This window comes from Macaca nemestrina, unplaced genomic scaffold, assembly GCF_043159975.1.
Source record: "Macaca nemestrina isolate mMacNem1 unplaced genomic scaffold, mMacNem.hap1 Scaffold_92, whole genome shotgun sequence".
NCBI lineage: Eukaryota > Metazoa > Chordata > Mammalia > Primates > Cercopithecidae > Macaca > Macaca nemestrina.
In genome coordinates, this window is record NW_027257883.1 from 88,327 (window position 1) to 159,593 (window position 71,267).

General features: G+C 48.7%; 1 long non-coding RNA gene across 1 annotated transcript; it reads left to right on the forward strand.

Annotated features, from left to right (window-relative positions):
* Positions 1-6,774: 6,774 nt before the first annotated feature.
* LOC139361666 (uncharacterized) lies at positions 6,775-39,918 on the forward strand. The gene is made up of 4 exons (XR_011619248.1): positions 6,775-9,077; positions 34,884-35,001; positions 38,650-38,921; positions 39,239-39,918. It is a non-coding gene; the product is annotated as an uncharacterized lncRNA (long non-coding RNA).
* The last annotated feature ends 31,349 nt before the right edge of the window (positions 39,919-71,267 follow it).

The following is a 71,267-nucleotide window of genomic DNA, read 5'->3' on the forward strand; positions in this document are numbered from 1 at the left end:
ACAAAATAGAACCCAACTTTCCTATTAAGCTGTACAGAGCTGTCCCAGCCCCACTTTTCACAGGCTGGCCTCATTCGCCATGGGATCCGTGGTTCTCACCTGGGGCTGTGGGTGCCCCTGGCATCTGGTGGGGAGTGTCAGGGATGTCCCTCCAGGCCTAGTACAGTCCCCCAGCCGGTGGCCGGCAGACAGCAGCACCCAACCTGATGTCCCTGTGGCTTCTGGTTCCCCGAGGCTGGCTGTGCTTTGCTGCCTCTACATGCTCTCAGATGGGTGCCCTCTCTCCACCTTCACTGGTTATCAGTGTTCCACCCATTAGAGCTCAAAGCACTGCCTCCCGGCAATGCAGCCCCTTCTCCTGGCCTGCCGTCTGCCTGTGCCACGCGGTCTGTACCGTGTCCTCACGGACTCATCAGAGCGAGGCTCCCAGGGATGGAGAGGTTCCTGCTTGTGTCTCTGTCCCACCTTCTCTGGACCTGGCACCGTGGCCTTTGCCGACAGAGGTCTTGGGTTGATTGTCAGCGAAGCAGAGAATCTTTATGGCTCTAAATGACTGTGAACATGCTTGATTGGGTTATTTTAAAAATAATTGTATATGTAAACATTTGAGTGTGACACAGGTGGATTTTTGGGCTAATGGTCTTGTTCTTCAGGGAGTAACCACAGGCCCATCCACAGGGACCATTTTCAGCTGATTTATGGAACGCTGTTCTACCTGGTTAACTTTCAACCTTATCTCACCCTGAGAGGTAGGTCAGCATGTGACGAAGATCACTGGTTTGAATCCTAATCTGCTCCTTAGGAGCTGCACCTTCCATGCCTTCGTTTCTTCCTTGGTTAGGTAGGGAAGGTATGAGCTACCTCAGAGTTGTGAGTGAGGCCTGCATCGAGTGACCGCATTAAAGTGACAAGGACTGCACCCGGAGTGTTGATATTTAAAGACCTTTAAACATCGCGATGCCGCATTTTGGTACCCAGGTAAAACAGCAAAGTTATTTCAGATGCAGACACAGACCCTCGGTGAGGTGGGGGGCTGATGGCAGGAGATGGACCACCGACCCTGTAACGAGGGCGTGGTCTGTTCGAGGCTGAACGAAGTGCACATCATTGCATGTACCACAGAGGTCCCTCTCGTGAAGTCCTGGAAGGGTCCATGTGGCTAAGCCATGTGGTCTGTCCATGATGTCCGGCAGGAGCAGAGCTTTCGGGTGCAGCCTTGCTCTTGTGCGCACAGCCCTCAACGGTCTCAAAAGTCTGAGGCTTAAAGCAGGCTTGGGGTTTCCTTACACCTCCTGGACATCTAATTTGCCTGGCAAACATGTTTTTCTTGGGTGTAAAGGTGAAGGAGTGGGTGATTCTGGTGAAAGTGTACTAATTACTGTACTTCTGGGTCAGTGGCGCTTGGTTGAAGACACTATCTGCCCTGGATGGACATCTCTGGGGTGGTGAGAACCGGTGGCTGGATGTCGCGGGGTTGCCAAGAAGATGCCAATTTTCTCCTTTTTCCTGAGTAACAACACCCTGCTTTGTTTAGGGAAGCAGCACACCCAGCTGAAAATCCAATTCTCTTGCACGGCGGAGCGGCTGGTGACACAGGTCCAGATGCTGGGATACTGATGGGGGGTCCTGGAGTGGGAGGTTTCAGGAGGCTTTCCCGACCCACAGCAGCCCTGGGCCCTTGTCCGGCCTTCTTGCCCGGGGCAGGACACCTGGAGGGAAAGCAGCTTCGGGGGCCCGAGGGCCAGAAGGCAGAGTCCTGGCATGTGAGGCAGGCCTGGGCCAGGCTCCTCGGAGGATGTCACCGACCTGCTGCCCATGCAGGGACCACCCACCTCTGACCCCCAAGCAGATTTTCCTCCGTAGCTGAGTGAAATCCTGGTACGGCGAGTGAGGCAGTCAGAGGCACCTTTTGTGGAAGGAGGACAAAGCTGGAGAGAAAGAGGTTTTCCTAAAGGCACAAGGCGCTGATTCTGCGTTATGGATAATTCCTAGGAGTGTGGTTGCTGGTGGGTGGAAAACTGTAGCCAGAGAATAAGTGGGAGTGGCACTTGCTGGTATTTAACTGATTCGTTCACGAATGGTCCGAACCGTTCCAGTGAAAAGAACATTTCGGACACAGAAGTTTTCATCCTGCCTGACAATCAGTGTGACCGTGGGCTGTTCCATCCTTCCTGGGCGACAGTGAGAGGGTCTCAGGCCCTTTCGGCCCTGTGCTGGCATTTCCCCAGGGTGTGTGCCCCATCCCGAATAGGCTGGAATGCCTCTGGGTGCAGCTGAGCCTCTTGAAAAGGGAAGAGACATGTGATGTGCTCTGGCTGAACAGGAAAATGAGGGAGGACAGTGAGAGGGGCCTGGAGGTGAGAAGGATGGTGAGCAACACTGGGGACAGAGGACGTAGGGTAACACCAGGGACAGGGGGACAGAGGGTAACGCCGGGGACAGGGGCATGGAGGGTAACGCCGGGGACAGGGGATGGAGGGTAACACCACTTCTCCAGGTGCCTTTAGGGGATGCTGCTGCCTCTCGCACCCCAGAGTGAAGTCAACAGGATTCTGTCCCGAGGAGCCCCAGAGCCTGGCAGCTGGGATTGTCGCAGTATGAACCACTGTTCACTAGCTCTGCACCCTGGGACAGGCTCCCTGGTGTTTCCACCCTGGTTTCCCATCTGGACAGTGGGACCCTGAGTGTCCCCGTCCCAGCTGCACCCAGAGCCCTGGACTCCAGCGTGTCGTCAGCACTCATTAGCGTTTCTTTTGTTGTGGTCCGTGGACGAAGTGGCTCTCTCTTTGTGTGTTCACAGCCCTCCTGCTCACTTTACCTTCTGGGAACACTTTTTACATAGCTTCGTATGTGGGGAGGTCTCGAGTGATTAATCGAATGTTTCATTAGGTGCAGTTCTTCTGTTTCCCAGTTTTGACAGAACATTTGGTGAAATTTCCAGGGACTCCTGTGGTCAGCCTCACGGTTTCACTCTGTCACTTTCTAATGCAGTATTCTTTGGGAGTCTTTTCAATTAAGCGCCATAATTTAAAAATAAGTTTTATAATATGCAGTTTCAGGTTAATTCTTTACCTTTGTGTCTCAGGCAGTAGCTACCTACCTGTGAGTAGTCAGAAAGGTTCACGCAGTTTTCCAGGGCGGCCTTTGCATTTACTGGAACTATTAAGAGCTTGTTCCTGCTTCGGTGGCGATTGACACACAGTACACGTGAGGTCATGCGTGGCTTAGCATCTTCTGCGGGCTTAGAGGTCACTTTCTGTTCTTCCCCAAGCCTGCTGCGCTGTGCCGAGTGTTCACTGAGGGTGACGGTCAAGCTGTCTGGCACAGGCCACCGAGGCCACAGGGCAGGCTCCACGTAGGGGAGCCTGCAGAATGGCACAGCCTGGCTTCCTCGCCGCCCTTTACTGGGAGCAGAAAGCTCAAGCCTGTGATCAGAGCTGTGCTAGCCCAGAAAGCCTCCGAACAGGCTGAATTTAGGAATTGGCTCCTACCAACTGCCCACGTTTAGGATGTGTTTGAGTGTTTGTGATTTTTCCTGCACTGAAACTACTGGGCTGGCTCTGAGTCACTGTCATGGGACTTCATGTTGCCACGACAGGAAACGGCGTGGGTGGAGGGCTGCACAGAGGCTTGCTGCTGTGATAATGAAGGGCTTGTTGCCTCTTGGGACAGCGAGTTCAAGCTCTTTGTGATTGTCAGCATAAAGAGTGACCCGCTGAGGACATGGCTGTAATTCAGGTTGGCATGGTTGATTGTCATCGTTGATATCAGGTACCTGCCTCTAAAATGACGGTACCCGTAGTGCGGCTCCAGGAGGGCAGCTCCTGCCAAACACACGTGCTCCTGGGCCCCTGCAGACAAGGTCGTGTTGCCAGCCAGGCCTGCAGCTGTGGGTGCAGAGGGGTCTACAGGGCACCGAGCGCCTCCCTCGATTGTTTGTGGGGCCCAGCCCTCCATCCCTCCTGGTCCCCAGTGCGGCTCCTCCCAGGATTCTCCCAGCCCCGTGCACACCTCCATCTTCACAGCTTCCGTAGTTTTCTCGTGGGTGCCCCAGGTGGGCGCCTGGGCAGGGTTTGTGTGTTAGTCGAGTTCTTTCTAGCTGTCCCTGGCTCGTAGCTCAGCAGGTCCCTTCAGATGAGTCAGCCAGCTGTGTACCTGCATGTTCAGGATACTTGTCAGGGGCCTTCCTCAGAGCAAGACCGACCCTCACCTCATCCTTGGGACTTTGGAGCCCGCCCTGGAGAGACTACAGTCACGTCCAAAGGGGCCGTCCGGGTCCCGCAGGCTGGTGGGAGTAACTTCTGAGCCACTCCAGACCACACTTTGTGTTCCTACACCCCACAAAGCCACTTAAAGTGCCATGTTCTGGTGCTGTGTGCCTCACCAGTGTGCCACACAAGGCTGCACGGGGATCTGAGCGGGCGCTGCCTTCCTCAGGCTATGCTTGAGTTTTGGGGCAACTGGAGCACTCGTGGCTGTGATTCTCGCCACTGTCTGGGCTTCCCTAGAGGGTCTCACCCGCAGCCTGAGGACCACATCGGCAGCCACCGAGGAGCCGTCAGGTGCAGCGTTAGTAGTCCCACTCAGTCCTTCTCGACTTTGGTGAGAAAGGAGACAGTAAAACGTCAGCTGGGAGCCCCAGGCCTTCTCTGCTTGGGGCCCTGGGACTGACATAGCACAGATCCTGCCCTCCGCGTGCTGGAGGCACTGCCGTGCGGCTCCCTCCTCTGGTCAGGGGCTGCGCCCTTGGGCTGTGCAGCTCTGGGTTCTCGCACTCAGGGCCCCAGGGAGGGTCGTGGATGAAGAGAGAAGGAGAAGGGCGGCGGTTTGAGCCCATCCTCTGCCTCTTGTCCCTAAGTACATTGGCAAAGTTTTCCAGATGAAAACTCAGAAGGGATTTTTAATGACTGGAATCTGTGAATTCCATGGAAGCCAAGTCTGTCCACCTCTTTCACCCACCTCATTTCTCCCCGTTGGGGCTGATTTTGGCAGCGTTCATAGGGGCAGGGACGGAAGGGGTGGGGGCCAGCCGTCGGCCCTGTGTCCCTCCCCTCCTCCCCTCAGCGCCACAGCATTTCGGTGTCATCCCCTTCCGTGCACGCGTCCTCATGAAAACCAAGTGCGGCTGGAGGGAGATGCCTGCGCCCACTCCCGTGACCTTCCCGGCCAGCCTGGCTGCAGCGGCCTCTCGGCAGGCATCTTTCTGGTGCTGCCTCCGTGCCCCTCCCATCACCTGATGCTCGTGTTCCTGAATCTTCACGCGTGTGCTCTGTGCAGCCACCTCACGGGCTCCCTGGGAACGGAGACAGTGTCTCACACTGGTCAGAATGCTCTTCTCTGTCCACTGAATAGTCCAACACAGAATCATTCCTCTGTGATTATTTATGCTTTGTTATGTAGAACTGGAATAAAGAAAAAGTGAATTTAGACATTACAGCCATCAGGTTGAAGCTTAGTACTTGCATTAGGGAATTCAATGGAAGCATTTGAGCTTCTCGAGTTCTAATTCCATATCTTCGTATCCCCATCACCCCATACCCAGTGTCTAACAGAGCTCTTGGTCTAGGAGTTTCTTGATAAATGCTTACTGAATTGAACTGGACTGAGCTTAACATTCCCACCCAGAGTTAGAAGCCAGTCCCTGAATAAATTGCATTTAGAATATGAGTTTGACGTTACTGTGGTAAGGGGTATCCTACACGTCATAATTCCTAGTCAATATCGGGTATTTAGTCAAATAGACTCAAGTATAGAGAAGCATAGGCCCATCTGGCAAAAGGGCAAGGCACGCTGCTTTAGGTCCAGGTCCCCAATATCAACTATGAAAATAAAACGTCAACTCCAATGACAGCCCTGTCCTCAGCTGGTCACTGTTTACGCTAACAATTATAAAGAGCTTGAACTTGCTGTCCTGAGAGGCAACACACCCTCCATTCTCTCTGCAGTGTAGCTGCCTTGGTGGATGGAACATACCCCTCCTCCTTCCCTCTCGCTATCCCTCCCTCCCCCCTCCTCTCTCCCTCCCTCTCCCCTCCTCTCTCCCTCCTTCCCCCCTCCTTCTTCCTATCTTCTCTCACCTTTCTCCCCCCACCTTCTCTCCTGGGCGAGGGGCAGAAGAGAGGAGACCTCCGGAATCTTCTGCTTCATCCAAGCAGCTTGGGGGCAGCATCAACAGCTGCAATTTGGCTGCCCCAGCAGGTGCCTCAGGGCAGCCTTTCTAATGGGAATCCTGGAATCATGTCTTTCCTTAGTGTGTCCTAAAGGCTGGAGGACATGAAGTGAAACAATGCTCCATGCTCAGTCCTGTGATTTTGTGTATTTATTGGACTTACTTTGAGATTTAACTAAATGATACCCAAGGTAGAGCATGAAAAAAAAGAAAAAACAGGCTATGGTGTTTGAAAAACAAACAAAACCGTTTGGTTTGTTGGTTTGTTCTTAGACCTTCACAGGCTCCTAGGTCACACGTTTCAGTTTCTCAGCAAGTGACATTCTCTGCAGAAGCTGTGTCAGTCTCTTCTTTGATGATGTCAGCCACAGCAGAAAGAAGCACTCCGTAGACCCCGTGCTCAGCACCTTGGCGTGAGCTCCTGCCATCTTCTGTTCATGCTCATCACAGCTCTGTGCAGTGGGCATCCTCCTGATCCCTGTGGGAGGATGGAGGATGGAGGCGGAAGGGTGAGTGATGGCAGGATCACATGAGGGGTCTCTCCCGAGGTAGGGAGGGGAACTGGCCCAGGACCTTAGTGCCCATCGCATCCTTCTTCCTCCTCCTCTGCCTCTCTGTGACTGTTTGACTCAGGCTGCAGGGACAGACATGAGTATGTGCAGAGCCTGTGTGCACCCCTGGGAATGTGTGCTCATATTGGCAGGGAGGGATGTGAGTGTGTACAGAGCGTGTGTGCACACCTTGGCGGTGTATGCCGGCGTTGGCAGGGACAGATGTGAGCGCGTATGGAATGTGTGTGCACACCTTGGGGATGTGTGCTGGCATTGGCAGGGACAGATGTGTACAGAGCGTGTGTGCACACCTCGGGGTGTGTGCTGTTGTTGGCATGGACAGACGTGAGCGTGTACAGAGCGTGTGTGCACACCTGGGGGTGTGTGCTGGTGTTGACAGGGACAGATGTGTACAGAGCGTGTGTGCACACCTGGGGGTGTGTGCTTATGTTGTTTTGTAACCGGCAAATACGTGGCCCATTGCGTCGGGTGGCCCTGAGCCCATGCTGAGTCCGTCAGTGTCCCTCGGGTTGGGGTCTCCATCTGCCCAGACAGCACTCGAGTGGCTTGAGGTTTCAGATTCTTCCTCTACGGATACTTGGGCCTCCTCAGGACCAAACATCAGAACCAGCCAACTGCAAACTACAAGAACGTTCAAATGCATCTTCAGTAGGAAAAACAAAAGCAATTGGAAAAATTTTCCAACGTGACCCCGTGGTTAAGCCGTTAGATACTCCAGCCACCAGATTGAGTCACTTTAAAATTCACACCAATTAAAATGGTTGTGAGAGTTGCAGAGCTTTACCGCTAAACCTTGAAATAATTGAAGCATTCTGCTCCACTTGCTTACAAACTGGGGTTGGGGATACCTTTCAGTCCAAAGTAGCAACCTTCTAAATCCAGCTTAGATGCGAGGCTCCCACTGACACAGGAAGAGACAGTGGCCCTTGAGTATTCTCCTGTGTTCAGATACTGTGTCATTTTTTTTTTTTTTTTTGTATCCTGATCATCACTTCTGCTTTTCCAATTCAAACTAAAGGGAGTTTAGTTCTGTTTTGGAGAAGCTGTGGTTAGTGGTTTCTTTTCATGGTTTGCTTAATCTCTTAAGTCTGGTGCTTACATTACCCAAATAGACTTTTCTTTAGTACGACAGTGCCATAACCCAGGGCTTCTCCCTCCATATCTGCTCCCCAGGAGGCTCCCTAGGAATGGGTGCTGGAGATCCAGCCCTCTCCATGTGCCGTTTTCTTTGAGTCCAAGGTAGCTTTGGCTCAGAGAAGAAAAGAGGCCTCCGGGTTAGGTGCCTCTGACTGCTTGCTTGTGAAATGTTTAATGATAAGGCGACTTCCAAACTAATTTACACATTGATAGTTGTAGCTTGAAGTATCACCGCAGTCATAAGAACAAGAAACACTCCCATAAAGTAGATAAGCAGAAAAAAGCCATAGAAGTTTAATAAAGCGCAAATAAAATGGTGTTGTAAGAATGTCCAGTGGGAAATGCTCTCAGTCCAGCCAGATCCAGCTGTGGCGTCAGTCCAGCTGTGGCGTCCTCCTGTAAAAACATTCAGCCACGTGTGGCCCTGATCGCAATCACTACTCTGAATTGTGATCCAGAATGTTGTTGGGGGCCGATGCCGGGACTGTTCCAGCAGTTGAGTCTGATTGGGCGTCACGGTGGTGATGTGCTTAGCGCGGCCAGCTGGGCTGAGTGGTGGCCACCCGTGCACTCGCCACGTGCAGCCGTTATTCTGGTGATGGGGTTGCATGCGGCGCGGCTTGTCCACCTGGGCAATTAAAGTACTGGGAACCCAACCACGGGCGGGTGCCTCCCGACATGGGAGCTGTCTTTTTTATCCAGGGCCCTGTGGCGCTGCAGACCCCTGCCGCCAGTCTGAGCTCACAAGGAGGTACCGGAGGGCTCTGCTGGGGCATGGAGGTCCCTGAGCAGGTGGTCACTTATTGCTTGTGGAGTGGTCCATGGCCTGTGAGTTTATTCTCGGGGTTTGTGTGGGCGAGGTTAACCAGTTCACAGCTGGGCACTTACCCCTTACACAGGTGACACTAGTTAAAGTGGAATCTATATTAGCTCACACGGGAGTGTGTGAGGAGCTGGGAGGGTGGGGAGGCTTGGCCCTAGCACTAGATCCCGGTCTCCTGACGTTTCTGCGTCTTCCAGTTGAGGGGCCGTCAGGGCCGCTGTGGGTCCTGAAAACAGTGGATGCCATATGGACCAGGGGATGCGGAAGCCTCTAGAGGCTGCGGGAGGCAAGGAGACGGTCGCTTCCCCAGAGCCAGCCCTGCCGCCACTTCGACGTTAGATGGTGGGACCTGTTTTGGACTCCAGCTTCCAGAAATGTGAGAAAATAAGTCAGTGTTTAGGGCGCTAAATTTGGGGTGATTTAGTGGAGAAATAGAAAACTAGCCCACAAAGGTGCACGCATTGAAATGTGCTCTGTCCAGGTGTTCACAGTGGTGTGAGGGGGATGGCATCGGGGTTCTGGGAACTCTGCAGTTTTACTGAAGGAAGGGGGCTCGCCACGCCTTTCCTCATATAACTGAAGGTATGTATGCCTGCCACACTGCCCAGGAGACAGGGACTAGAATTCTGACTTTATTTCTTATGGGAACCAAGCCACAGTCAGAACATGGTGAGGGCCGAGACGAGCTTCCTACAGCCTGAACTGGGAAGAGGAATCGCAAGTAGTTTGTGTTTTTCTACACAGACCTGTCCTTTTCAGGTTTTGTTAAGTTTTGGAAAAAGGGAGAAGCCAGGCACACCTCGGCGAGGGACAGTGTTTCTGGAGGTGGTGCGGCTTCAGCCTGAACGTGGCCGTGTGGTTGGGAGGCTCAGAAACTGCCCTCCAAGGGCACTCATCTATTCCTTATTGCAGTAATACCTCGTTTACAGAACTCCACAGAAATTACAGTGTGGGAGGCTTCTGGTCTGGATGGGTTTGGACCGAGGTCACGGGGTGTTGTCCCAAGTGCTAATCCTGATCTGGCAGAGGCTCTGTTCCCAAACAATTATTCCACAGTTTCAGAGCCTATATCTGAGTGATAGTCTTTTAACTTTGTTGCATAAAAGGAAACAAAGTATGTCTTGAGGGTCCAAAAATCCATGTGGTAATCATGGCTGTAAACTCATACCTGGGGCTTTGGGATGGAGTGAAAACCACCGTCACCTGGCGTGGACGCTGCGTGGTATTTTTAGCGTGGCGGCCTGCTCGTGCCTTGAACTCTATCTGCAGTGTGAGCAACAGCTGTGCATTTGAGAAATGTGGACAGGTCAGCTTGCTCCTCCAGGGGCCTGCAGGCATCCGGGTGAGGGGCCTGGGATGAGGCCACATCAGTGGGAAGGAGCTTGGTTGTGTCAGCAGATATGTCTGTCTCTACAGGCCCGCAAGCCAGCCAGAACCCAGTTTTCCTTTGGTCATCTAATGCCAGAAAAAACCTGTTTCTTAGAGATTCTCATAATTTATATTAATGAACCATTTCACCGTACATAAAATGTTATAAATGCATGAGGCTTTACAACTTGGCAGATGTGTAACTCACATGTCGTTGTATCAAACTGTTGAAGATATTTGTTTCACTTGAAGGTTGTTAGCATTTTATGTGCAAAGCAAATGCCAGTAGCATTTTGAAGGAGTATTTTGGAATTTTAAACACAGTGGGATAGTGCTGGGTCTCTGGGATACTGGTGAGGTGGACGTGACCTCAAGCTCTTGTAGCTTGCAAGCAGGATTGCTAAATTGTCACAACTGCAGTGCTGGAAAGTCAAAGTGGATTTCTGTAAATGAGGTATTAGTGCAATAAGGAACAGATGAGTGCCCGTGGAGGGCAGTTTCTGAGCCTCCCAGACACCCCAGGAGGAAGCGGGGGACGGGGGCAGTTACCCACCAGAACCTGGACGGTGAAGCTGGGTTTGCTGGTGGCCCTGCTTGGCAGGTCATTACGTGCAATAAGAAACAGGTGAGTGCCCTTGAGAGCGGTTTCTCGGCCCCCTTCAGAACCGCAAGTGGAAGACGCTCCAAGGTGGGGGGTGGGGGTTCGGTTAATCCACAGGAGCCTGGATGGTGGAGCTGGGTTTGCTGGTGGTCCTGCGTGGCAGGTCATTACATGCAATAAGGAACAGGTGACTGCCCTTGAGGGCGGTTTCTCGGCCTGCTTCGGAACTGCAAGTGGAAGACGCCCCAAAGTGAGGGGGGGCTGGTGGTCGGTTATCCAGTGGGGCCGGATTTGCTGGCGGCCGCTGCGTGGCAGGTCACTGCGTGGAGCGATGGGAGGGGAGTGGAGTGGGAATAGAGGATGCACCCTCCACAGCTACTGCTGGGAGTTGGCTCTGGTAGCAGAAGGGGCATAGATAGAGGGATTCCCATCAGGGGCAACACGACTGGGGTCCCACGTGTGGTGGATGCCGAGGTGTGGCTATATGTAATCTCAGTCTGCACAGCCGTCCTGGTGAGTGGGTTCAGTTACCTTCCCATCTCACATTTGAGAAATCTCGGGGGCTCACATCACAGCTAGGTGGGTTGGAAGTAATGTCTCAGGCAGGACGTTGGCCCCAGAGCCCAGATCTTACCCGCCCCCGCTCTTTTCAGTCCACCAAGCTTGTAGAGAGGGTTGTGTGGTGGTGGGTGGCGGCTGAGAAACCAACACAGTAGAAGGCGGGGAGGAACTAAACCAGGCAGGAGACACAGGCAGTGCTTGGGAGGTCTGCACGGGGTGTGGGTGTGGGAGACACCTCTGGGCCAGTGAACCCCGTTCTGTGCTCCTGGCTTGCCCAACCTTGGCCCTCAGCCACATGCTGCGTGCTTTAGGTGAAATCTCAGTCGCTCGTGTGGTGCGGGCATCTTTTCTCCCTGGCTTTGCCTCTCTTTAAATCACGGAGTCTCAGTGGGGATGGCGGGGCGGATGGTGGTCCATGGAATTTGCCCTCCACCTCCCCATCCTTTTCCTGTCCTGTCTGGCCTGTTACCTGAATCTGTGTCTCTTCAGAGCCTGCAAATGAGTGGAGGCCACGACAGCCTCTCGCTGACCGACCTCTCAAACTTTTATTCATCAGAATAGTGTTAAATGCCGATTCCTAGACACCCCCATTGGACTCTACGCCTGCCTAGCATGGGTACTTTGGGGAAGGTAGAGGATTGCTGGGCTGTTCCAGGGGGGAATTTGCATTGTTGAATGTCTATTGTGTTCCTTCCAGCACTCTACTTTCCACGCACACGTGGCATTAAACCTGGAAGACCTCTGGGTGCTGTGCTGGTGAGGAAGCCCCGGCTGGACGAGGGGCTGCTGGGGCTCGGACTTGATTCCTGGGCTGGGGGCTGCGGGCTTATTCTCTTCAGTGGGTCTGCTGATGGGATGCCCTGAGAAGTCCTGCTGTGCACTCAGGGGAAGGTGCAGAGACAGGCTCAGAAAAGACAGACCATGGATTTAAAAATTCCTACTGGAAAATCTTTTATGAGCAAAGTAATTTGCATCTAACTGAAGACAATCATTGCTTGAATAATTGGTTTGTTTACAAAGTTGGTCCTATGAACAGATTAAAGTTTTCATTCATACCTTATCTATAATGTGAATAGGAGCTATTACCGCAACTTAAATTAGCTTTAAATTTCGTATCAGATTGCAGTCCAGATTACAAACGGCTGCTTGATAATCTAATTGATAAAACGGAGGAATTTAGTGCTTGGAACCCAGAGTGAAGGGAACAGAATTGCTTTGGTTTCTCAAAAGGGTGTTGACTGAGTGGTGACCTGGGGTGAAGAGAAGTGGCTAGAGTCATTACACTCGAGGAGATGATCTGCCCCCGCCTTTCTCAGCTGTCTTCTGGACAAAACAAAGGGTGATAAATGGAAAAAATTCAGCACTGAGTTCGTCTATGCCCTGAGCTTCTCATACAGTCATTAATGGGCTGTAGCTGTGAAGCCTCCATACAGGCACAAAGGAATTAGGCTAGAGTAAGGCGGCCGTCGACCTCTGGCGTCTGGACCGCGTGTCACTTCCTAAAGCCCTTTTGGGTGAAATGACAGTGGCAATGTCGTTGTTCGGAGGAGTGTAATCTCACGTATGAAATGCAGATTTTAAATGATGCAGAGTTTAAACACCAAAGTCAGGAAGCTTGGTGGGAGTGGCTGTCTTCCAAGTGGTTTTCTGTGCTGCCATGGATGAGGCGTGGATGTGTCATCTGTTGGTGAGATCCACTGGTGAAGGGGCTAAGCAAACCATGGAGGTCGGGGGTGTGAAGCTGCATCTCTTCTGGCATCCCAAGTAAATACATCTTGTAAAACTTGTAAATTTGACCCTGACCCTAACCCCAACCCTGAGTGTTGAAGTCTGGTGCAGTGTGTTGAGCCCTCTTCTGCATTGAGGGTGAGTGACTGTAAATGACCGATTCCTCAGTGGTGAAAGTTCAAATGTAGCTTCCCTGAGGAAGCCAGACCTCGGTCACCCGTATCTCCATTGTAAACACTGCGGCCCCTACGCGGGTGGCTGCAAGTTTCCAGGCCTTCCTTGGAGAAGCAGCCGTGAGGTGCTTGATGATTTGATAACATCAGCCACCTTCTGTCTTCTGTCTAATCACGGTACAAATGATTCTCCTACAAGGAAATGGATCTGGTTTCTTCCCGATCGTTGGAAGAAGCAGCCTGCCTAGGGACTCCACTGTCCTCTGCACTTTCACAGCGAAGCCTGTGTCTGTCTCCAAGGAGTGTCACGTGTGTCGTGGGAATCGCTTCCTTAATTCTTCCTGCTTTTGATAGCTCGGGTAGCTCTGCCTGTTTCAGCCGGGATGAGCAGCGGGTGGTCTCTGGCTGCTGTGGGACTAGGGTTGGGGGTGCATCATCACATCCGGTGGCCTGTCCAGGTGGGCATCATTGTCTTTTGCCTGTTGCCTGAGGCAGCTGTGATGCCATGGGGGTCATGCTTGTCAGGGCCAACCCAGTTCTTCCCGTGTACACCTCTCCTGCTGGAGTGCCTTTCCTTATGATGACTTGTTGAATTAACGTGGAGAATGCAGAGAGGCTCTGGGCCTCTCTCTCTCTCCCATTCTTACTCCCTGGAGCTGTGAAGCCCGAGAAGGGAGCCCATAGCCAGAGGCTCCTTTAAATTCAATTAGAATAAAGATTTGATTACATAGCTAAACACATTTGAAAAGAACTTCACAGATTAAATTCCAGATTCAACCCTTCAGGCCCAGTGGCCACGTTTCGGGGCTCAGCAGCTGTAGGTGGCTGTTGTCTTTCTGTGTTGGCTGAGCAGATTGGGGCGTTTCCAGTTCAGCAGGCAACTCTCTTGCATGGCTCTGCCTGTGGTGAGGGCACCTAGGCTGGAGAGCCTCGTGGGGATCCCTTAGGCCTCCGGCTGCAGCCAGGCTGCACGGTTCCTGTACCCCGGGTCCTCTGCAGGCCCAGATGGATCCCACCACAGAGCCAGCACTGCTAGACTTGGGTACTGTGTGCAGACAGCAGAGGGTCACGTCCGGGCCTTGCAGGGGATGGGGTGACTGGCCTCCTTGGCCAGGCTTCTGTTTCCGAGTCTTCAGGGGAAATGCATCCACCATCCACCATCCACACCGTGCACCAGAGGAAAACTGCAGGCTTCTCTGTGGATGGTGAATTGAGATCATGCAGAGTGACTAGGTTTGGGCTCCTGACCAGCGTGGAACCTGATACCTTTAGGTGGAACCTGACATGCCTCCATGTGTACATGGCAAAGAGAATGCAGCATTGTCAGCTTGAATCCAGATGTGCTCCCGTTTTGAGGTGGAAGGTTCTGGGAGTATTGGCCATTGGTGATTGTGCTGCCGTGGAGGACTTTGAATGCAGGCACTGGTTTGGGATAACCCTGGTTTCCTGGTCCTGTATGTGGGCATCCCGGAATATCCCGGACTGGAGGAAGGCAGGGCAGATGGGAGGGTGACAAGAGGTGTCAGGTGTTTCCAGCTTTGGGGACTGATGCCATCAGATGGCCGAGATCAGGATGGTGGTGGCCAGGGACCAAAGCAGGGGTGCGTGGAAATGCCATGTTCCTCGGAGCATGGGGAGGACCTCTTGAACTCTATTCCTGGGCAACAATTCTTCCATTCTCAGGAATCTGTGCCATTGTAATTGAGTAGCGAATTCTGTAATTGCTCTAATTACTTACTGTTAAGTCCCCATCCCAATTACCATAAATTAGCAACAGTGATAACAGTTTGTCTGGTTAAACCTTACCAAGAAAAACCAGTGGACCTAGTTTTAGTTGCCTCCAGTTCCCTCCAAATCAGATTCCTTAGCGGCTTGTGTCCCCACACTTGCTGCAGTTCCTCCTGGGCCTGGCAGGCACATTCCAGACATTCACATCTCAGCTCAGATGCAGGCGTGCACATTACTTATAGAAAATCGCACTGCGCTGTGATCGGCTTGAGCTGACGTTCTCTAGGTGGGAGGTGGAGGTTCAAAAGTTCTAATGGGATGAAATTAGAATTATGAATTTTAAAAATTCACGTGTTATGAACTCTGTTCAGTGATTTTCTCTGAAATGAGAGACTATTTGCAGAGGAGGCAGTCAACCTGCAGCTCTCCTTAAATCTGTCCTAGACCTCGATGCCATCCTTCGGCCTCTTCCTGGGTGTGGCGTGCTCTGCTTGAAGCAAAACCAAGGGAAAGAACGTGGTCTGCATCACTACTGCAGCCAGCTCAACGCGCACACCCACTAGGAGGGGCGTTTGATCACTTAACATTTTAAATGCATTTAACATTCAACCAGCAAGTCAGCCAGTGCTTTCTGTAAGCAAGCTGCCTGGCTCATGGGAACCTGACACTTGACTTTTTGGAAGAGAGTACTTTCTTCTGTGGAGTCTCAATATTTGTCTCATTCTTGAGACTCTGCTCAAAGTGATGAACGTGAGTAAATTAGGACTTTTTTTTTTTTTTTTTTTGTAAATTGGGCCACAGAGCTCTCTAGGCACAGTCAGGGGAGTAAACGGCTGTGAAAGATGCCGCCTGATGTGAGCCACGGCCAGGCACTGTGGAACCTGGGATCCCATCTCCAGCCTTTCAAAGGACACAGACGAATATAAATTGCAGATGGGAGAGTTCATAATTTGGGCATCTCTGTTCTTTTGAAATCAAAGTGCAAAGAAAAAGTTTTGCCTTGAGGTCTTAACCCATACTTGTTTTTCTCCTGAGGTTTTAAGATTTTCTCAACTGCTTTTCTCTCCCCCAATCCTTGAGGAAGTTCTATCTTCATATCTTCTTAAAAGATATGGTTAAATTCAACACTGAAATATAAAAACATGCTTTCATATTTTTCTTTAAACTGATGTATCTGACATTGGTGAAGAACTAACTGGGAGTATTGGTTTATTTTTATTTTTTTGAGACAGTCTTGCTGTGTTGCCCAGGCTGGAATGCAGTGGCACGATCTTGGCTCACTGCAGCCTCACCTCTTGGTTCACGCCATTCTCCTGCCTCAGCCTCCTGAGTAGCTGGGATTATAAGTGCCTGCCACCATGGCTGGTTCATTTTTGTATTAGTAGAGACGGGGTTTCAACATGTTGGCCAGGCTGGTCTTGAACTCTTGACCTCAGGTGATTCGCTCACCTTGGCCTCCCAAAGTGCTGGGATTACAGGCACGAGCCACCACACTCGGCCTGGGATATTCTTGATTATAATTGTAACATATCCCTTTAATAAAAACAAAACAGAACGACAACAACAAAACAGCTGTCTGAAAAGTCTCGAAATTAAAGAGCTCACTTGGACAGGGATTTGGACACCAGTTGAATGGCCCAGCACACCATAGTTACATGGGCCACTCGGCCTGTTAGGTCCTTAGGGTATTTGAAGTCATATGGATATTTGCATTTCTGCCTCTGGATATCGTGTTAGTATTCGGCTAGTGTTTGAGGGCCAGGCTCAGATCCGGGAAAACAAGAGCCCCTGCCCTCACGGCACTTCTCTTCCATGTGTGTGTGTTAGGAAAATAGAAAGCATAAGATATTTTTTCAATGAGCTGGGAAGATGGAAAAACAAGCTTAAGATGTTTACTTGTTCAGAAGAAGGGAAGTGCAAGGAACACTCAGCTTTGTTGCTGCTGAAGGAGGCCCCTGGTGGAGGCTGTTTCAGAGGTGGGGTTTCTCTGAGAAAGGTGGTAAGAGGCAAATAGGATGCCCCATCTGGTTTGCCAGAGATGGGGAAAGTTAGTATCCCCAAAACAGCTTCAGCATTCTGGCAAAGCTTTGGAAAACCAGCTACGGTGTAGGACCTTGTTGGCCGCTGGGTAGAAGGAAAACATTGCTGGTCCTGAGGACTGTACTGTTGTTCCACTGCTATAAAGAACTATCTGAGGCTGGGTAATAAGGAAAAAAAATGTTTAATCGGCATACAGTTCTGTGGGTTGTACAGGCTTCTACATCTGGGGAAACTTACAATCAGAGTGGAAAGTGAAGGGGAGGCCGGCATGTCTTCACATGGCTGGAAGGGGAGAGAGAGTGAAGGGGAAGGTGCCATGCACCTCCAAACAACCAGATCTCAGGAGAACGATCATGAGGACAGCACTTGGGGGATTGTGCTAAACCATTAGAAACCACCCCCATGAGTCAATCACCTCCCACCAGGGCTCACCTCCAACATAGGGTTAGAGTTCAGCATGAGATTTGGGTGGGGACACACAGCCACACCATGTCAGGCTTCCCATTCTTCTCCTGCACGTGCTTCGCAAATGGTTCTGTCATTGGTTTTTGTTTCTGTTGATACATAATATATGTACATATTTTCAGAGTGCATGTGATACCTTGATTCACCCCTATATTGATGAAATCTGTGTACTTGGGATGTCTTTCACTTTAAATAGTTTCTTTTCCTTGTGCTGGTTATGTTAAGTTATTCTCTCCTAGCTGTTTTGAAATACACAGTAGATGACCCACTGCCATCCCCCTGCTGATTTATCAATAGTAGGTCTCGTGTTCCCATTAGGCTGTGTGTTTGTGCACATTACCAGCCTCTGCCCGTCCTGCTTATGAGTGGGCTCTGCTGGGCCCTGTCGACCACCTACTTTTGGCCTCCATGAGATCTGCTCTCAGCTCCTGCTTATGAGTGAGAACATGCTCCGTTTCCTTGCTTGACTCGTTTGCTTAACGTAATGTCCTCCAACTCCATCCATGCTGCCGCGGATGACAGGGCTCTCCGCTGTGTGGTGGAGTATTGCTCCTGTGTGTGTTCGGGCCACGTTCCCTTCATCCCCTGTTGACGGGCACTCAGGTGATTCCAGACCTTGGCTACTGTGGATGGAAGCTGAGAGCAGTCACTGGCTTTATACTCGGGGGACGTGAGCCACTTTGATGTTCTCAAGCAGCCTATCCCCAAAGCCCTCCGTAGAATGCAGCATTCGTTTGTACTCATGGCTTCTTCCACTAGGATGAACAGCTGGGAAGGGTCTTTGAGTGAATGCTTGGGTTTCTGTCTTTAATTGGTACCCAGCTACACTGGCCAAGTAGGGGTCCCAGTGACCCTGGACACTACCTCACATAAGGTCCAAAGATGCAGTTAGGTTCTTTTTTTAACTTAAAAAAAAATGCTTTTGACCTGGGTAAGCTATGGCATTATCAGTTAGAGTTTTTCATATTGGAAAGGTGTATATTTTATTTTCTAAGAAGGGAAGAAATCCTGTTAAATACTCTAACCACAGATTAAATCATGTCAAGGAAAGAGGTACTATTTTGGGGGAAAATGACCCCTTCATGTCAAAGATCAAGGAGATGACTTACATTGTTTAATTGAGTTAATTATGAAATCTTAAGTGGTTTTAAGAAGATGAGCTGTGGATCCTACAAGACATGAGACTGATACTGATTTAATGTTAGTCAGCCCTGACAGAATGTGGCTAATATTTAAAGCTTGCTCCAGTATTGCTTGATAGATTGTAAGTTAATGTAAAGATCTGTTTGACGCTTTTATTTTACAAAATATTATTGAGAAAAAGTTTGACAGCCAAGGAACGGCCTTCAACCAATTTCTTCCTAATTTCTATCACCAGAAAATTTTGTCCTGTTAATTCCAGAATTTACTTTTGGAAAGTTCCCGTAAGGAGAGCAGAGGTATTGGTGGTTGAATGGTGACTTGAATTTAGGTGAAGATCGTTAAATATTTCATAGTCATGTTTGTCTTGGTGGTTTTAGCAATTTTATATTAAACTTAGAACTGTCAGTCAAACCAAATCTGTTCTTTTGCTTTTGTGATACTCCTTTGTATGACTATACTGGTAAAGAATGATAAAATGTGTATTGGGTATTTTTTCTGTGTAGATATTAGGATTTTTAGGGGAACAAATTAATCATTCTTCTAATATACACTGTGCTGTGTGTTGGGTCCTTTGTATATTAGTCGAATCACTCTAATGAGGACCACTTGAAAGTCTGTTTCTATAGCAGATGTTTTATATGTTGACTTGTGTTATGCAAAATCCTTCATCCTCTAAGAAGACTAAGCAATGGGTTGGAGGAGAGATTTAATCACCCATTAGGTCTATTCCGAATGCCCAGAATTGAATGCAAGTACTAATTATGTTTTTGAAGTGGTGTGTGTGTGTATGGGTGTGTGTGGTGGACTCCTTTTTAGGTCATGGGAGGGAGGTAAAGCGAAGATGAGATTTGCTGATGAACATTTGTGCATATGCTAGTGGAGAAGTCATATGACTTGACTGCACCTGCGTACTCTGATTTTGGTTTCGTTAGTGTCCGTAGCCACAAGCCTCAACTGCCTCTGGGACCCACCCTGAGGGGCTGTGGTGAGGGTTATTACAGAGTCGTGCGTCTTAGTGAAGGGCACAAACGGCCTTGTGGGCCTACTTTGGCTTTGTTTGAACGTCTAGATTGTTAAACTAAGTTTACCATTTTGAGGATTATAAATTGTGATTCTTGTCTAAGAAGAGGTTTCTGTTGTCTCTGAAGACAGGAGACCCAATACAGATGGTCCCTGGCTCCCAATTGTTACATATCTGATTTTTTTTTTCAACCTTGTGATGGTGTGAACTAGTCACACTCAGTGCATTGTTTGGCCCAAGATGGGCTACCTCTGGATGAACCCGTTGTAAGTTGAAACTATGGTGTCAAATGCACTTTCTATTTAGGATATTTTCAGCTTACGCTGGGTTTATTGGAACAGTTTCATCCCATGGTAAGTCAGGGAGCATATGTGCTCATAAAAGTGGAGACGATCTCATAGATACCGTGAGATATAATGTCTCTGATGTTATAGAGATACGATGAAAACAATCAAGTGGGACTTGGAAGCCTTGGAGGGACTCACATGGGCGGCTCCTGGAATGCAAACTTGAGCGCCACTGGCTTCTGGATGTGACATCTGTACCTTCTGCTTAGCCCAGTGTGTTATCGGCTGCTCTCGAGGGCAGAGAGGTCCAGCGTTCCTGTGTTTAGGTATTTGAGCCGCCTTAAGAGGCTAGGTCAATTCTCACTGGTGTCTTCAGGGCTTTAGGCCTTCTGAACAAGCAGGAGGAAGCACGACTTTGTAGAGCTTTGGAAATCTCAACGGACTTCAGGGCCATCCCCTTTGGCAGGAGAGAGCCCCACTGGAGGCGAGCAGGGTGCCGTGCGGGCCTCTGCTGGGCCCAGGCATGTACGGACGTTGTGAGGGCCACAGGACACAGATCGGTCTTGGTTCACAACTGGTGTCGATGGCCACGGAGCATTTCTGCCAGGTACATGAGTGCGGGGACTTGGGTTTTGGGGTGTGCGTCCTGGTTGCCTAGTTGCTTGGAAGACCCCCATTCAGACCCCAGCCTGAGTCACCGTGACAGGCCTCCTGCTTCACACGCCACACGGAAGCCGTGGCGTCGGTCACTGACGTCCACCGGGTGTCAGATGTGCGTGTGTATCTTCCTTGGTCTCGGGATGTGTCTTGTTTTGAGGTTATAGTAAACGTTCTTTACGAGGGGTTTTGGATTTTTTATGTTGTTTGCAAGGAGGCAGCAGGGAGTGCTTGAGCAATGAGATCCCCTTTCCAACCAATACAATTTCAGATCCCAGCAGGTAATTAAGGCAGCGGAGCTGTGGGATCACCTTTGCAACCAATGAGAATTCAGATCCCAGGAGGTAATGACGGCAGCGGGGCGGGTGGCAGAACCCTGAACTGTGGCTGTTTCTGGTGTCTTGCCCCGCGGACAGAGCGTGCTGGGGCCTCCGTGGTCCTCTGTGGGGTGAGTGGAGCGCATGAGCTGGGTGCTGCTGGGCCCTGGCTGGCTCCCCAGCCCGGGGTTTATGCAGGACTCGTTAGACAACGTGGAACCCAGAAAGCAGCACGAGGAGAACGGGATTGTGCCTTTCTGGATCCTTGGTGCTTCCCAGTCTCAGACACTGAGTAGGCTCTGAGGGGTCTCGCCGGGAAGACTTGCACAGTCGGCCCCCAGGATGGAGTGGGGCTGCAGCGGGTCTTGCAGGAGCTGGAAGTGGGGGTGAGTGTCTCGCAAGCGGGACCTTTCAAGTGGGCCCAGCAGGATGCATCTGTGGAAATGGTGCCACCTAACGCAGAGCTGCGGCCAACAGGACCTGAAAGGCTACAGCGGGCTGTGTTTCTGCTCTCTCTCTCGAGTCTCTGCACGGTTTTCCTTGGTTTTTGTCTGTTTGGAGGATGCTTCCCCCTTTCTTGCGCTTACCTAGCCTTCTGAGCTTCTTTGTTGAGTATGACAAAGCCCTGAGAAGGCATTTTTATCGCATAATTGTGTTATCCTGGTGGCTGGATAAATGACCTGCAAATGTGGGTGACTCAGTAGCTCTGAGGGTGTTCAATATCCAAGACAGAGGTGGGAAGGAAATGTTCAGGCAGGCATCAGAGGATCTGTTCTCTGCTTTACACTGGGGCCCTGGTTTGCTGACAGTCTTCACACTCGATCCAAAATGGGGGATAATGAAGTCTCACGGATTCGGCTTCAGCTGAGAGCTGCCTCCAGCACAGTCTTGTGTGAGTAACAGTTTCTATGTTTGGTGCGAAGGGCGGGCGTCAGTCAGTTGATCTTATTTGTGGTGGTGCTTATGGTGGGTTTTCCGTAAGGAATGTAGACTTTATTAGCTTTGGCAAGGGAATCCTGAGTGATAAATTGGAAGAATGTCTCAGGAAATTCTGGAACCTGCAGTGAATCTGGAATCTGTATGAAATTGAGATTTGGATTCTCACGATTTCCTAATGCTACCCCGAAACCCAGTAGTTGAGACAGTCGTAGAGCTTCAGTCGTGCTGCCCCGGTTCCCCATTTTAAAAGGGACACGTTGCTTTCCTCTAGAATGTTCTGAGCTCTGAGTGCTGCCGGCAGAGTGACCAGCTCTCTGCATCAGAGGGGAAGCCAGGGCTGCGTTCACGGCGTCGCGGCAGCCGGGAGCTGACCCTGGACCTCAGGCACGTGTGATGCTGACCATTTTCTGTAAACTCCAAGGGTGTAGTGGTCTCCTTGGCCCTTTACAGTCTTCTGAAGCTTTTGATGTGTCTGCACTTTGTAGATTTTTCAGAAGTAGACAGCCTTTTCCCACACCCTTGGGCTGAGTTTCCTCAGAGGCTGGTGTGTGGGAAGCACCACACCCACATTCTGACAGGGAAGACTCTGGTGCCCAACTGAGGTCAGAGTGGAAATTTGTTCTTCCTTCCCTCCAGTCTGGTCCAGCTGCTCCCTGCTTGGCCAGAAGAAAATCATGCTTATTCAAGTCGTAGGCAAACCCCCGAAGTCAAACATTTGTCTTTTTTCTTTAATATGCCCATTTAGTTTATATGGAATGATAGCTAGAGAAATGCCTTTTAGGGGAAAATTAATTTCCTTAATTACAGAGAACTTTTTGGATAAAAATCAGGAGGCTATTTTGTCATAAGATCTAGTTAAATACTACAGTGGAAAGCTCCTTATATTTGATCTTACACTTGGGCCCTGTGTGCGTGTCCGCATGCTCGTGCTCATGACGCCAGGCGCAGATGTGAACTACAGGCACAGTACATACTTTCTGGTTGCTTTTTTGAACGTCTTATTGCTTGACCTCTCCGACTCAAATGTTGAGTTATGTTGATTCTGTTCAGAATGTTTATCCCTCCGTCTAGGGTCCAGTCGTCTTTCAGGGAGGAACCGTCTTCCTCATCTCTGTCTCCTACAGTATTGTATATTTAATAGTCAAATATTTATAGGTTACATGGGTGACTGATCTGTTCATTAGGAGGAAAACAATGCCAATTTTCACATCATTATAATGGACTTGTTAAATGATTGTTAGTATAATGAAGTTTCCATGGCAAAAGAGGCTTTGCAGATGTGAGTGTAACGGACAGTGAGATGGCGGAGGACCCTGGGTTGTCCAGGCGGGTCCAGTGTCTTCACATGTGCCTTTTGAGAAGGCAGTACGAGGGTCTGCCTCAGAGGAGGAGACCTGAGGACGAGATAGAGGCCAGAGGGCTGTGGGGGTGAGGGCGAGTGTGGGGCAGGGGCAGGGTCCGGAGGGGTGCAGGGCTGAGGCCGGGGCAGTGGTAGGAGGGGTGTGGGGCTGTGAGCCAAGCTGCATGGTGGCTTCTATGAATTGGGAGACTCCAGGCAGGAATACAAGCTACTGAGCCCTTGACTTCAGCCCTGGGACTCCTGACTCCCAGGGCTGAGAGGAGGTTTGCATTTGTGGTAATTTGTTGCAGCAGCAATAGGAAGCTAATGCATTGTATCTGTTCTTCACCTCCAAACCTTTGAAAAGTAACCCTGTTGTATTGGCCTTTTGTGTGCCCTAAATTCTAATGAGATGGTTTGTAGGAAATAATGGACACAAACGATGGCAGAACAAAAAGTTGGACAGAAGCAGTGTCTTCTGTGGTTCTGTAGTTTGGGTCTGGGAAGTTAGATTTCGGTCAGAGTGTGTGGTCTTGTTCAGCGTATACCTGGAGTACTTGTTCAGAGCTCCTGGGGGAGTGGTCTTTAACACTGCTAGGATTAAAACTCCAAGCACATCAGGGCCAGAGTTCCTGAGTCAGTGTTAGGCGACCTTTGAATAAGAGTTGGCATGTAGAGTCTGCCCACTTTACTAGTATGAAGAAGCAAAATCTTTTTTTTATTTTTATTTTTTGAGATGGAGTCTCGTTCTATCACCCAGACTGGAGTACAGTGGCGAGGCCTCGGCTCACTGCAAACTCCGCCGCCTGTGCTCAAGTGAGTCTCCTGCTTCAGCCTCCAAATTGCATGATTTATTTTCCTGTTTTATATACTTAGTATGTGAAAACTCTGCAAACTGTATTAATACAAATGACATGCCAGAACTTAGGAGAATCTGGTATTTTCCCATGCAAATTAGTAGTGATGTGGAATTCCTGGGCTGATTTGGTTTTATAAGACATGGGGCAGATTCTTTGCCTTATTTCTGTGGAACTAACAATTGTTAATCACCCAGCACTCTTACCTCCCCCAACAGCTCAGGTGAGGGGGGTGTTACCCCCACTGTCGTGATGAGAGGCAGGAGACTGAGGCTTAGATGAGCAGGTGACACATTACTGTCCAGCCCCACCCACCCTGTAGTTTCCTGCCATGGCTCAGCTGTCTTCCTGCAAGAAAGGACAGACACCCTGGTGCTGGGTAGAATTCCTTGTGAACCCCTTTCCATCCTCCAGGGAGTTCTTGCTTTACAGTGGTGGCTCATGGGGAGTCCTCTGGCCCACTGAGAAAGTGACTCATGTTGTGACATTACTGTCTCTGTCCGGCTGCTGTCGATTGGGTGATTTGTAAAGAGACATTTACTGCTCACAGCTCTGGAAGCTGGAAAGTCCAAGGTCAAGGCAGTCCAAGGTCAAGGCACCTGCACATCTGGTGCCCCAGGGCCTGTGGCTCACAGACGGCAGCATCTCGCCGGGTCTTGCGTGGCAGCGGTCATCTCGTCAGAACTCACGTGGTGGAGGAGCAGGAGGGCTCCTCCAGGCCTCCCAAGAAGGACACCAACCCTAGTCCTGAGAGCAGGACCTCCCAAAGGCCACACCTCTTAATGTATCCCTTCGGAGATGGTTTCAGCATGAGGTTTTGGGGACATTCAGGCCAGAGCCATTGCTCTGCTGGGGTGTTAGGGCTGCATGGCATCATTACTGCAGCAGAGCCACAGCTTCTTATCTGCATTTGCTGCAGGAGAAGGACGCAGGTGCCTGTGCAAGTTGGGGTTCGGTGCAAGAAGTGGAGACCCTCTGGGAATCTTAGCAGGAGGAACTTAAGGACTTTGAGAACTGACACCTTAGGACTGTAGTTTTCTTCAGACTGTAAAAACCTTGGTGTGTGATAATACTGAACATTGCCTGAGCCCTGTGATCCTTCAAAACAGTGATGGTTAAGACATTCCCCTTCCCCACAACTGCGCCCCCACTTTTACTTCAAGAAGCCCGTTCCCATGTGGCTTAGGCTGGCTGGTGGGATGACCATTTACCGAGGACAAGACCAGGTACAGGCCTTCAAACCCCCCTTCTCTGCCTTATAAGTGATTAGCTAAACTGCCTGTTCCCACTGATCAATCACTTCCCACCTTGAAATGGTTCTTCGTGGTGCATTTGCGCCTAGGGGGATGGACTTGTCTTTGACTGTCGCCTTCCACAGAGGACAGTTAGGGTGGGCAGGAAAGAATTCTCTGCTACAGGTCTGCATTCCTGGCTGTTTCCAGAAGTGGGAATTCTGGTGCCCTGGAGTGTGGGAATGGATTTCTAGTGTCCCAGCTTCAGGTGGAGTTGAAATTGAGTGAGGCAACCCACCACACCCATCTGGAGCCAGGGACTAGAGCCATTTTTAAAGTGGCAGTTTCTCCATAAGATTACCCAAAAAATGCGCTCAGCACGTTTCTTTCTTTCTCATATGCATTTGGCCATCTAAAATGGGAATGGTGGTTTTTTGAAGCATGGATGTAGTTTTAAATTTTGAGTATTGTAAACCTTAATGTAGCTTCTTAAAATGTTTGCCTGATTATCTGGAGATTTACTAAACCTTTGGAGTGGTAATAATGAATTGATCTATATGACTTTGCTTTCTATGATGCAATGATGGGTCAGCACGCGATTGGCCAAAACAAATTCTGCTTTTTGGGTTTCTTTAATCAAACAAGGGAGTAGAGTGTAGGCTGAAGTGGCAAATTCATTTCAGAGCACGCCAGAGCCCTCGTGACACCACAGAGCCACACCTAGGAAGATGTGGTTTCTGTAACAAGCTTTGGAAAGCCAAAGTTCAACTTAATTATCCAACTTTGTTACAGAAAAAGCTTAGACCAGATGGCCAAAGACCTGATTGTTTCATGGTTGAGACATGGTTATAAAATTGCCCTTACTTGGTGCCAATCAGTGTTGGTCCACAGTGATACTCCTCCAACCTCACTGAATAGTTTGGAGACTGATATGAGACTGTGAAAATCTCCTCAAGGTGAAAAGGTCTCTGGAGCACCTGGGAATATCTGCACACCCGTGGCCATTCCCCTATAAGATGGAAAGGACGGCTGGGTCACGCGGGAGCATCCGCACACCAGTGGCCGTCCTCTTTAAGACGGAAAGGGCTGCTGGGGTGCCCCGCAATGTCTGCACACCCGCGGCCATTGTGGCTGTCCCCCTTTCTGCTCAGTCACCTCTGTGTTCCCGCATTCAGGCTTTGGGACACTCATGAACAGCTCGTACCCTGGGCTGGTGAGGAAAGAGTGGGAGGTTGTTCTGAGGCTCTGTCACTGTCTGCCCTGTCATGAGCTGGGCAAGGCAGTGGCAGTGACCCTGGAGGAGTCTGGTCAGTGAGGGCTCCGGCAGGAAGTGCTGAGGCTTGAGGTGGCTCTGCCAGTCGTCACCAAATGTCTTCCCTCTTATTTCCATGATTCCTTCTAGTTCTGCACCTTGCACTGCAGAGTCTCTGTGTGTCTATAAATACACATGAGTTACGATACAGGTGTCTCTTTCCCCTCTTTCAGGGGCTGGGCCCAGGGAGTGAAGTGCAAGACTCCCTTACTGCTGGATGCCCACCAGCACGAGGCACTGCCTGCCCTGCTGACGAATGCCTACAGCGAGTCCTGGAAGCCTCCTTCTGAGCACCTGGCCTGTTGACGGTGTATACGGGAGACAACGGAGCTCCCCTTGCCCCACCCTGAGCAGAGACTGGGGAGGCGGGGGCAGCACTGCCCCCATGGTGCATCCTTGGTGCATGGAGGAAAGTCTGTTTAGCCGGGCGAGGTGGCGGGCGCCTGTAGTCCCAGCTACTCGGGAGGCTGAGGCAGGAGAATGGCGTAAGCCCGGGAGGCGGAGCTTGCAGTGAGCTGAGATCCGGCCACTGCACTCCAGCCTGGGCGACAGAGTGAGACTCTGTCTCAAAAAAAAAAAAAGAAAAAAAAAACACAGCCCATCCTCTCAAAAGCAGGGTGACAACCACATTTACTTCTGGAATCTTAAGAAAGGGCCTGTCTCTTTGAGAGAAGAATGTGGCATGAATGTGTGTACCTCCTTTGTTTTTTTTGAGACAGTTTCCCTCTGTCACCCAGGCTGGAGTGCGGTGGTGCAATCTCAGCTCACTGCAAGCTCTGCCTCCCGGGTTCATGCAATTCTCCAGCCTCAGCCTCCCAAGTAGCTGGGACTACAGGCACCCGCCACCACGCCTGGCTAATTGTTTGTATTTTTAGTAGAGACGGGGTTTCACCGTGTTAGCCAGGATGGTCTCGGTTTCCTGATCTCTTGATCTGTCCACTTCGGCCTCCCAAAGTGCTGGGATCATAGGTGTGAGCCACCGCGCTGGGCCGTATGTGTGTACCTCTTTACAAGTCTTGCCCGATCTTTGCATTGAAAAATTATTGAAAACCTTAAGGATGTAACTGACAAGAACTTTATAGATTTCTCCAAGTAAAAATTTGGAAAAGTGAAGTGAACCCATAATGTGTTTTATTTCTATGAGTCCCACACTTGGATTTTTAAATGTGGGCAAAACATCTGTATGTTCTTCAGCCTGATTTCCGTGGAATCGTGAATGAAACGTGCTGAAGTTGCCGTGCGGATTTTGTTATGTGGCGGTGACAAGTGGGGCTGGTCATTAAACAACTGGAGGGATCCCTATCCTTTCTGTGCTCTTGTTGGACACTAGGCACGTGCTTGGGTGTTATCTGTGTGTGTGGACAAGATGAGGACAGAATTTCCAGATTCACACGGTGGTATCTTCTCCCTTTTCTGTTAAAACGTGTCTTCTGCTGCTTCTACATAGACCAAGTGTTTCTTTCTCTTGCCTGTCTACAGAAACGCTGTTTAACAAAAACTGCATTGTAAGCATGTGAAGCTGAATTCCACATGATAAAGCAGATAGAGATGACTGAGTATACTGTTTTGTGGAAGGAAGGTTTAAAATGATTTTTAGCTTTTTCCCTGAAATAGGGAATACTTTTAACTTTTTCCCTGAGATAGGGAATAATGAAATGGGAAAATAATTAAATTTTCCCATATAATTGTTAGATTATATTTAATTATTAGATTATTCATGTATTGCAAGGGAAAAAGGAACTAGATCACCCCATGTACCCAAATGAAAATTTAAAGGGTATGGGCGAGTTCATTTGAACTCCTTTAATTTGTTTTTGTTTGTTTGTTTTTGACAGTCTCACTCTGTTTCTCAGGCTGGGTGCAGTAGTACAATGACAGCTCTCTGCAACCCCAACCTTCTAGGCTCAAGTGATTCTCCTGCCTCAGCCTCCCCAACTGCTGGGATTTACAGGCGTTAACCACCACACACAGCTTATCACCTCTTGGAGACTAGCTATGAGTTTGGGCATTCACTGAACTATATTTTGGTTAATTCTCAAAGTTTGTCACTGTTTATCTTTAATTTGCTAAAAATCTACATATATTGTAAAATGAGTTACATTTCCTTAGCATTCACGGATTCCCTGTTAGTGGGGCAGAGACGCAGAAGGGCAGAAGGCATTCGGACATCATCAGGTTTGCAGTTGAGTGCTTTCCCCGAACACACTGGAGCTCTGGGCTCTGTGGCCCCACGGGGGTCCTCTGTCCACTGAGGGGGCCAGGTTACCTGGGAGGTCCCTCCAGCCTCTGCAATTTTGCCCTTTTCAGGTTAACATCTCATCGTTGTCCTGGACAGCACTGCCTTTCGTTCACTGACCCATGAGTGAACAGCTGGTCAGTGGCCAGTGCTGCTTCCTTCAGCTGGGAGGTGGTGATGTGATAACACTTCCGTGGAAATTGGTTCTTGGTGTATTAAGGGTTCAGTTGTATGTTTATTTTTAATCTGCACCTCTGAATTGGTCTTTTGATTGCAAAGAGATTGCTTACTGGATTTGTTTCTGAATATTTGGTGGATAACAGGAGAACCTTGCTTATCTGTGTGTTCATTTAATGTGTTTTTGCCAGGCATTTATATGGGTGTGTTAGCCCCTAGCACACTTTCTGTGTGTGGTGGAGTCATTGAAATCATTTATGTGAAGTCTCTCTTCTATCAAGGCTAGAGGACGTGGGGTGGTGTCTCCCTAAACTAGAGGGAAATGGCATTGTTCTGCACTCCTCCCTGGGAACGCTGGTGTTTCCAGGTCTCTGAACTTGGCTCCCACACTGGGAGAGTGGCTGTGGCTTCTGGAGCCCGTTTTGGGCGGGACTGACTCCTTCATTTGCTTTATTCCCCACCGTCTTTGCTGCTTTGTGACGCAGGGATGAGGGAGTTGGGCCCGGGGGCCTTGCCTGTGCCTGAAGGGCCCGATGCAGAAAACTCCTGGTGGGAAGGATGTTCCTTGAGGGCAGCTTTTGGAGTCTCTTCCTACTTTTAACTAAGAAGCAGCTATTCACATGGTTCTATTCTGCTGGTGTGTTTCAAAATAATTGGTGTAGAGTTGCGAAGATGTCCGAGACACCCATGATCCACTCCGGGCCAGTGCCGGGCATTGTGCTCAGATGCCTTCAGACCACATTCACATGCCAAAGATTCTTGCTTGGTTATTCTCAAACTTAAGAGAATCTAAAACGCGAGCCACGGTATGGATTTTCTCTTGAGCCCCCATGACTTTGCCTTGTATTTTGGGCATGAATGACTTCATCAAGGGGAAAGAATTTGAGGAAGGAGCCTCTGAGGCTAGGAGGGGGTGGGAAGGGGTGGGGGGAAGAGGAGGGAAAAGGAGCTGTAGAGGGAGGAACCAGGCTGGGGCTGGGGCGTCTCCCCATGATGTTCCCCCACCCCTGGCGCGAGGCCCCAGGGACTGACTGATTTTCCCACAAGAAATGTGTATAATTGCGTGTCTGTTTTGTGGGCTGGCCATTTGGATTGAGGGAATGTCTGTGTTGTGATTCCTTATTGATTCGAAGGTTGGAAAGGTTTGTGCTCAATACAGAGGTCTCTTGGTGCTATGGGAAATGTGATCGCAGCTGCCTTCTGGGTGGGGAGAGCCCTCGAGGCCATCAGTGGTGGCCGGTGTCGGCCTTCGCTTCCCTGGGTGAGCTGCCCTCAGGGTGGGAAGGGAGGCCCTCGGTGGTGGCCGCTGTTGGCCTTCGCCTCCCTGGGTGAGGGCTGCTCCATCCCCGGCTCTCCGACTCCTTGCCTGGCACCTTTCTCGTTGGGGGCCGTGATCCATCAACTTTGTCCACGCGTGTCCTGCAGACTAGTGCTGACTGCAGGTTGAGGAGTGGTCAGAGGAGGCCAGAGGAGGCCCTCGTGATGCAAAGCTAAACGTTTAATGATGGCGCTGCTGAGTGCATGAGCCACGTCAGCCCAAGAGTCTGAGTAAGAGGAAACCGCGGGGTGGAGGGAAGACTGGACAGATGGGTGCTTTCCTCGGCCCCTGGGAGCACGGCCATGTCCACGCTCAGACCTCCTGGTTTCTCCCATATTTCCATAAATAGCAAGGGAAGGATATGGGGCACCCAGGGACCTCAGGGGTATAAGCTGTGTCCTCGCGTGGCCCCAGCTGTGGCCAGTGACGTTATTCTCTTTAACCTCAGGCTTATTTTCTATAAAAACACAAAGGGACAGAAGTAGTTCAAGGGCCTGTAAAGACTTACGTAATTGTTAATAGGCCTACTTTTATGCTTTCTTATGTATTAAGAGCAAATCATGAAACAAACTCATTTCTGTTTGAAGAAATCTTTACTGCTCTCATTTTTGTGGCAAGCAGCATTGATTCTTTGCTTAGTGAGCGTTAGTGCCCTCCTGCCCAGTGCTGCTGCCTGGCGTGTCCTCGCACACACCTCTGTCCATTGGTCTCCGTTCACCTTTCCGCCTAGAATTGTAGGAGGGGCGCTGGGATCTTAGGGCTAGAAAGAAACCCTGAAGACCACTTTTAGGGGCGACTTTTAGTCAGGGCTTCCAGAGAGACAGCCAGCCGGGTGTGCGTGTGTCTCCAGGGCGAGGCCTGCTGCAGGGGCTACAGAGTCCAAGAAGCCCCAGGACCCACAGCCTGCAAGCTATAGTCCTGAGAGGGTGTGGCTTGAAGACTTGAGAAGCGGAGGTTGCAGATCCGACCAGGGTCTGAGGAGCTGAGACCCAGGAGCACGGGCTGCAGAAGACAGGTGTCACTGGCCCATCAGCCAGAGAGGTGGAGTGAACCCAGTTTTCCCCGCCTTGCTGTTTTACTCGGGCCCTGGGGGGATAGGGTGGTGCCCCCCACACCGGCGAGGATGGGTCTCCACTCAGTCCAGAGGCAAACATGCATCTCACACAGAAATAATGCAGAACCAGCCATCTGGGCACCCCGGGCATGCTCAGGTTGATGCACAAAACCAATGCCGCGCGTGGCCCTGACATCTGCGTGTTCGCATCACTCCACACACATTGCTCAGTCATCGCCTTGGTGAGTTTGTAAGCTCGTTGTGTGGTTCTGGGGCTCTTTGTCCCTGGTGATGAGAGGCTCCCCACTGTCCCAGCTCAGGTATGGAAGGTGATGGCACCAGCGGCTCCTTGTTTCTCAGACACCTGAGTGGGTGCTCTGTGCAGCCAGTTCAACCTGCAGCAGCATCTGTTTCCTATGCCGATTCCATTCGGAGTATGTGCCTCCCTTCTGTTGAGGGTGCAGCCTTCTTTCAGGGAAGAACTGTGTCCTGTTCGCCTATATCGCCTGTGGTGTATCTCATGGCTGAATAAGTAGCTATAGGATACCTCGGTGGCTGAATGATAGGTTCATTGGAAGGAAAACTTTATATTTTTTTTTCTTTTTGGGATGGAGTTTCACACTCAACGCCCAGGCTGACGTGCAATGGCACGATCTTGGCTCATTGCAAACTCTCCCTCCCGGGTTCAAGTGATTCTCCTCCCTCAGCCTCCCAAGTAACTGGGGCTACAGGCTTCCGCCACCATGCCTGGCTAATTTTCGTATTTTCGTTAGAGAAGGGGTTTCACCATGTTGGCCAGGCTGGTCTTAAACTCTTGACCTCAGGTGATGCGCCCACCTCGGCCACCCAAAGTGCTGGGATTACGGCCATGAGCCCCTGCACCCAGGAACTTAATACCGTTTTTTTTTTTCCTTTAAATCGTAATGGGCTTGTTAAATGCTTACGTTTTTTTTTTGTTTTTTTTTTTTAATTTATTATTATTATACTTTAAGTTCTAGGGTACATGTGCATAACGTGCAGGTTTGTTACATATGTATACTTGTGCCTTGTTGGTGTGCTGCACCCATCAACTCGTCAGCACCCATCAACTCGTCATTTACATCGGGTATAACTCCCAATGCAATCCCTCCTCCCTCCCCCCTCCCCATGATAGGCCCCGGTGTGTGATGTTCCCCTTCCCGAGTCCAAGTGATCTCATTGTTCAGTTCCCACCTATGAGTGAGAACATGCGGTGTTTGGTTTTCTCTTCTTGTGATAGTTTGCTAAGAAGGATGGTTTCCAGCTGCATCCATGTCCCTACAAAGGACACAAACTCATCCTTTTTGATGGCTGCATAGTATTCCATGGTGTATATGTGCCACATTTTCTTAATCCAGTCTGTCACTGATGGACATTTGGGTTGATTCCAAGTCTTTGCTATTGTGAATAGTGCCGCAATAAACATACGTGTGCATGTGTCTTTATAGCAGCATAATTTATAATCCTTTGGGTATATACCCAGTAATGGGATGGCTGGGTCATATGGTACATCTAGTTCTAGATCCTTGAGGAATCGCCATACTGTTTTCCATAATGGTTGAACTGGTTTACAATCCCACCAACAGTATAAAAGTGTTCCTATTTCTCCACATCCTCTCCAGCACCTGTTGTTTCCTGACTTTTTAATGATCGCCATTCTAACTGGTGTGAGATGGTATCTCATTGTGGTTTTGATTTGCATTTCTCTGATGGCCAGTGATGATGAGCATTTTTTCATGTGTCTGTTGGCTGTATGAATGTCTTCTTTTGAGAAATGTCTGTTCATATCCTTTGCCCACTTTTTGATGGGGTTGTTTGTTTTTTTCTTGTAAATTTGAGTTCTTTGTAGGTTCTGGATATTAGCCCTTTGTCAGATGAGTAGATTGCAAAAATTTTCTCCCATTCTGTAGGTTGCCTGTTCACTCTGATGGTAGTTTCTTTTGCTGTGCAGAAGCTCTTTAGTTTAATGAGATCCCATTTGTCAATTTTGGCTTTTGCTGCCGTTGCTTTTGGTGTTTTAGACATGAAATCTTTGCCCATGCCTATGTCCTGAATGGTACTACCTAGGTTTTCCTCTAGGATTTTTATGGTACTAGGTCTAACATTTAAGTCTCTAATCCATCTTGAATTAATTTTCGTATGAAAAAACTGCTTTAAAGTTCATATGGAACCAAAAAAGAGCCTGCATCTCCAAGACAATCCTAAGTCAAAAGAACAAAGCTGGAGGCATCACGCTACCTGACTTCAAACTCTACTACAAGGCTACAGTAACCAAAACAGCATGGTACTGGTACCAAAACAGAGATATAGACCAATGGAACAGAACAGAGTCCTCAGAAATAATACCACACATCTACAGCCATCTGATCTTTGACAAACCTGAGAGAAACAAGAAATGGGAAAAGGATTCCCTATTTAATAAATGGTGCTGGGAAAATTGGCTAGCCATAAGTAGAAAGCTGAAACTGGATCCTTTCCTTACTCCTTATACGAAAATTAAATGCTTACGTTAATGTTTATTTTTAAAAATGTTATCTGTGACCTTTCAGCTTTTCATAGCACTTCTCGTGTGAATATTTTAAAAAGGCCCTTTAGTCGTGGGGGAGAAGGAGGTTATCCCTTTCAGCAGAGGGAGATGGAAGAACAGGCCCTGGTGGGTCTGAGCACAGGCAGTCACCCCAGCCTTGGTGCTTGCTTAGGTCTGTTCTCCGTTCACCGTAGCCGCATCCACTCTCATTGTCAGCTTAAAAATAAGCTTTTTCCTCTTTCTAATCGGAACAGTTAGTTTGTTAACCGTCACATTAAGGTATCGAGAAAGATGGCTTTCAGGCCTCAGATATGACACAAGTAATAAATGCAGCTGACCCTGAACAACATGGGTTTTGAGCTTCGAAGGATCACTTATGTTAATTTTTTTTCCAACCAAACCCTTACTGAAAAAACCTGGCTTTGTGGAGGGCCGACGTTTCCTACATGTGGTTCCATAGGGTGGCCGTGGGTTCCTGTGGATACGTAGATTTGGGTAAACTCGGGGCGTGTTCTGGAATCCATGTCCCTGTGTATACAGAGGGACAATTGCAGCTTTTTAGAAGTTTGTGTCCTGCCTTGTCCTAAAAAGGTTCCAAGGTGGATGCAAAATTATTTCATTCCTTTGGTTTTCTTGGTGGGATATTGATGTTTATTCTTCAGTGTCTAATATCCTGAGTGAACAGAGTTACCGCTTCAGGAACAAAGCCAGTCTGGAAACACAAACACATATTGAGATATCCACCTTTTCTTCATGGTTTCACAAAAGGCCATGATCATATTTTATTCAGTTGAACTGTAGGAAACTGCCAATATTTGCTGTTTTTGGCCTACAAAATGGCAAGTTCGTACGATATTAAAAACAAAGGCTTCCTGGATGGGGAAAATAGGAATCGGTAAGAACCTGAAGTTCTCTGTCATGGCCTCTGAGTCACAGGTAAATAAACCTGCGTGAGGGGGAGTTGACTGTACAGTATTTTCCTTCTGTTTTGATACTGTCAGAAAAAGGTCAGTTCCAATGTGTTGGGTCCCTTTGCCTCAGCTTTGCTGCAGAAGGGACTTGCCATTATACCTCTTGTTCCCAGTGCCCAGGAGGCTGATGCCACATAGAAGACCTGCAGGTCGGTGGATGTGAAACAGGCATCGGACACGCTGTGCACCTTGGGACGCATCTGAGAAGTGTGTGCTTGCAGCAGATCTGAGGTGAGGGCGTGTTCCATCTCCTCTCCCTTCTCTGGCTTTGCAGGCCTTTGAAGTTGGTCCTGGAAGGTGAAATTAGTTAATGCTGATTTAAGCTCCAGGTCAAAGCCTGGGGGCCGAAGAGACCCGCCCTTCACTAGGGGTGTGAAGCATTGGGCCCTCCCATCAGGAGGCAGCAGGGACTCGAGAAAGCCCCACATGCCCTCCAGTTCCCTTATGTTGAAAGTTTTTGTACTCGGCCATGCCGGGTCATTTTGGGAGGTGAGTAGGGGATTCACATGGGGGTGTGCAGTATTCTTAGGTGTCAGGTGCGAGAGTTGAATTTGTAGAAGCTGTGCAGATAGGAAAGGGCCTGGCAGGGAGTGCTGTTTACACGGAGCCGATTTAACGCGAGGTCTGTGCTCTACCTGGGTCCGTGTCTGACTGCTGTCTCCCAGTCTGCAACAGGACGTTGACGTGACTTGGCGCCATCGTCCCACTCTGTGTAGATGTCTGAGGATCTGTGCGCAGCTGCTCTGTGAGAATGCGTTGTGATAATGAACTGAGAAACAGTGAACAAACCCTGAATTGGTTAGCACTGGTTCCACGGCCACTTCTGCTGTGGTTGGAGTCATTCATAATAAAGTGTGCTGGACTGCTATGCAGAGCTCTGAATTTCAGAGGCCCTTTAACTTGGCAGCTAACCAGTCGCTTCCTTCAGAAGACATTTGAGTCCCCTTTACCTACCAGGGTGACCCTGGGAGTTTGAAGATGAGTGAGACAAGCCCTCTGTGTCTTGTGGATTTTACTGTCCAGAGGGGAGACAGATGTGGATGGTGAAGGAGGCCCTATCAGAGGTCAGTGCACGTCAGTTTTGTTTCTTCAGCACTTGTTGTGTTCAGGCGGTGCCCCGGGCCATGTGCAGAGCATCTGGGGACCCTGCCCATGGCATCCCAGGCACAGCTAGCATCTGCGCCATCTTCATACTTGGCCTGAGTTTTGGGGAAGTACCGAGGATGGCTTCTGCCTTTGCTGGAGAGAGTTGAAAGTCAGGGCAGCCCTCCACAAGGAGATGATCGCCAGCTGATTCCTCAAGAAAGAGAGGTGGTCCCCACATGGGTAGAGCAGGGCAGCATGTACAGACCTGGGTGTGGGTCTGGGGCATGTGCATCTGAGTGGGTTCTGCTGGGAGACAGCAGGGGTGAGTTGTGAAGGCAGTGGGAATTTACAGGATAAATTATCACTAAGGCGATGCCTGGAAAACATAAAATTGGGACTCTCTGGGGTAAACTTGGACTTAGGGTGACCCTGGGCGTGGGTGTTTTCAGGCTCTGAAGGCAGAGATTTAGGAAATTGGGGCAGAGCTGAGCCCCAGACGAGGATGAAGACCACCCTTGGGATGTTGAATGAGACAGGGGTGGAAACCCAGTGAATGTCCTGGGGGGTCAGTCCAGCAGGCAGGCAGCAGAGGAGACCGGTGTCCTCAAAGGCCCCTTGGGCCTACCTCTCAAAGTGCTGGGATGACAGGCATGAGCCACTGCTCCCTGCTGATACTTTTAAAATTTCTAAGCTACTCTCTCTCATACCCACTCCCGTATTTTTTTAAAAAAACCAGGTTTATGGCTATATTTTTTCCAAGGGAACCAAACAGTTACCTGTTTGAAGTACAAATAACACCGTGTTTAAAAACCGAAAATGCCACTTTGCATAGAAGTTTCCAAATACCCAGTTGGTTTGAGCCTTGCATTGCAGTGTCACTACCTGCTCTTAAATTTCTACCCGATGTATAGATAGCGAGACAGGGACGGCTCGTACATCTTCAGGTTTCAGTTCTACTACCTTGGGCTATATTTTCATTTATTTTGGCACAACTGTGGGTGTGGCAAGCAATGCCAGGGTATTTATTTTGAAGCGTGTCCAATAACAGTTGGGAAGATTTTCACATTTTTAGAATTTTCATAGTAATAGTTATAATTTACAAAGAATTTAAAATTGTGTAGTCATTATTTTGCTTTTTTCTAGATGTGCCCCGAAACAGGGTTGCTAACTATCATTCTACATCACAGGATTAATAACAGTACCCTTTTGGAGCAGATGCCTGTAATCAAGGAATTCTGCCTAGTCAGTTCACTTTAAGCGTGTTTAAAAGGTTGTCTTTATCCTAGTTGGCACCTGTGGCTATAGTTTGTTTTCACTGCTGAAGAATATTCCACGATGGAAGCCGTAATTCATCTGTTTTTCATATCGGTGGACATTTGGATTATTTTGGGTGGGTGTGTATGTCTATTCAGCCTTCATTTTTTCAGGATTTTTTGTAGAAGATAATGTAACAGTGTAACATCCTCTGCTAGGGAGCCAACACGAACCCTGATTACAGCCACACAGACTCTCACACAGACTCTCAGGCCTTGTTACCAACACACAGAACCATTTTCTTAAGTTGAAACACAGTAGCAGAACCTGAAGCCATGTGAACGGTTCCTCCGATCTTACACTTGGAATTCACTTTTTATTACTATGTCTGCTAATTAGGAAGCATATCAATTATACAGAAATCTGAGAATGTAAAATTATACGTTTATAACAGAAAAAACCTTATTTAATAGCCCAGAACACATGGCTATGTTTTTCCCTCATGCCCCACCACTGTTTTCTTTGCTTGAAATGGGAAATGACACTTGAATGCGGTTTTCTAGTGACTGTTAGCCTGGCATAGTTCTTCAGAGACAGAGGATGTAAAGCACATGGAGAATTTCTGTTTGTGGAATGTGATTTCCCGGTCGCCTCATTCAGGCTGCCGCCGCCTTCCCCTCTGGCCGCCTGCATCGTGGGACGTCTGAGAAGGTCCCTGTTTCATCCTCTGGAAATTCTGAAAAGGAAGGAGAGGAGGGTGTGCAGGGTATGGTGCATTTGTGTTGGTCTTCCAGCTTTTATTTGGAGTCTCCGCTACCTTGGTTCCTGCCTTTATGTCCCTAGCTCGTGGCTTCATCCTTGTGTCTAACTCACAGGCAGACAGATGGAAAGGGAAGTTGTATTCAGCCAACAGCTTGATCTTATTCTCAAGGCTTAAATCGACTGGGTATTTGGAGACTTCTGTGCAAATGGGCATTTTTGGTTTTTAAACACCGTGTCTTATTTGTACTTGAAATGGGGTAACTGGTTCTCTTGGAAAAAATATAGGCATAAAGCTGGTTCTTAAAAAAAAAAAAAAAAAAAAGGGAGTGGGTGTGAGAGAGTGGCTTAGAAATTACACCAGTAATGGTCGGGAGTGGTGGCTTATGCCTGTAATTCCAGCACTTTGAGAGAAGGAGGCAGGTGGATCCCCTGAGGTTAGGAGTTCGAGACCAGACTGGTGAACATGGTGAAACCCCGTCTGTACTGAAAAGATGAAAATTAGCCGGGCATGGTGGCAGGCACCTGTAATCCCAGCTACTTGGGAGGCTGAGGCAGGAGAATCACTTGTACCCGGGAGGCAGAGGTTGCAGGGAGCCAAGATCGCACCACTGCACTCCACCCTGGGCGACAGAGCAGAAACACCATCTCAAAATAGAAAAAAACCAAAAAACTAAACAAAACAAAAACCCAAGTAATGAAAACCTGATTGCATCATCTGTGATGGAGATGGCGGATTATTTCATTTTTAGTGACAGGATGAATTGGATATGTTTGCAGTATTGATTTGACAAGGGAAATGGTGAGAACCAAATGTGCCGCCCAGCTTGGGCCTCGCCGTTGGCAGAAGACCGTGGCGGGCAACAGACTGGAGACTCGGAGACCGAGGGGAGAATTCTCATGCCTTGACGCTGGTGCAGTGTGTGCTTCTGGACTCCTGCTGGAGGGAGCTGCCCCTTTGCCTTGCAGGCTTTGGTGCAGTGGAGACCTTAGGACCTGCCCCTCCTGGCACACCTGTGGGTGTGGCGAGCAGTGCCAGGGCTGAAGCACAGGTGCTGAGCCCGGAACGTGGGACGGGAGAGACTGCACACGCCGGCAGGCGTCTTCTCCAGCAGCCGGGGGTTTCCGCAAGGGGGCGGGGCGTTGGTTTTCCTCCTTGAATTTGGGTGGAGAGGGTGTCCTGGGGTGCTGTCTGCACTTGTGTTGCTCTGAGGTCAAGTTGTGGCCCCGAGTCCCTGTCCCTCTGCAAAGTGAGGGTTTGCCCATTTTCAGGTCAGATTTCCCTTGGGTCCGGGTCTCTAGGAGTGGGGCGCATTCCAAGGGGGCGTGAGCACGGTGGACGCGTGTGGGCCTCTTCCTCTCCCCTCAGCTCCTGGGCTGTGTGTGAAGAGCTGCCCAGCGGAATCACCTGTGTGTGAAGAGCTGCCCAGCGGAATCACCCTCCTGCCTGGTGTTTCATTCACCAGAAATCGTTCTCACTGTGGACTCTTGAGTCAAATGTAATCCAGGAATGGAACGTGCTGTTGCTGGATGCCACACACAGCATCAGGAGCTTAGTTGGGGATTATATGATCTTACCCCACACCTTAAAAGTAAAGACTGTAGTTGTCAGGCGTCTGAGCCCAAGCCAAGCCATCGCGTCCCCTGTGACTTGCACGTATATACGCCCAGATGGCCTGAAGTAACTGAAGAATCACAAAAGTGCAAATGCCCTGCCTGGACTTAACTGATAACATTCTACCAGAAATAAGTGAAAATGGCCAGTCCTTGCCTTAAGCGATGGTTTTTTTTTGTGTGTGTGAAATTCTTTTTCCAGGCTCATCCTGGCTCAAAAAGCTCCCCCACTGAGCACCTTGTGACCCCCACTCCTGCCCGCCAGAGAACAACCCCCATTTGACTGTAATATTCCTTTACCTAACCAAATCCTATAAAACGGCCCCACACTTAGCTCCCTTCGCTGACTCTTTGGACTCAGCCCGCCTGCACCCAGGTTAAATAAACAGCCATGTTGTGCTCACAAAGCCTGTTTGGTGGTCTCTTCACATGGATGTGCATGACAATAGTTAAGGGGATATTGAAGTCTTTGGCAGCTCCAAGAGCTCTTTCAGTTTGTGTCGGGCCATTGTAGGCAGAAGGAAATACTTGCTTAGAGACTCTTACAGAAATGTTCGGTGCAGTGCCATTAACTCGTGGAATAAATGTGTAACTTTCCATGGCAGACCTCTGGAAAGAGATGCTCTTTGAGTGCACCCTGGCCTGCTCGCTACAAGAATCGGCCGTGTCACCCCGCTTTCCGTGGGTCTGCAGGTGTGCGTGGTCCATTGCCCTGCACTGTGGCCATGGAAGGGAAGATGATCTGGAATGCTGGCGACAGTTATCGGTGCGTGTTGATGTGTGCTGCTTTCTACAGGGGAGAACATTTCTGTTTAATAAACATCTCATCTCGATGATGACTGCAAGATATTTGAGTCTCATTCAATAGTGTTTCTGGGTTCCTTCTGTTTTTATCTGCTTTCTAGCACTAGGCAAGTGAAGACATGGAAAGTAAAAACCCATCGAACTTGTAGAGACATGGTGTTGTGTAGGAGCAGACTGTAGCCTCTGGCTCTGTTTAAAGATTGTAGTAAACCTCTTACCTGGCACGGTCAGGGTGTAAATTATCTTGTTTAATCGAAATGTGTATGAGTCCAAGCTGGCGCCTGCATTGTTGATGAAATACCAGATTTTAAGGGAACATGTCAATGTGCTCTAAGATACCAACAAAGTTCCTCACTGAGGTTCGGCGCGGGTTCGGAGCAGCTGGGCCTTAGGTCACCAGGGTCGTCTCTGGGAGCAGATGCTCAGTGTGGGCATTAGTCACTTAGCCTTTCCAGAGCTGAGGAGCAGCTCTCTGTGGTGGTTTTTGGAACCTGTATTTTGAGTCAGTTTGTCCCACTTGACTCGAAGTTGCCGCGCGATTTCAGACCTTTGCCTCCACCGTGCGCTCGTTTTCTTGTCCCCTGATAACTGCCTCGGTTGCCCCGGCCTGACATTTGAGCCTCGTCGTTCATGGACACAGGCTCCGTGGTGGGGCAAAGGCCGCGACTCCGGCTTGCACAGTTCTGTGACTCTCACCATGGTTTATCACATCACTCCCGGGATCTCCCATTTAGAGGAAGAGTGTCCCTTTCCTGCAGGCCCTGTGTGGTGTGGAAACCACCCCTACCTACCTTTCTCCTGTTTGAACTGTACCGTGAAGCTATTTCTGTTCTAGTCAACCGTCAGAATTTAAGGAACAGTGATTTATGTAACTTATCACACGCTTCTGAGCAATTCTTTATGAATTTCATTCTGTTGTGAAATTATTGCAGTTTTCATGGCTATGCTGGTCTCATGTTGTGGCCCTTGAAATGAATTCCCTTCCCCATTGTGTGTTAAGGTTGTGCCTGGGAGCTGTTGAGGCCTCACCTCTGCTTTAGGGCAGTGGCTTTGCTCTCCTGACAACAGGAAGAATCTTATTTAGAGCACTTCTAATGTAGTTTTTGCTTCCAGACAGAGTTACTTTTTTTCACAGAGACAGCCACTAAAGTCATAAATTATGCTGAGGATGCACACACACGGGTCAGCTGACAGAGTGGAGTCCAGAACAGATCCAAAGATGCAAAAGCAGTTCAGTGGAATTTGAGTCTTTTCAACAAATGGTGCTGGAATTATGGGACAGCCATATGCAAAAGAGTGAAAACAGGGAGAAATTTCTGTATGAAAATTAAGGTGGATCATAGCCCTGAATGTAAAATACCAAACTACAAAACCTGCAGAACAAAGGGAAATTGTGGAGACCTAGGGTGAGAGCTCTTAGCCATACCATGATCCATAATCAAGGAAGAAAACAAGTAGGTAAGACTCATCAAAATTAAACTTCTAATATAAAAGACACCCCTAGGGAATTGAAGAGACACATTTTCGATAGATGGGGAGAAGATGTCTACGAACCATGCAGCCGGCAAAGGACTCGTATCCAGAATGCACAGGACTCCCACGGCTCATGACAGAGAACAAACCACCTGACTTAAAAGCGGAAGGGACCTGAACAGATGCTTCGCTGAGAAGGACGGGAGGATGGCCCGAAAGCATCTGAAATGACCTTCAGCGTGACTGGTTGCACCGAGATGTGCACCGAAGCCGCAGTGAATTTGTTCACACCCCTGCTGGAGCGCCTGACTAAGGTCTTCCGACAGCCCCAGGTGCTGGTGAGGACCGGCAGTCGGGACTCCTGTGCGATGCTGGGGTTCAGCACGGTGCAGACAGCTTGGCGGTTTCTTACAAAACTGAACTCACACAAACGTGGGGCCCGGTGACCCCAATCCTGGGTATTTACCCTAGAGAAACAGAATCTGATGTTTAAGAAAAACTGTGCCCAGATGTTAATAGCGCTGTCTATAGTTGTCCAAAACAGGTTACAATGTGCCACAGCCATATGTGGAATAATAAATACCCAGCAGCCCCGAGGCCTGGCTGTTGATCACAGGACACCCTGGGTGCACCTCCAAGCACGATGCCCAGGAAATTGTGATTTTGCGAGTGTTTTGCCACAACGCTCGCAAAAGATAGACCCGAGTCATGGGAGGACACGGAGGGGGTGGTTGCTGAGAATGGGAGGGTATGCTTATGAGGCCCCGTGAGTGGGTTTGGGGCTGTTGGACTGTTCTGCTTGTGTGATGATGATTATGGGAATATTTGTGCCGAAATTCACAGAACTGAACACTGTCCACTTTACAGTAATTTTTAAAAAGTGGTAATATGCTCATTTTCGGTACTGTTTTTAATGGAAGATGGAGTTTGCAGATGATTTGTCAGGGCAAGCCTGTCTCAAGAGTTTGTAGACGATTCGTTAGGGGCCTGTCTCAGGGCCCTTGGGTTGGGTTGGGTTGGGTTGGGTTGAGTTGGAAAAGCCTTCTCTGTTGTGGGCAGTAGTATGGGGCGTGGAAAGGATATTGCCAAGGAAACATGTAGAATCCTTTGAGGAAACGTGTATTTCTAACTTGCTATAAGATAGAATTGGAAATTGTAATGGTTTTGTTTTCTAGAGTCTTGGTAGAATAGGGAAGACAGTGTAATAAAAGCTAATTTTGAAATGAAGAATTTTAAAGATTTTCAACAGCAATTGCTCTAGGAAGTCACCCTGGAAATGTTTTTAAAGATGTTCAATAGCAATAGCTCTAGGAAGAGTCACCCTGGAGTTGCTTCTTGAGCATTGGTTTCCTGGCTGTATCTTCCGACTTTCATTTTTAAGTTTTGCTGTGAGTTGGGGATGTGTGGGAATAGCCATCCCAGCCCTGCAGGGGGGTGCATGTGCCCCGAGGCCTGAGGCACTGTTTCAACCTAGCTTGCAACATGGGGACTCTTGTCAGTGGCTGGAGTAAGAGTACCAGCCTGGCAGGCTGGGGGGAGCCCCAGGGTGGTCTGGGCACTGTCCTCCCTGCCTGCAGGATGGCAGCTGGAGGAGCTCGAAGGCTGCCTGCCTCGTGGCTGTCAGCGCAGCAACCCCTCCTGGCCCTGGAGCAATCTTTGGGTCCATGAGTCTCTGCACCGGGACTTGCCTCCTGGGACCTCCGCCACTGTCCTGAGGGCCCTGGTGCCACTTTCCCGGTGGGACCCAAGCCTCAGGCAGCTGCGACCCCAGATTCGGTTGCTTTCCCTGCCGTCTCATTGCAGCACGAGTGCTCATCTCACTCAATGTAGAACCTCAGGTTCCTTCAAGATCCCCAGAGATGGAATCTCCCAATTTAACAAGATAGTTGGTGACAAGATTTGAGCGGCACTGATTTAACTCAGCTTCCAGAGTTTAAGTTCCCAAGACACAGTCCTGCTCCTTCCCTGGCCTCATCCTGTGTGGCTGGTGTGGATGCGGGGTTTCCGGAGGGTGGGGCTGTGGCAGGTCAGCAGCCAGGGGGATGGCTCATTATTGATCGCTCAATGCCTTGAGGATAACTAGGATTAATGACCTTTATAGGGCTGTAGGTTTGGAGTATATATATATGTGTGTGTATATATATACATATTTAAACGAGGTGGACACGGTTATCACTGCATTTTTCTGACATGAAACTTGGAGAGCAGAGGGTTTAGGAAACTCCTGAAGCCACACTGTCAGCGGGACTCGGGCGGTCTGGCCTTAGACCCTGCACTGTTTGCCCCTCACCACGCTGTCAGCAGACCCGGGTGGTCTGGCCTTAGAACTCACGCTGGTCGCCCCTCCCTGCCACGTTGTGGGGATTTTCCTGCTTCTGGGCAGCATTTGATAGCTTGTGAAACAAGACCAAGACTTACTATGAGTGGATTTGCCATTATCTGAGATCCAGAACGTTTCCTGGACCTGGCGTTGCCGATGTCATGTAAGGGAAGGTAAAAACATTTTCATTGTGGTCACTGGGGCTCCGGAAATGGTATTTTTCCCAGTGAAAGTTTACTCATAAAAGTCTTTTAACTCAATACTATGTGAACAGGAAGAAATGTGTTGGGCTCTAGTTAAATGTCTCAGAGCCACAGAAGTAAATGAGGGCACCTTCCGAGCACAGCCTCCCGGAAGAGGCCAAGGACCTCTGGAGGGTTTGTCTGGAGGGTTTGCCATGAAGCAGGACTTGGGCAGTGCTGGTCTGCCTAGGGAGGCGTCTGCCATGATGTAGGTTAGTTGAAGTAGTTGACGGGTGGTGGCTTGAGGTCGGTGGTCCCCGAGGAAGCCCCTACCAAGGCCGGTTTCCGTGGGATGGAAAACTGCCGTTCAGTGGCTGTAATCTTGGCTTCACGGGTCTGACATACAATCCTGCCCTCGGATACTTGGATCCCAGCCAGGTCAGATGGCCCTGAAAGGACATTCGGACTGTGATGGCTGCACCCATTCTCAGCATCTGTAGGGTCTCCTATGTATGTGTGTGTTTCCATTTTCTTTCAGCACAATTTCTCCCAGTGAAGTCGTGAGAAATAGAAGGAAAGGTGGAATGAAGATGTGATTGAGGAAAGTGTGGTGTGGTCTTCGACCTTATTTTGCCTTGGTTGGTGCTCAAGAACTCCACCTGACCTCAGAGCTGAGCGTTTCTGCCAGGAAGTCCTGCCTTTTATCCTACCTCGAGGCCTGTTGAGACACTCCAAGAAGCTTCGTTAACAAATTGCCTTTTCCTTTTACAGCAGTTGGATATATTTGCAGCAAAACAAAGGAATAACCCCCCAATATGGTGATGAAATGCATTTAAGTATAGATAGCATTCAGTCTTGAAGGGCCTGGGATTTTAATCATCTTTGGGTCATGTAACAAGTGGTGTTGGTGATTAAAATCTCCTGACAGCTTTGTTCTGCCACGTTCCTCAGTTTTGAATGATGATCTTCCTGGTGTTGTACCTTGGGAGGGGCGTTTGTGTCAGTAGAGAGCAGAGTGGTGGTTCCCAGAGGCTGCGAAAGGACAGAGGTGAGGCCCCTGAAGGACACTGGTCTTCCTGGTTTAGGGGTTTGGGGCTCAGCCACCTTCCTGTGTCCGTGTAAATTATACCCAGGATCATTTTCACTCGCGCCACTTTAGTTGAGTATTGGAGCTTCAGGATATGTGTGCCCACGTCACCTGGGCCGTGATCCTGGAGTTGGGTGAGACTGATTCCCGGGTTTATAGAATTACTCTGGGATTATTGAAAACAGAAGCACTTGAGGCATTCATAATGCTATTTCCTGAACGTAATTTATGTTCAGTTCTTCAGAAACATTTATCTGAGGAAGCATCTATAATTTTTGTTTTCTGCCACTCAGTGCTAGAAAGAATTGTGCAACACTCAAGTGAGTGGCGTTATTCCTCTCCCTCCACCATGCAAGCAAGATTAAAGGTACCTCTGGCTCCCCTCAATCTTCTCATCTGCAGGGTGCCTGGCATGGCAGTGTGCTGCCTTCCGTCTTCTTTTTGGGGAGAATTAGTTGTGTTTGTGTGTACTGCTCAGCTCAGCCTCGTGCAGTTGTGTGGCTGAGGAGCTTGGATGCTAGGTGACCCTCCCAGGCCTGCCTCCCACCTCCCTAGGCCTTGTTCTAAACTGACAGATAAACAGTGTGTTTTGGAAGAGGACAGCAGCAGGGCAGGAGAGAGTTTGTTCAGACTTTCTCCTTGCACTGACGTTTGAGCCTTCATCCAGCCTGGGCACTTTTACAGAGCTGCGTTTGTGTGTTGCAAACCATTCCCTCCCAGTAACCGTGCTTTCAGAGGTTTGGAAATGTGACTTAACTCATCTTCAATTTAAAGCATACTATTAAATTTTAGTGTTGAAACTGATGTATTTTATGGCCTTTATTTGATTTCTCTTGATTTTTTTTCCCATATGAGACAGGGCATCTTAAGGGACACAGCCTGGTGTTGGCCGCCTTTCCTAAGGATGGAAGTGAATTCTGAAAGCCCTTTATGTAGGCAGCGAAGGCCTCTTTTATTTTGGCCTAGTCAGGTATAAAATTCTTTTTCTCTTTGGTTTTTTTGAGACAGGCAAAAAAACCTTTTTGTTGCCCAGGCAGTGGTGTGAGCACAGCTTACTACAGCCTCAACCTCCCAGGCTCAAGTGATCTTCCTGCCTCAGTCTCCTGAGTAGCCAGGACCCACAGGCACATGTTCCATGTGTCCCCATGCCTGACTTAGTTTTGTATTTTTTGTAGAGATGGAGTTTTGCAATGTTGCCCAGGCTGGACTTGAACTCCTGGACTTAAGCAGTCCAGCTGTCTCAGCCACCCAAAGTACTGAGATCACAGGCATGAGCCACCGTGCCTGGCCAAGTGTGTTTCTAATTTCAAAATTAAGAGGACACCCATCCAGTTAATTACATCTCTATTGGAACATGCTGCTTATAGTGCATTAGGAAAAATCATCCAGAACTTGGAAAAGGAGCTGGACAGACACAGCCCTTCGAGGTTGTCCGATGAACCCCTGGGGTCTTTAACTATCTGGAGGGATGTACCATGTCAGACTCACTGTTGACCGGCTGAAGCCTAGGATTCATGAGGTTATGTGTCAGCTTGTAGTACTTTCTCTGGCAGAGATGCGAGTGACTTCTGCTCAGTGAGAGGCTCATCTCAGGGACTTCATGGCCTGAGGGACGGCAGCCTGTTTGAGCTGATCGAGCAATCTCGCACTACCCTTATTTTCTGAAACGCCTATGAGTGACTTCTCACACGGTCTTTGAAGCGGCTTCATGCCCGCGCTCCTTGGTAATGATCGAATGCTTTTTTTGACCCCTCATCCCTTTCTTTGGGGTGTTCCAGTCTCAGTTCTCATGATGTGTTCTGCTTCTGCAGGGATTTCTGAAGCTGCTGAGTGTAGAAAGCACTGAGGAGGCTGTGCTCCCACCCCTGTGAGCCTTCCAGGCGTCATCCTCTCCCCTTGGTGAGGCAGCGTCCATGACACACCGAGGAGGCTGTGCTCCTGTCCCCCGTGAGCTTTCCAGGCATCCTTGTCTCCCCTCCAGGAGGACAGGAGGAACCTTTCAAACCCTTCTTAAACTTGTTTTCATGTCTTTGTTTTAACAGTTTTCTTTGCATCATCTCCCTTATCCAGAAGTGAGGGTGAACGCTGAGTTATTCACGGGAGTCAAGAAACCACACGCAGCCCAAAGTGACGTTTGTTTCCCTGAAATGATTTGTGTGTGTTCACCTTAAAATGCAACTCAGTAAAACAGGTGTGTTTTGAGGAATGACTTTAAATTACCTAGGTAAAAATGTGACAGTTAAATTTCATCATCTGTGTGGGTGTCCACAACCCCCTTCTGTGATTGCATGTGAGTTTGTGACTTGTGGTTATTTTTGAAGAAAGAAAATCTGTTGCTGAGGACTTCAGATGGTGTGCTGGGATTGTGTAGGGTGGACATCGGGGGCTTCAGTGTGTGGCTTCCTTGAAGAGGTTCAAATTAAGGCTGAGAGTCCCTACTCCAAAATGCTCCAAAACCTGAAACATTCTGAGCTTCCTCATGACACTCGAAGGAAATGCTCTTTAGAGCACTTTGGATTTCAGGCTGGGGATGGTCAACTGGAAAGTGAAATATTGCAAGACCCTTCTGGCCCCAGGAGCTTGGATAAGGACATGGAGGGGGCCTGTGCCGGGTGTCCCTGGAGTGTGAGGCAGCCTGGGCTCTCTGAACTGGTTTTTTGTAGGAGCCACAGAAGGGAAAAGAGGGTCAAAGTGGCCACGCCTGGCTCCTGAGAAGGCTGGACCAGAAGGAGGTGGATGCGGAGGACAGCAGTTGAGTCCCCAGCGTCCGGGACTCCTGTCCCTGGTGGAGTTGAGAGCCTCCTCTAGTTGTGGCCTCTCCGCTGTCAGCAGCCACTGAGGCCTGAAGGGAGAGGGGGCTGATGAGAGGAGGAAGGATAGGCCAGCTTCTGGAGAGGGCCAGCATCGGCCTGTGCTAGCCTCGTTTGTTACTCCTGCGTCCAGTGTGCACGGCCGTGCCTCGTGGTGTAGCGGTTCCCGGGATGCACAGCGCTCTTGTCTGCAGTAACGTCTTTGTCTCCGACCCTTGGAGGCAAGTTACCTTTATCCCCAGTGAAAAGAGGTAGAAAATCTTACAGAAATGCATTTGCTCTAATGTCTGTTTTCCGATAAGACATGGTCGCTTAGGCTAAATCTTTGTGAGGTCAAGACAGGAGGATCACTTGAGGCCAAGGGGTTGAAGACCAGCCTGGACATCATAGCAAGACCCCATCTGTATAACAGAAGTTAGCTGAGTGTGGTGGTGCGTGCCTGTGGTCCCTGGTACTCTGGAGGCTGAGGTGGGAAGATCACTTAAGGCTACAGTGAGCTGCTATTGCTCCACTGTACTCCAATCTTGGCGACAGAGCCAAGACCCTGTCTCAGAAAGAAAAGTTAAAAAAAATCCAGAAATGTCATTTTCTTTTAAAATCATCCCAAAAGAAAAATCGTTTTTTTCTAAGAATGTAAAGGGTAACTGATACGATTCTTTCCTTGCATTGTTTCTCCTTTTCGAATATCTACAGTAGTCCGTCCACATCGTCTCTCATCTCATTACAAAGCAGCAGGTGTCTTTGAGGTTAGTGGTGTTTCTCTGTGTCGCACCTTGGAGAACAGCCAGCATGAAACCTCTTACCACGATCGTGCACATCGTTTGTAGTCCCAATTAAAATCCTCTCCAGAGACGCCTGTGCTGCTTATTATAGCAGAACTTTGGTTGTGCTGAAATGTGCATTCAGCTAATGGTTTTAAGTTCATATCTGAGATGATGCTGTATAATTCCTGAAGCGTATGGGATCAGTAATGATTGAAGATAATTCTGGCTGATGTCATTTGGAGGATATTTTTCACTTCAAGTTAAAACTTCCTTCGCGATAGTCATTTTGGGATTCATTTAACTATGTGCTTTATTTCATAGCTCAAATTTTCATTAGTCATTTCATACCATAGGATTTTGAAAGCAGATTTGGCAAAACCTTTCTAACAAAATGTTTGCTTATGATGTCCCAAGGAACAGCACTCAGAATTGCTGGTAACTGTGGTACATTTTAAGGCTGATGATAGAAGTCACTTGAATGGTAAGGGCTGCTTTGTGAGGCAGATGGGGTTTGAATCCCGACCCTCCTGATATGCAAGCCCTGACCGTGGCCTTCTCTCCTCTCCCCTGGGAGATGGGAAGGTGCCAGCATCCACCTCACAGGCCGTCCTGAGAACCTGGGACTAAGGGCTTGTGTTCCTCTTGCAGGTGGCACAGACGTGGGGGCTTGACGATACACACACTGCAGGCTGCCAGTGTCAGGGTAATCCAGTTTTAGTCATAAAGGTGGGATTTGCTTTGCTCCCCTGCAGACCAGGTGCGGTGCTGCTGTTGTAGCAGGTGTGTGGATCCTCTTGGGTGGTCCTCAGGTGAACAAGGAGTCACCGATTCGGATTCCCAGTGTTAGATGTGAGGGGACCATGGACCTCATGTGTTCAGAGGGGAGGAGTAAAAAGCTTCCCTTGTATTTCCAGAACTGTCTATCCCAGGAATGCCAAACCACTGGCTTTCACCTGACGCTGTCGTAGGTGACACTGTCTGGAAATGAGGACTCATGTTCCGCATACTTGAGCCAGTACCCGTCTCCCTCCAGGGCCGTGGCCCAGCCCTCCTCATTTCGCTGGGTTGCCAGCCTGGGGATCTGTGAGCCCAGTGACGTCTCCGGTCTCGGCCCCCGCTCCCCGTGGGGACAGGAGGTGGCTTCAGGAGGCTGGTGATGAGTGCCTGAATGAAGCCGACTTGTGACTGCAGTTCTGTCTAAGGGCCTCCCCGGGTGTTAGATGTCAGTAAATGACACCTGTGTGTGGATCTCATGTGATGAGAGAAACAGTGGGGGAAACCAAAGCTTGTGGAGTCTACAGGTTCTGAACTTGGAGGTGTGTGCACCTGTGTACTTGGTGAGGGGTGTGACGTCCGGAATGAGTGTGCACGTGTGTCACGTTTGTGCATGTGTGGTTGAGTGTATTTAGCAGGTGTGGGTGGAGTGAGCATGTTCATGTGTGTCGTATGTATTTGAGGGTGTGTGTGGAGTGTGTACACGAATCATATTTGGTGAGTGTATTTGAGGGTGTGTATGGAGTACATACATGCGTTTGCGTGTATACTATTGGGTGAAGCGGTGGCATGTGTGGAGTAAGCATGCACACGTGTATGCTGTGTGTGGGGTTTCTAAGTGGTCCTCCCCTGAGCCTGCTCCTGGGCCCTGCTGTCCTGGCAGCTTTACAGTTTGGTGCGTCTTTGATTCTGGAAGATTCTGGAACCAAATTCTGAAGCTGTGATCACAAACTTGCAGCCCTGGAGGACGCTGGCCTGTGGAGCCGGCACGAGGGTCTCTGTGCTGGCCTCTCCCTGGGCTCTGTCCACAGAAGAGCATGTCCGATGATTGAGCTGTGCGGGTCTGTGGCTCCCCAGCCTCGAGTCAGCCCTCGGTTCTGTCCCACCTCTGTTTTTCTTGCTGAGGGGCTCCGGGAAGTGGTGCCTGGGATGGCGTTTTCACCCTGGGGTTGCTTCGCCAGCTGCCCAGGTGCTGGCTGCCTGAGCCCTGCTGCCGTCCTGGGTGGACAGGGCTGTCGCGGGGACATCCCTGAGCACCCGCGGGAAGGCAGGTTTAGGAAGTGCCAGAGGTGAGTGGCTTCCTCCCACACTTGATTTTCTGGAAAGTTCTGGGTCTCATATTTTTCCCTAAGGGAAGTTAGAAACTGAGTTTCTCTTGAGGGGAACGTCTTTGCAAAGTCTGCTGTTTGAATGTTCCCCAGGTGTGGAATACTCGGGGCCATATGTGTTTGGGAACATCCGTGTCCTGAGCGAATTCAGTAAGGAATGGAGAGAGGCCTCCTACCAGCTTGGCCTCTGTTTCCAGCTTGTTGAGGGTTGACGGCTGCTGGTATCCCAGGGAGAGTTAAACACTGGGCGGTGTGGGATGGGAATGTTTGCTCTGACAAGGACAGTGGGAAAGCATCTAAACAAACGTCGCTGTTCTCCGGGCTCCTCGGGGTCGAGCTTGTTTTGTGGTGTTGAGGGAAAGCTACCCTTGTTCCTGTTCCTCACCATTTGAAAGGTGTCCAGGACACGTTTCTCTGGAGAGGTGATGTGCGTGAGTGGGGGTCAGGTCGCAGGCTCCGAGGTTATTTGGGACCTGTCAACTGATTTCCTGAACACGCAAGTGCTTGGTAAAGATGTTCCTGATTAGCTAAAACATTTCAAGAGGACGTGATAGCTGGTGGTTGTTTAAAGACTATCACAATTTTCCTGTTACTTTTTAAATGCCTGTTGAATAAGGGAGGATTCACGTATTTTTCTTTTCCTGTCTGCATACTTGATATTGTGTTTTTTGTTTTTCATGTGGGTGTGCAGTTAACAGGATTTAGAAGCAGTCTCAGCCCTGGGGAGACTTCATGGCCGCCTCAGTCAGTGCTGAAGGGAGGCAGGGATTTGGGGGCTACCTCCTCCACAGGAAGGACACCAAGGGCCAGAGGTCAGCAATCTCAGTGAGGTCACAAAGACGGGCACACCCAGCACCCTGGCCCATGTGCCTCTCCTTCACCTTTGTCTCTGCTCAAAGCTGCTCTCCTGGGTCATCACTGGTGATCTCTAGGTGCGTGCTTGCTTCTTGCAGAAGTGGTGTCTGGCTGTGGTCAGTGTGGGCCCTCAGGACTTCCCTGTTTTTGGCTCACATCAATATTGGGCAGTGGTGTATGTTTGCTTTGGAGTGGTAGATCCGGTGGATTTTGGCTTTGACAACTCATTTTAATACCTGTTCTCCTAGGTGCTGGGACCCTCTCCTAAGCCGCCTGTTCTCCTAGGTGCTGGGACCCTCTCCTAAGCCGCCTGTTCTCCTAGGTGCTGGAGCCCTATCATAAGCCGCATGTTCTCCTAGGTGTTGTGACCCTATCATTAGCTGTGTGTTCTGCTAGGCGCTGGGACCCTATCGTAAACTGCTTGTGAGAGATCTCGGAGGTGCTCCTTATGAGGATCCGCTGCCTGACCTGAGGTGGAACAGTTGCAATTCAAAACCACCCCCCAGAAAAACTGTCTTCCATGAAACCCATCCCTGGTGCCAAAAAGGCTGGGGGACAGCTGGCCTAACGCGGGCTAAGATGTCAGTAGATTTTTGGACTCGGGCCTCAGTTGAAGAGGATTAGATTTTGAAAGGTGGGGTTTGAAGGCTTCTAAAGGGCAGGTTTTCATCTCCAGTGGGGCCTGGCCAGAACTGGGTAGAACTGACCCAGAAGCTGACAACTAGTCAGGCTGGCTCACTGCCTGTGTCCTGTGTGTGCAGCCTTGCTGTTCATTCAATTGTCTGGTGGTGGTGTGGATTCCATCCACAGCCTCAGAGTAGTGGAACCCATTACTTCAAGGCTGACCTTATTTAACTTTATCAAAAAGACATGAAAATCATTTAGTATAAATCTTCCAGATACCTGTATCCTTTCTTTTCCCAGAGGCTTTTAAGTATTGCAACTTAAAAATCTTCAAAAATATCTTTTTTTTTTTTTTTTTTTTTTTTTTTTTTTTTTTTTTTTTTTTTTTTTTGAGACGGAGTCTCGCTCTGTCGCCCAGGCTGGAGTGCAGTGGCGCGATCTCGGCTCACTGCAAGCTCCGCCTCCCGGGTTCCCGCCATTCTCCTGCCTCAGCCTCCCGAGTAGCTGGGACTACAGGCGCCCACAACCGCGCCCGGCTAATTTTTTGTATTTTTAGTAGAGACGGGGTTTCACCGTGGTCTCGATCTCCTGACCTTGTGATCCGCCCGCCTCGGCCTCCCAAAGTGCAGGGATTACAGGCGTGAGCCACCGCGCCCGGCCCAAAAATATCTTTAAAGGAAAACCTCTAAATATATTTTTGATGAGCACCCTTGAGAGCTTTAATATGTGAAGTAAATTCCCTTGACTTTTGTATTCCTAGAAACTCGTTCATGTTTGCAGATGACTTTGTATTTTGTCAACAGTGGCCACTGGTTGGTGACCATCACACCTGCCGTGTATCATTTAGAAAGTTGGATGTGGATGTATTCACTTTTCAGACACACAAACACATGGGCTGTTTGTTTTTGGTTTTGATTTTTTTGGTTTTTTTTCTCCCCCCAGCTGAATTCAAGAAAGGGAAACAAGCAGACAGTGTAAGTACCAGAAAGCGTCTAAGTGGCTGGGTGGGGGGATCCTCCTATGGTGTTGGATTGTGTTCTGCCAGATATCGCTCCTCGAAAAGCTGACCCTGAAACGGCTGGCATTGTCCTCACCCTGGGACATTCGTCTGTCTCACCAGAAAATGAAGAATCTGCCAGAGTACTGTGAGTCAAATTCAGTCAGAAATCGATTAAATAAGAGGCTTTGTCTCAAAGGCCAAAATATGAGGACACATTTTTAATTTTTAAGGAGTGCTTCATTGTGAGTCAGTTCTGACGTGTACTGCATTAGGAAACCTCTGAACTTCCACGGTCAGGCCCAGAACTCTGAGGGAAAAGTGGTTGTGCCCTTCCCACTGTTTTTGTCACTAGCTGTATTGATTTCCTTAAAACCCTTTTTATATGAGTTCTATTATAGTTTGAAAAAAATTCACTTAGGTAGAACTGGAAGCGTTTGCGCCGTGTTAATACTCATGACCCGTTCTGGGTCTCGGTATATGTGTACTGTATAAATGTACATGTGTGTATGTGGTGTACACATACTACGTGTATTTCCACTGTGCATGTATTTACAATGTATAGGTATGTACACTACATTTGTGTCCTACACACGTGCATGCTGTAGGCATGCATGTACATGTGTATATGTGTGTATGGGGATTATATGCACACTAGTTGGACACCTATCTGTTCTACATGTGTACATACATGCATGTATTTAATGCCACATACATACCTGTGTACGTGCACCATGTGGGTATGTGCACATTATTTCTGCAGATGTATATATACATATGTGCACACAAGCATGCATGTACACTATGCACACTGAATAAACTTCTGGATATGTACACAATAATACGTATACATGCTGCATATGTATGTACACTATTGCATATGTGTATACGTTTTATATGTTAGTGTACTGATGTACATTGTATACATGTGCATATGTGTACACTGCGCATGTGTATGCATGCTGTAGTGCACTTACGTACATTGGATAAGAATGTTATATGCATGTGTATACATATAGCAAATAGCATACCTGTGTACATACGGATGTGCTTGTGTATGCCATATGCATGTACATACAGGTTATAGTATACCTGTGTACACTGTATGCATATAGACGTGTGTACATGCTCTGCATGTACATACATGTTAGCATACCTATGTACATTTGCTATATGGATGTGTGTATGCTCTATGCTTGTACACACGTAGTGAACTTGTTTGTACACTATATATATTTGGATGTGTGTACACTCTATGCATGTACCCTACATGGATCTGGATGTGTGTGCACTCTGTACGCACGTAGTGCACTTATGTACACTCTACGTATTCGGATGTGTGTACACTCTATGCAGGTACACGTGTTACAGTGTGCCATATATGTACACTATGTGGATGTAAATGTGTGTGTGCTCTGTGGCACCAGGAATAGGGCTCCCGCAGGGATCCAAGAACGCACCATCTCGCTGGCACCGGAGCGTGTAGGATGAAAACAGTTGTTTGTTACAACCTAGTTGAAATTTGGCAGGTTACTCTACCCTTTGCAACGATTTAGGAACAGTCACTTCATTGATGTGTGTGTTCCTGAAATCATAAACAGCTCTGTGAGGTGTGTCTCATCCCCAGACGAGAGAGGGAACCGAAACAACAATGACTCGGTCACTTAAGTGAGGTAGAACTAACAGAGCAGCTGTCTAGCTTTCTGTATTATAACTTTGTCAGCAGCTCAATGAGAAATCGGCACTCATCAGGAAATGTGTCCACTTTCTACTGTTCTTTATTCGTGGCGTATTAACTGCCTCGTGTTATTCCTCACGATGTAGCAAAATCCCTCCTAGAGTTGTGAATATAAACAGTCCATGACAAATGTAGTATCTTCTTTGTAACATTGAAAACGATATGTAAGTTCATCTTCAGATATTGTTTGGAAGGATGAGAAGGAAGATGTTTAGGAGGGAAAATAAGGACTTTGTGCAAAATATTTCCAAATTTGGAATTTGAGAATACTAAATCTCACATCTAAGATCATAGGTAGTTTTTTTTTGGGGGGGGGGGGGGTTAAAATTAGTACTTGGTGTTCCATGCCTTTGGGAATTTCAGTCCTGATGGAGGATTGCAAGAATAATCTGATTTTTCAGAACAGAAGGGCAGTCTGTCTCAAAGGTAAATTCCAGGTTCTACCATAGAGAAATAGAAATTGCTGTCAACTTTCTGTAAGGTTCTTCAGTTCTTTCCTCTTCTGTGGTTAAAAAACCATCTCTGGGTTTAGTCTCAGCCAAGTTCCTCTTATGAGGTTGCCTAACTTTTCACACAGCTGTTCAGAGTCTTCATCATTCGTAGTTAACTTGTTAAAAGCAAAACCTTGTACTAGTTAGATCTGGGCTCCTTGAAGGCAGGGGTTTGTTTTATATTTTTAATAAGCAGCAGGGTGATGGCAGGGCTAGGGCCCTTCATCCCATCATGCGTTCCTCTGAGCTTTCAGAGCTCTCACTGCATGCTGAGTGGTGTTGGCTGTTTAGGGTTTAAATAGGAAGACGAGGCTCTGCGACTTGGGACGCTCTTACCACCTTCATAGAGAGCTTGGTGACACTTTAGCATGACAGTTTGTGCCCCTGCTGTGTATACTTTGTTATGGCCTCACAGAAAGGGTATTGATTTAAACGTGACTAATTTCTTCATGTTTACTTTTGCCTTTATTCCTAGTTACAGTCCTGATAATTTTTCTTCCTTTAAAATCTTGCTAATGGCTAGTGAATTAGTGATAAACTATATTTACGTGTTCTCTAAATCTAGCGATTTAATTGGAGGTCATTCTTCTTGTACCATGTGTCAGTGCTATGTCAGGATGGCTCAGTTTTACATTGTCAAAGGATTAACTAGAACAGGATGCAGCCTTACTGGAAATTGCTCGTTTGTGAAATACAGGCACTTTATTTTTTGTTATACTCGAGGTGTGTTCAAATGTAAACATTTTGAGCCGTGTTAGAAGGATATACAAGATTGTAATGAAGAAAGCAGCAACTTGATCAAGTACTAGCTAATGAATTTTATGTTTTAAGTATATGGACTGTGGACCTTGGCAATCAGTTCTCATCTTGACCTTTTATTGTTTTATTAGAATCTTGCTCTGTCACCCAGGCTGGAAGGGTGGAGCCCAGGAGTACGATCTCCATTCACTGCAACCTCTACATCACAGGTTCAAGCGATTCTTATGCCTCAGCCTCCCTAGTAGCTGGGGTTACAGGGTGTGTGCCACCATGTCTGGATAAATTATTGTTAGTAGAGATGGGATTTTGCCATGTTGGCCAGGCTGGTCTGCAACTCCTGACCTCAAGTGATCCACCCACCTCAGCTTCCCAAAGTGCTGGGATTACAGGTCTGAGCCACCATCCCTGGCCTGACCTTCTGTTCTAATATTGGTTATTCAGTCTCGATGATAGCACCTGGTTGTATTAACTTGGGGTAGAAAGCACAATTGCAATGAATCTGGTTGTGTATATACGTGCTGACTTAGCGTTCATGGCAGCACTGTGAGGTGGGCATTGTTCCTGAAGGAAGGCCGATGGGCAAGTCGGGGCTTAGATACGGGACTTGTGGGCAATCACTGCTGTCCCATGGCTGAGATCAGGCCTGTCTGTCGCCTGTACCCTGAACTCTGAACACACAAACGAGCAACTGTCAAGAGTCGGTGCTCGAGTGTGATGTGGCCTGTGGTGTTTGCCTCGCAGCGCTGCTTTGGCTCGGGGTAACAGGGCAACAGCTCCCTCCCTCGTGCGGCTGCCTGGGAGTCCCAGGAGAACCCACTGATACCGTTTATAAATGCCGGACATCGAGCGTTCTCCTTGGTACCAGCACATCTGGAATTGGACAGCTCGGTTAGATTCTCGGCCAGCAAACCTGTACAAGAGTGTGTGAACTCTGCGTTTGCTTCGCCCGGACAAAGGTGAATTCGTGGTCACTACTGGATGGCAACAGGTGTGGCCTCAGGAGCAGCACGGAGACAGGCACCCGGGTGCAGGAAGAACATCTGCAAGAGGGGGTGGGGAAGGTGACAGACGCACGTGCGAGTTTAGCTGTTACCGTGGGTGGGGGGTGGTTGGGTAAGACCAGATTTTCTCATTGTTGCCCCTTTCTGAAAAGGACCCTGAATTGACTTCTCTGTGGCTCCTCGCGCCTCCTTGTCAGGTTGGAGGAGACTGCTCCCCTGGCTCAGGCCCTGCTTGCGGCATCACGGAAGCTGCTGTTGCTTGCCCTGCCCTCCCTGTGACGTCCTCTGTGCTGTTGTCCGGGAACAGTTCTGCCGAGCAAGCTTGGACTCTGCTCCCTTCTGCTCTTGGATTTCGTGTCTGGAAGGCTTGTGTTCTTTCCTGATTTTTGATGATGCTGAGCTATGTTTTTGCAAGGATCATGCGTGCTTATAGCAGGGAGAATCCCCTTTGCAATTTTAACATCTTGACGCTTTCAAGCAGAGCTTGCTATCGAAGTTGACAGCCTCCTGTGTTTTTGTTTTGGCAGAAACTGAATTTCAGTCCTAGGACAGCTTCAGCACACTTGATCCTAGCTCTTCTCTCTCACTGCTCCCCTCGTGTGTGGCAGAAATCATATGCCCTGAAGTTTACCAGTCCCTTCATTTGAAAATCAGTTAGTGTATGTGATCCTCATGAGAATTTTACTTTTTATAAAAGCAATCACAAAGACTGGGTTTTGCGAAACCAGCGTTTTATGTGTATATTAATTGCACTCACAATAAGCTTTGTCTTCTAAATATTTCATGTTTCAGATTAGCCCTGGAATCATGCCCTGGAGTAGTTTTGCTTTTCCGCTTTTATTTTTCGCTAAGGTAAAGTTGAGAACATTGTGATATTAGATGTAGTGAGTCCTTTTAGTTTCTTCTATGTCTGTTTTCCTTTAAGCCAGAACCAGCAGACTGATACCAGTTTGTGAGCACCTGGCATCTCCCAGGCCTTTCCTGGGTCTTCCCTCCGCTGTCTTGTGGACAGAACAGTCATTGGTGGAAGATGAACTTGAGAATCTGTGTGTGGAATTAAGTAAATGTCATAGCTCTCTTCTGTGACAGACTGAATGACATTAAGCCCAGTAAATTGTAACAGCAGACTTTGCACATACAAAGCATTGAACACCAGGAAGGTAACCAGGCTGCGATGTTTCTGGTCCTGCACAAGACCTCCGGTATCACAGCGAATTTAACATACTGGCAGCATTGAGCGTTTAAAAATGTTGTGTACGTACCATGTCCGTGATTTTCGAGGGCCTGGATAAACACCTCTGTGGTTATCGCAATCTTTATCAATGGGAGCTTAAGGTTAGTACTGGGGCAGACTGTGTTTTAAAGAATTAAGGTGTCTCGAGTATGTTTCAGTTTTCCCATGAAGAAGAAACATGTCAGCTGTTCTTTCCTGGACTGTGGCTATCACAGTGCCCCACCACGGTCGGTCACATGTTTACTTCCCCTCCATTTAACCGGGCTGGGCTTGGGCCAGAGTACTTCGGTTGTCAAATGTCATATGAGGCTGAGGAACTGTCTTCTGCTTCATCATTAGCTTATGGAAACACTGTTTTCCAAAGCATACTCTCCTTTATCATTTGTGTTTATATAAAATAATGGAATGGTTATTTTAACTGTGCAGTTTCCTATGTTTGGTTATTTAATTGCAGAAAGATAATGGTTTTATTTTGCTAAAATCTGTGCTAGGAATTGTGCAAAATCTTTGTGAAATGCCCAGTTTACTAGCTTAAGTTATAGATCTTTGTATAGAAAAGAAAAAGCCTATTGCTACAAGGAGCATTGTCTTTATCGATGCAAAAAGCTTTAAACTTATTGGCCGTGTAGTAGGTAAAAATGTATCAGAATGTGACGAAAATTGAGAAAAGCATTGAAGTTTTAAAATCTGCTCTGCAGTTTTCTTCAACTCCCTTGCAAGATACTTAATTTGAATAAAAGACAGAATAAAGTGTTCCCACTGAGGAAAGTGGCAGGAGGACTGTTTAGAATGTGTTCTGAATCTGAGCAGTCCTGCCACACTCGTCTGTGATGTGGTGGTGTCCATGGTATCACTTTTACAGAACTTTAAGAATGCCTCTGTGAATAAAATACATTTTATTCTTAGTATTTCTGTTTTGAGTTTTGAGGTGTGTAAAACATGTTAATGGTTTCTTTCCCTTACAGAATTTGCTTGTTCTTTTTTTTTTTTTTTTTTAAATGCCTACAAGACTCTGAAGCACATTAATCGCTTAAAAAGGAAAGAAAAAAAAAAGGGCCAGGCGTGATGGCTCACGCCTGTAATCCCAGCGCTTTGGGAGGCCGAGGCGGGCGGATTGCTTGAGGCTCGGAACTCGAGACCCAGGGAACCAGCCTGGGCAACCTGGTGAAATCCCATCTCTACGGAAAACACACAAATTAGCTGGGCATGATGGCTGCACACCTGTAGTCCCGGCTACTCCAGAGGCTGAAGAGAATCGCTTGAGCCTGGGAGGTGGACCTTGCAGTGAGTGGAGATCACGCCCCTGCTGTCAAGCCTTGACAGAGTTGGGACCCTGTCTGAAAAACAGCAACGTTCATAACGTATGGGTGAACTGCCCGGCTGCTCTGTCTAGAGTAGAATAAATCTAATTATGTTTTTGCCTTTTATTAGCATTGAAATTTTCTTAATTATCCCTTTGTTTTCAGTACATTGTAGCAATATATTGCTGCTTAGAGTCTGGAACAAGTAGGCTTCTCTGGATCAGGTTCTTACTGGATGGCTAAAACTTAGAATGATTTTTCCCTTCCTTGGATGTGACTTATAGAACTTTGCCTTTTGAGGTGATGTGTTGCATTTGATAGCGGACACAGGAATGCCCGAAGAATTCACTTACAGGGCTAAAATATACGTGTTTTGTAGTGTTTCCCTCCTAGAATGAAAACGGTACCTCTCATTTGTGGGTCGATGATGCTATTTGCTGAAAACTTTTAAAATTTTATTTATTTTATTTTATTTTTTTCAGACGGAGTCTTGCTCTGTCGCCGAGGCTGGAGTGCAGTGGTGTGATCTTAGCTCTCTGCAAACTCCGCCTCCTGGCTTCACGCCATTCTCCTGCCTCAGCCTCCCGAGTACGTGGGACTACAGGTGCCCGCCAGCACGCCTGGCTAATTTTTTGTATTTTTGGTAGAGACGGGGGTTTCATCGTGTTAGCCAGGATGGTCTCGATCGCCTGACCTTGTGATCTGCCTGCCTCCTCCTTCCAAAGTTCTGGGATTACAAGCATAAACCGCCGCCCCCGGCCAAATACATGTTTGTTTACTGCCTCAGTCCTCCGTTGGGTAGCCCTGTTCTTCGTCGGATATTCAGGGAGCGGGGGCATCTTGAGTCTTGAAAGGTGTGCTCTGCGAGATGGGAATCTTCCGGCTGCTTATTTAGGGAATCCTGCCGGCTGTCATTTACTGGAGAGCGCAGTTTCCTGGCTGCCCTGGTCTTTGAGGGGAGGGAGACTGAGGGGTCATTTTCCCACCTGGACCAATGTGTTTATTAAACCTGGTTTGTGTATCATTTGGATCTTTTTATGAAGGAAAAGCTACATCTGTGACTTTCAGATGAGTGGAAGTCATGTTAAAAAATATATATATATATAAATATATATATATATATATAGGCTACTATGGAGAAGTTTTGTCCTTGTGACCTGTGAATACAGTCACAGGAGAGCAGAATGTTCATGGTGTGGGTGCTTACAGTGTACATGCAGAGTCACATTCTTCACTAGTATTACGTTAAAAAGTGACAAATAAGAGAGAAATATTTTGCTCATTACAACGTCGGTAAGAAGCTGGCAGCACTCTTGTTTTTGGAGGGGTGTGAAGGGAATATTGAGAAAGTGTCATCAACATTAGACTCGCCCACTCTGCAAATCCTGTGCCAGCTGGAGTGAGGACCCCGTGATGGAAAGATGCACCCCTCTTCCCGGAAGGAGTTGAATCTTTGTAGCGCTCAGGACGCATGGTTCATCTCTATATAAAGGCAGAGTGTGAAACGCCGTGGAGGCTGAGAGAAGCGATGTGGTTAGCAAGTATGAGTGAGACGTTTGGGGCTTGTTAGCACCTGGCGTGTGTGCAGCAAGCTTTGCTATCTGCACATGTGTGATCCTTAGAACACTGGCGTCTGGAGCCATGGGGGCTGTCGAGGGCCCCAGCTCCTGGCGGGCTGAGGAGTTCCCTGTTACCACCAGGATAACCGTGATTTTTGAAGGCTGTCACTCAATCCCAAGTCCTGGAAGGGGGCTCCTTTCAGAGAGGAAAACACCCCTAGAGCCTCAGGCAGAATTCAGTGATTTTTCTTATAATGTTGCTTAGATTTCGCAAACATGAAACCAAGAACATATTTCAGAATGCTTATGGTTCTTTTGTAACCATGGAAACAAAGTAAGTTGCAGTCGATGGACAGTTTGCGGAAGCTGAACTGCCTACATCGTGAGCACGGCGCTCTCCCTACCGCCCTGGGCCTTCCTCCGGTTTGCTGGGGAGGCTTTGCAGGGCCTCTTGGCTGGGATACCTCTCTCATGTCCCATGTTGCTACCCCTGGTCACAGCCATACTGCTGGGCACCTGCGCCGTGAGGTCACTGAGTGGACACGGAGCCGCGGGGCAGCAGTTGGTCAGGAGGTGGCATCCACATGGTCCGAAACAGGTTTCTGTTCATTAAGAATGATCATTGCAATAAAAACAGAGTGAAAGAAAACTCTACTGACCTGAGAATGCGTCCGCTGAGTTGCATAGGGAAGTGCAGTGAGGAAGGTGAGGGCTGAAAGGACATGAGGGAGGGAGAGGAAAGGAGAGAAGGGAAGCGAAAGGGGGAGGGCGGATGGGAGTGAAGAGGGAGATGGAGGAGGAAGAAGAGAGAGGGCGGTGGGCAGGAGCCTGGGAAATGTGTCCCAGAGCCGGTTCCTGACCGTCGTGGGTGCGTCAGAGCTGATCTTCCAGGAGAGGTGGCCTGGGAGGGCTGACCCTTAGGAAGTGAGGGCCAGGGGGAGCTGATTTTTTGGCCCTCAGCGGGGCTGTTGTTGACCTGAGATACAGTCGATAGTTTTCCTGAAGAGATCGTCTGCACAGCCACCGTTTGCTGCCAGGTTGGAGACAGAAGTGCTCCTCCCCATGGATTCTTTCTAGTTTGTGGATTTTTCCCAGTTTACCTGAGCAGCCTGTCAGTGGAAATGTCGGGGATTACTAACATGTCTCCATGCTACAGAGCAGTCGACCAGCTTCCAATCCTGTAGTTGTTGGGGGCACCATTCCGGTCCTGTCAGTGCCGGCCCAGCGTGGAAGCCGCAGCCCGAGGCGCTGGGAAACCTGCAGGGCTCTCACTGCCAGGGTTCTGATGGGAATCGAGCGCTGGAAGAAAGATGTCCTTAGGGCAGAGCCTGGCGAGGAGGGGGTGCTGCTGTTGCAGCAGTACATGGAATTTCAAATGACAAATGAAACAAGCTTTTAATTATGACCAGAGCCCTATGCTCTGCGTTTCTTCAAATGGAAATGTTGTGCTGAAATAAAATTGCTGTTAATCGGTTGCCTCATGCAAGACGCAAGACGGAGGGCTGGGAGCAAAGTAGAACGTGGACTTATCTACAACGCTTCCTCCTCCCAGACTATCATCAGTTGGATGGTGCTACACAGGAATATGTGAGAATTCGTGTGAGAAAGGTGATGGGTGCAGACCTGTGTGACCGGCAGGTGTGGGGGAGGTTTGAGAGAAGCTTTTGGCTGAAGTGTGATGTCAGATGCAGGAGCTGAAGTGTGATGTCTGTCTGGATGGAAGAGCACACACGCCTCTGGGCTGCGGGAAACAGATAAAGGAGGAGGTGGACAGACGTGAGTCGTGTCTTAGGAATGGTAGCAATTCAGGCAGACCCAGGATCAGGCTCCCACGGGGGAGGAGTGGATATCAGGACCCAGGGAGCGTGGGGCGGGGGTCATGCCCAGGCCTCTGCGGGTCTTGCTCTTGTGTCAGCAGGGCCCTGTGCTTGCCCTCCTTAAAACTTTCCTGATCCATAAAACGGGCACGACAAAATCCACCTTGTGACACTGAAGCTTAAATGAGATGATGTACATGGTGTCTTCCTTCCCTTCCTGACACATCCTAGAGTCACAGCTATGGTAGCAGCGACAGACTGGATGGAATGCTGGAGCCCCTTTGCGCCTGGTGAAGCCACATGGATTTGTGCAGTGCTGGCGACTGTCTCTGAAAGCCTTTGGTCATGGCAGTGGCAGCCTGGAGTGGCTCCTGGCATACTTGAGTCTGTGGAGTGCAAGGTTGACTGGAGCTCCGGGGCCATTGATACTATCCAGGGGTGAGCTGATGGGGCCCTAAAACATGGGGCGAAGGCCGAGAGGACTTGGCTGCCAGAAGCATTGTAGATTTCTGGCTTCGAGAACTTGCTGACTTATGGACATAGGAAGGTAAACCCAGATGGCTCCAAAATTGTAAGTCCAGAAGAAAGGTGGGAGGGTACAATTGCTGACTAGGTCATGGTTGCCCTGTCCCTTTGTTTCTGGCCATCGTTTCTCCTCCCTCCCCCTGCCTTTGTGGGCTGGAGGGCCTGAGCCTGCACAGCGGTCTATTTCATGATGACAATGGCCGATTATTACCCTGCAGTAAGAAGTCTCTCCATTTTATTTGGCAGCAGTAGTTAAATAAATTTAAGGAGTGATGGTGTAGTAGTATTTGTTTTGTTTGTGCTTTTTTTTTTTTTTTAGTGTCATTTAACTGAATGTTATTTCCAATTTCACTGATTGAGAGGCCAAAACATGCTTTGATTTGTTATTTTGTGTTTGAGCTAGTTTATTGCCTCACAGGAATGCCAAGTATTCTGTTGTCACACATCATTAAGTATCTCAAATTGTGTTACTATAATACTTAGCTGAATTACCTCCCTTATTTTGGCTTTTAAAAATCTAAAATCTGTGTGAAACACAGGATGGTGCATCTCCATTGAGGGTTGTTGAGAAGTGTGACTTTTGCTGGCATGCTTGAGAATCAGTGACATTATTTTATAGAAACACTTTGTAACTGACAGCAAAGCTAGAAGCTCCTGTAAAGGGCAGAGTAGGCAACGTGTTATGCTTTGAGGGCCATAGAAGTCTCTGCATATATTTTTTTGTGAAAACTTCAAAGTGTAAAAATCACTTCTGGTTCCCTGGCCAAGGCTCGGTCGGGGATCGTGGTTTGCAGACCCTTGACAGCAGCTTAGCTGAAAGCTGGTCTCCCATGCGGTGAGCAGGAGCCTACCTCATTGCTTCAGCCAGAAAGATGCTGCCCTCATGCTGAAATTTACTTCAAACAAACTTGAAAGCTCTGGCACCGCTGCTCATTTCCATACTGTTGCAGGCTATCTAAAATACGGAGGATGCCGTGGCGTTTTGATTTTGTTACTCCTCTTGAAGGGCTCTGAGATGGCTCATCGCGAGTTAGACATTTGCAGAAATGATCAAGCAGAGCTGCAGTCATCTTGCAGATCAAGTGAAGTTTTTTCTGAAAGCTTGTTACAGGCTTAAATTTCTGATCCCGTTCCATCCACTGATCTTGTATGATTGGTTTTGTTTTGCACCCATTTGGGTCTGTGAAGCGTCTCCCCACCGTGGTAGAACTTTAGCTCTGATTTCATGCATGATTCGATATCCTTACTCCTCTTCTGTGAGGAGAAAGCGCTGTAGCTCCTGCGTGGTTTCCGGCCCCTCCCTGCACGCGGATGGATTGGGAGGTATTTGTGGTGTGTGAACTTGCTACCCCCAAAGGCTCCTTGTTGACTCCCCTGGACCAGACTCTTCCCTACTCCCATGGACTGCACTCCTCCCTCCTGGTTCATTCCCCGGACCACATTCCTCCCTCCTCCTCCCTGGCTCACTCCCCTGGACCACACACGTCCCTCCTGGTTCACTCCTTGGACCACACTCCTCCCTCCTGGTTCACTCCCTGGATCACACTCCTCCCTCCTGGTTCACTCCCTGGGTCGAACTCCTGCCTCCTGTTTCACTCGCTGGGCCGAACTCCACCCTCCTCCCTCCTGGTTCACTCTCCTGTGTCCCCACGCCTCTCTCCTGGTTCACTGCCCTGGGCCCCCACGCCTCCCTGTTGGTTCACTGTCCTGGGCCCCCATGCCTCCCTTCTTCTTCACTCCCCTGAGCCCCCACTCCTCCCTACTTCCCTGGGCCACTTTCCTCCCTCCTGGTTCACTCCCCTGGGTCCCCACTCCTCCCTCTTGGGGTCGTGTTAGTTTCTGCTGTGCTTGTGCCAGCACGATAAGGCTGAGTGGCAGCTCCAGGGCTATGGCTGCGCGCGCAGCTGTGGTGTTAGTGCAGAGAACTGTGGGGATGCAGCTGCCCTTGCTGTGATGCTTCGAGTGTCACAGTCGGTATGGGAAACTGGGTGGGATGTGGATGTCCCAGGAAGGGACAGGAGCCTCCCCTCAGCCTCTGTCAAACAGTTCTCAGCCAGGCATGGTGGCTCATGCCTGTAATCCCAGCCCTTTGGGAGGCCGGGGTGGGTGGATCACCTGAGGTCAGGAGTTGGAGACCAGCTTGACCAATGTGGTAATTTTTGACACATTAAGGATTAAGGAAAATGACTCTCACTCGTTTGCCTTGCTTTTTAATTGATGATTGGTGTAGCCCAGTAGTCTGAACTTGTTAAGCAACCATTCTTACTGAAAGACTAATGTTTAAAAGTCTCTTCCTCTGGACACGTCTTTGGCTGCTGTAATCAAATGCAATGTAATCAAATGCAATGTAATCAGCACTGGTTAATGGCTTTCCTTGTTTGGCTAACAAATGCTCCTCAGAAACTTTGGTTTCTTGTTATTTTCATTTATGATTATGTTTTAAGCCTTCTAATTTTTCTAGCTTTCCTGCGAGTTGGGAATAACTGTGATGGGTGCTTAGTTTGGGATGTTGACGTACACTCTATGCCCAGCTACTATGCCATTGTGTGAACACTGATTTCTCACTTTCTCATGAAGACTGATTTCACCTAGTTTGGTAAATTCTATTAATTTTAAGGAAGGGGGTGGAATGCATCTGCTGTTAGGAGGCTTTTTTAAGGATCGGGGAAATGTTGCCATGATTATTACCGTTACAGAAGGAACATAAAAATACGTGCTGCCTTCAGTCATGATGAATATGTAAGTCCGCGTCTGGGACTGCAGAAAACGGCAGCCCCAAATCTTAAAATCGTGTGGATGTACCAAGCCCATCTGCAGGGCACTGTGGAGCAGCCTGCATTAGCCGATGTTGGCCCACAAGCCCTGAGGGATGGTGTCTGAGTTATGATAAGGCTCTGACTTGGGATTTAACAGATCTCCTAATACTGTGATATTCTAAACAAAGACACGATAATGCCCAGGGAGCCCAGTGGGCACCTGTAGGCAGTGTAGGTGAGAAAAGGTTCCAAAGAAGATTCCTGCAGCTCAGCTAGGAGGATTCTGTAAGGCAGTAGACACATCAATGTTCACATGGGAGTGTTGAGCTATATTCATTCCTTTTAAGCAGCCAGGCTTGTGTGTGTTTTTAGGGGCACTCACATAGCGCCCCTTCCACCCTCACTGCCGGTTGTGCCTGTTTGATGTTGCGGATTTCTGTGTTAAGTGTGTCCACTCTCCAAATGTATCTCTGTCTCTAGAATATTTTAGAGTAGATCATTTATTGTTTAAACGCTTGCTTTTAGTGAGGAAGAAATCTTTAAAACGGGCCATACAGACCCTGCTATAAATGTTGAACAATGGAATGTGTAATGTTTAACACGTAGTGTTTAAAGTAGAAGACAGTTTAATTTAGAAATCCTGTTGGAATGCCAACTTAAATTACCACCATCCGTATGCATATGGAAAAGAATGAGAGAGAATGTACAGAATTGGAATTTTGTCTATTTTGTCGAGATTCTGTAATGTATCAGGTACAAGCCTCACTTCATGATTTAAATGCATGAAGCTGAAATTACAAAACTTGACAAAAACATGCCTTTGAATAGTGAGCCTTTATCCTCCTTGAAATAGTGATTTATTCACTAAAATGTCCACCTGCAACTTTGTCAAACACATTTGTTGCATTAGTTCTCAAGTGAGCTCAGTTTTCCAGACAGGGAGATTATTATTGCTTAGTGTTTGTCCTGATGATGTTGGTGAACAGGGAAAATCCTATGATGTGGATCCTCTGTATGTGTTACACAGCAGACGCGGCCTGCCCAACCCTCTGCCTGTAACTGGGAACCTTGACTGTCAGGATCATTGTAGAGAACCTTGAGGAAAGCAAAACAAAAAGCCTCTGGAGTAGCAAAAGATGTAGCTGATTTCATGCAGTAAAACTTACACATTTTTCTTTAAAATGCATCCTTCGGAACCTCAGTTTGCTGATTATTTTAGAATTACTGTAGTCTGCTGACAGCAGTCGTGGGAACAGGTGCATGGCCCGGCTGGTGCAGGGGGTCTCAGAGCGGAGTCACACTGCTGACACCGAAGGAGGGGCTGGAGCCATCACGCTCGTGACTCGTGCAGATGGCCTTGGCTGACCTCCAGAAGAGAAAACGTCAGTATCCAAGGAGGAAAAAGTCTATTAGTTTCATGAGTGTTTGCCTTCGCAGTGGCTACAACCCTGAGTTTGTGGCACCTGCTGTCTCTGGAATGAGGAGTCTTCCCTTCCTGGTAGACAAGCTCTAGATGGGAACAGGAGCTATGGTTGCTGGATTGAAGAGGTTTCCTTCTTGGGGAGGTGGCCTTCGAGCCTGACATGAAGGAAGCTGTGACTGGCGGGAAAGGGCCTTGGAGACAGTGTATTTACCAGGAGGGTCAGTGACTGAGAACCATCCTGTTCCGAGTGTTGCCATTCTGGTTCTAGAGTAAACTTGGGGAGAAACAACAGCCAAAAGCCTCGAGGAATATTCTGTGATGTTGATCACGTTTGGTAGATTTGTTGCTGAGACTCTGAAATGAGAAGCCCGGGAGGTGCAGGTCTATCAGGCCGTGGGACGTGGGAGAGCTGCTGCTTCAGGGGTTGGAGTCCCCGTGCCAGAGGCTCAGTCCTGCAGAGACTTTTGCACAGTGGGCAACTGCTGCCTTTGGTTGATTGTGAGTCCCCCAGATGAATACCCATGAAAGGTACCATGTCAGTAAAGAGTCAAACTCTGTGAAGCATTTGGAGATTTATTCTGAGCCAAATGAGTTACCATGGCCCTTGATATTACCCTCAGGAGATCCTACGTACGTATTCCCGAGGTGGTCAGAGCCCAGCCTGGTTTTATAGCTTTTAGGGAGACATGAGACAATCGATCAAATAAATGTAAGATGTACATGGGTTTGGTCTGGAAAGGTGGGACAACTGGAAGCAGGGGTGTCCAGGTCATAGGTAGATTTGAAAATTTCCTGATTGACAGTTGGTTAAGAGAGTTGTCAGATAAGGGGTTGTGGAGACCAAGGCTGTGTCATGTGGAGGACATCCTCCAGGTAGCTTCGGAGAGAATAGATTGTAAATGTTTCCCATCAGACTAAACGTCTAAGTTCTGTCTAATTCCAGAAGGGAGGTAGGGGGATGAGGCAAGTCCGACCCCCCAGCGATCATGGCCTGGACTAGTTTTTCAGATTAGCTTTGGAATGCCCTTGTCCAAACCCGGGGCTGTTCAGATGGCCAAAGTGGCTTCGAATTCTAATGTTTTTACAACCAGAAGGTGATTGTGTTTTTTTCTGTGGATGACAGCCAGTGTGGTAATTAATATTTTGTTAGCAGATTAAGTTGGAAGTCAATGTGTTTTCATGTATGTTAATTATTAAATCATCAACAAACAGAGAAGGGCTTACTTTGAAACCAGCCTGAGACTCAAGAGGCTCATCAAAACGATGGACTTGGGAGAACTGATTCACGTGTTTACTGCGCCAAGTTTCAGGCATTATGAGAAGTCTGTGCTGATACATTGTGACTTGAGAACTTAAATCTTGATGGACTCTTAAGAGTGAGGCTTTTTTCTTTTTCTTTTTCTTTTAAACGGTCAGCGTTTCTGTCTCCTGTGTTTTGTCTTCCAGCTGTGGAGCACTTTAGGTTTGTGTTCACGTGGCGTTGTTCCCTGAACCACCAGGTTTGTGGCTCCGCGGTCCTGCCCGCCTTGATCGCGTCTTCCCCGCCCCGTGGGTTTTATCCTGAGGACGGTTCTCCGCTGTGTGGAGTGGAGGATCAGTGGACAATGGCTTTACCGACTCATTTTCTATGTAGCTCCCAGTTTCTCAAAATCATAATTGTCTTGGATTCCCTGTGAACTGGGAGTCAGGCCTTGGGCACAGTGCTGGGTGGCCTTGGGTGCAGTACTGGGGAAGGAGGGAGAGATGAGAATAGGAAGGATGGGTTTGTCAGGGGAAGGACCCCTTTGCCGCATTCCTGTGTCTGTTTTAGGTTAAAGATGAATGGCCGGGTGGTGGATGTCTCCCCTGCTGTGGCTGGACCTCGCTGTGCTGAACCCTGAGCAGGGGCCCCAGCAGCTGCCTCCTGCCAGGCCGGGGCCACAGGGCTGGGCTGCTGCCTCTAGGGTGGGTTGCGAGGGCTCGTGCCAAGTTGCAAGGGTCTGCACCGCTCCTGTGTGACCTGAGGGGCATGGGGGAAGCTGGTCTGTGCTCCTTACCTGGGAGAAGTTGAGCTCACCTGGGCCAGAGCCTCTGGGGAGGTATTAAGGCAGAGGCCTGGAATTCCTGCTTTCCCCAGACAGCAAGAAAGCTCAGTGTTGCACCTGCTCTGAGATGCCCTCAGCAGCCATATATAGTTGACTTGAACATGAGGGAAGGTGCCAATTAACCCGGCTCTGTGGAGAGCTTTGAGGAGTCCAGGCCCTGGGCCCCGGGCTTTTTAATATGTTCCTTCCTGAACAAAAAAGAACAAAAGATCCCTGTGGCTGATGCCGACTGCATGGGGTAGGACATGCCGAGCTTGCGTGGGGCTTGCCCCTGAGTTTTCCTGGTGCTCCTCCCAGCTCCCACGGACACCAGCCTCTCCAGGCCGAGGCTTGTCCTGTTTAGACCCTTGTTGGTGGGGTCTGTGGTCCTGGATCGAGGGCCCAAGCACTTCTTTCATGATTATAAATGATTCACCAGAGACGCACGGCTGCCCCCAAACATCTCACGAGCATAAGACACAGCCAGTGTCGCCGCCGCAAGCTCATAATTCTAGTGGAAAGAGGAAATTTTACTTTTAATGTGCTCGTGTGACTCAGATGCAAATATTTAATTCCCGTTCAACTTTCAAGACCTTGAGAACCTCTGAGATTCCTTGAAAGCTGTTCCTTTGCCCCATGACTAACTCTCCTGTGGAAGGAGGCTGGGGTGGTCCGCGGCGTCTGGGGTCCTGCTGCGTTCTCCAGGATTCCTTAGGTTTCATCATTAGTCCCAGCTCTTCAGCAGGTGGAGCTGATTGACTCTGACATTTCCGTTATATTGTTCTTGTGTTGCCTCAGTTAACTTAGAATAATCAGTATTTACCAGAAATAATTGATGGCGAGATGGGAATTATTGGTGATTCCCTGACATAGGCAGCCTGTATAGATAAGCGTGTTACACGGTGTCTGATTTCTGAGATGTTGGTCCAAACCTTCTCAGCAACACACTTTGAAGGGTAGATTCCTGTGCAGGAGAAGCTGCTTTTCCCCGAGACGCGGTGGCGGCCCCTGCACTGGCATGGCAGGGTGGGCGTGTGACTGGGCAGGGCTGGACCTGCTCCTGTCCGCCCCTGTGCTGGGCGCGTACCTCCGCACCACA